The following is a 70,125-nucleotide window of genomic DNA, read 5'->3' on the forward strand; positions in this document are numbered from 1 at the left end:
CCCTGCAAAGTTAAGGCTTTAAAAAAGCCCATTTCTTTATATCAGGTTGGCTCGGTGGCACAGGAAGTGGAAGTCATCCTCCACGGAGGATGATGAAATTTATACAATTCTCCCCGTCATGCAGCATTGAGCTATCTAATCAGTATTAAAATCTAAGATATTTAGTATATGAAGATTGATATATTCTATAATTTAATATATTTTTTTAGATCTTTATTTTTTTACAATTAAGATATCTAATATCCTTATATGAAAAACATAATAAATTAATAAATAATAACAAGTGATATTTAGTAAACTAAATAATTGGTGGTTGATACGTATAAAATATTTACTTTGATGGATGTTAAGACTATCAGATGATAAATACAATAATTTTATAAAAAAAATATATATTAACATTTTAGTGAGATGAATGCTGAAAATATATATATTAAAAAAATTATAAATAAAAAGATTATAAATTTTTAATTAAAAAATTTATGATATATTTATAACTCATAAATTTATTTTTTTATAAAATAAAAAGATTAAAATATAATTTTATTATTTTAAATTATATTTTATTTAAAATAATACAAATTAGGAATAAAAATAGTATAGGTTGGGATATCACACTCAAGCCACTCTCTTAAACCCCAATTATACTTTGAGCTTGGAATTCCGAGCCCACTTTCTTTCAGCTCTTGAATTTGAAATACCAAATCCAGTTCAATTGATATTTTTGTTGTGCCTATTTTAAGCAAATTTTATTTGTTAATTTTGGGAGGGTTTTTTTTTTTGTTTCAGGATACATCACTGTCATAACAAGGACACACGCCGAGCATCAATCGTAGTTTTCGATCATTTAAGATTTTCTTGCATCTTTATATGTTATTTTAGTACAAGTTTAATGCGGGTCTGCCATGTTGCATACATGTCTTCCAAGGCGTTGATTTTGTTTCGAGTCTATAATTTAATCCGTTTCTCTCTCTTTTCCTCCGGGTCAAAGCTAGAGCTGAAAGATGGTGGATGTAGCCACATAGCTGATGGGTACGATGAAATGTGTTGTTTTATTTATTTATATAAGGTGTTCGGGTTAACTTACACCTAACACGACCAATCCTCACGATCCACTAAATACTTTATAAATCTAGTAGGTATGTAAGACACCGCAAAGATGACAGATATACATATCATATCTTGAATCCAGATATAGTAAAAAAAGACATACCCTTTCCTAGGCCAATAACTGGAATGCGTGTTGTTTTATTCTTAATCTGTTCAGTTAGTCGCTCATGCGACGAGCAGATCTAAATGCTTGCTCTCAATTTGTGGGCTGTTAAATAATAACTAACAAGTTCTCTATGGTGTTTCTACTGTGTACGCGCTGTAAGTGTATCCTTTAAATTTTCATTTTATTTTCTTAAGATATATTTTTTTTATGTTTTTATATTATTTTGAAATTTTAATATTAAATTTTTTTTATTTTTATTTTAATACATTTTAATGTCAAAAACACTTTAAATCACGATAACATCGACCATTTAAAATGCATCCTTAGAAATGTTGTCTGTGCTGTACAGTAGAATTTCTAGCCTAAAAGGCTTAGGGTGGGGTATTATTTTCTTTTTCCAGAAAATAAAATTACATTTTTTCCATTTGAATGAAAAAATCAAATCCTTGAACATGGGGTTATTGTGGTATTTTTCTTAGGTTACAATTAAAACATCAATTTATTCTTGGAAATAACAAAATATCATGTATGCATTTAAAGATGTTTTATTCCTAGTATTGATTTATTTGTTATATCCAAATTAATAGGGGGTGTTTTAACAATTTTATACGGACCTTCAAAAGTAAAAAAGCGATAACCTTTAGGGCTTTGCAGTGATTTCAATTTTTTGATGGATAATAAAATTACTATATTATCCTTATCATTCAAATTTGCTGGCTTTGATTTCAAGAGCTTAATTGTCATTTCTTCATGTTTTTTTTGTTTATTCCTAGGAATACTTTTTGTCTTTTTACAAATTAATGAAGTTGTTAGAAAAGTTCAATAGCTTAGACTTACTGATAATGTCTTCATATATGATTAATATTTTTTTTTAATATACCCTATTTTAATATTAAAACTTATATATGGTTATAATATCATGTGTTTAATTTTTATCCAATAAATAAAAATAGTGGAATTTAAACTTGTGACTGCTTGGTCATTAAGATTTTGATACCATATAAATGAACAAATTCAATTCAAAATCTTAAATTGTTAAGTAAGATCTCATGATATAATCTATATTATTCTTCAATAGCAGTGATGACAAGAAAGAGAGAGAGAGAGAAGAAGAAGGAAGAAAAGAATAAATAATAATTGGCGATAAACCACTCATTAACAATGATTAAGCACCACACCAGGAGGAAAAAGATATGATAACACTTCTAAAGATATGATAAAAAATAAGGTTTGGGCAATTAGTGGCGATGCACACATCACTTTTTTTTATACATCTTTCCATCATATCTGCATATGTCAATTCATTATATTTTATTGATTTATTCAACTTTACATAATATTTTTTATGACATGAGTTTATTTATTTAATTTTATTTGTATTTGTCATTTAAGTTCTAAGTTTTTTACGGTTAATCTATCTTTTATATTTTTAAACAAATAAGTTTATAAAACACAATCAGGTTAATGTTTTATTTTTGTAATTTTTTTCTTGGTTATTATTAAAGACTTTTTATTTATTAAAATAAATAATTATTGATTTATTTATCTGGATGATGATTACGTAAGCTTTTCAATTTACACTTTGAGTTTTTATGTAAAAAACACATTTAAAAAACCTACATACCTAATATTTTTTTAATAAAAAAATTTACAACCCATGCTTTGCCGCGTATTAAATGGCTAGTATAAACCATTGAATACCTTAAAAAATTAATTTATACAATTTTTTTAATATAACATTAAAACTATAGCTATGATGATTAAATAGTTATAAACTTAAAACACAAAATTCAATATTTATTTTTAATTAAAATTAATTAAGAACACAATATAATATAATTATCTATAAATTTTAAATTTAGAAAGCTTACAATTAACAATAAATAATGCATATCAAATCTTAAAAATTCATCTAACCAGTTAAATTTCTAGATGGAAATGTTACTTCACATTTACATTTACTATTCAACTTAATCTTGAAGCCGTGAAACACCAGGAGTCTTTTAGATTCTTCCCCTTCATGTCAGGGCTATAAAGTTAGAAAAAAAGCTCAGTGAACAGGGAGCATAATAAGAACAAACCGTCCCGAATTACGATCCTTCTCCCGGCCGATGAGGGGAACAATTTCATGCACACATGTCTTTTGGAACAATAAGAGCACTTCGATTTTTTTTTTAATATCAACCCACCGCTGCGTGTGGTGCGCCGGTGATTCTGATTTAACAATCGCAAGCGTTTTGGATTCTGGGAGAGAAAATCCTTCACGACACAGGCACTCGTAAACATGGATCTGCATCCAGTTATCCGTTGTAATCAAATTTAAAATTTTCACACGTCGATATTTTTTTCGTTGAGAATTTAACCTTGTTGCCATCACGCTTTTGAAGCGTAGCTTGTAGGGGTAGGGCTCGGTTCATCTCCGATTAAAATAATCTTTAAATATTCTCGACTCCGTGGTCTGACTAGATGGAATAACCAATGGATTTTGAAATATAAGGGCACTTCCGTCCGATGAAGAAAAAGGATTTCTTAAGAATATTTACTTTATTTCTCTTTAAATATCCATTCCCTTGTCTTGTTTTTGTCTTGTTGGGCCCCACAAAACCTCCCAAATTCTATGGGCTAGTGGATGGGCCCAAGTAATCCTCCACCTCCAAACATTATCCCGTACAGTGATATGGGCTAAGTACTTGCTTTTGAACTTTGACCATCTGATATTTTGAGATCCATAAAACAGCTTTGATGGCATCTTGATCCTCTTGAAAGCGATACTCAGCAGATAATGCCAGAGAAAAATGCCTTTTCACATCGGTTTATCCAATCATGAAGGTTAGAAAAAAAATGATCACATGATTTTCGTAAGACGATGGCTTTGCTTTGCCCGCTGCATGAATGAAGCTTGAAAGGAAAGGGTTTCACTTTCACTTTATGATTTTATTGGAGATTGCAAAAGTTGAGCTTTCTTGCTTTTCCTGTGCGCGCCACACCTTAAACTTTGTCTTTCGATGGATCCGTTATATTTATTTTTATGCATCTCTCGAGTCCAAATACGCGTGTACATGTGCACATTATCACAAACATTTTCTCATTGAAACTTCATCTCCATTTCCTACCCTGTTTTTCCTTTTTTCTCCTTTAGTTCAATCTAGGCGCCATATTTGAACACGCACGCACGCATATAGATTAAGAGTTAACAGACCATATTCGTCACCAATCAAACGAATGTTCAAGACACTTTCAAAATGATAAGAAATAGCACTGACAATTACTTATCCAGGCCACCTTTTTGCCATGATTGAGATTCCAGGCACGCACCACCAAACTTTTCACACAAGGGTGAGGTCGTCGGTGTCTCGTGCGAAAAGAAAAGCTCAATATGGAACACATTCGGGTTCTCATACCCTTTGGCATTTATTTATTTATTATCTATCTTCTTGGTTGAAAACATCAAGTTATAAATTATAATACTGAAACAACCAGCAATAAGGAATTTGGAGCAGCATTGCCTGTGGGAGTGGAAGGAACAGAGAGAAGACTCTGAGGGTTCTGAATGTGTTGGATTTTTCGGACTCTGAGAGTTACTTTTTCATTTTTAAAAGTGTTTGGTCTGGCTTCTTTTAATTTTAAACTGTGTGTCAAATACAAGACAATAACATATGTTATGCAGCTCAATCTTGTATCTGTCAAGTCCAGTCTATTTCCATTTGCACTATTTTGTATAGTCTATTGCCATAACGAGGATTTTTTTTATGCTCCACATAATATTACAGATGGGTTCTTCCGAGCCCATGGTTTAAAGGGATTGTCCCCTGATTTCTTGAGGTACTGGCCTGCTCAAAACAAGCCCAGCAATATCCCTCTTCGACTAACCAATCACAGAACCCGTATTCCACGTCGCCACATCATTAAACCCTAGTACAATCTCACTAACGCATCTCTCTCTTCAAAAGCTGAAGCTGGTGGATCCCACCCACATGTCTATGGCCCTTCTGTCTTAAAAGAAAAAACGATAACTTAGGTTGAGCTATTCACCTTAAGTTCAGACAGTAATACTACGCCAATATATGTAGTCTCTTCCATTTCAGCTTTCAGGGATTAAAATAGCGTGCAATTAAAGTGTGTTTGTAGCTGACGTTCTCCAATTATTATAATTTATAAGTTAATATTTGATTCGACACTAAATGATCCCATAGAGATCTTGAATTGACAATAAATAGGAACCTGGAATTATTATATTGTCACTCTATGCGTCTTTGGCTGGTCATCGCTGTTGGGTGGGGAATGCAAAACACGTTTGGAGTATAGAGAGGAAGGTATAATAGAGTTATCAATCGAGGAAGAGGCACGCCCACTGGAATCAAGGACTTGCCAGTTGCCATCAATAATGTCAGTCTATCAATGCTCGAGTGAAAAAGATTTCGGATTAAAAGAACGAGCTGGCTGAGATGGATCCAGTTGCTGGTCTGGAAACTTTAGTTTGATTCTCCTCTAATTGTGCTGCATTCGACTTGTAAATAGGGCTTCTATGAGTTTTGGCTTTGTAAAAAAAAAAAAAATCTTATTTGAGGATTGAGTGAACTTGTTTCTATATATATATATGTGTGTGTGTGTGTGTGTGTGATCGAAGTTACATTAAGCGGTAAAAAAATTGAATCAGCAATTTGTAGCCCAAAGGATATTATACCAAGTTTTGTCATTTCTCTTTAACCATATTCTAGAAAATAATATAAGCTGATGTATCACTTACTGAATTAATAGCATTTTGAAAACACCATCTACAGTGCAGACAAATCCATATCCTCTTTCATCATTAGCTTAGCTAGAGTGGAATGGTATGACTGGCTTTCGGGAAAATGAGACGCTGCTAGTGGCTGGGAGCAGTATGAGCGGGCAACGTCCTCGTACGTTTCGTGAGAAGCAGAAATGGCCTGTTTAAGGGGAGTGATAACCGGCAACCAGGTAAGAAGACCCTTCTGTTGACAGCATAGGCCCTAATTCAGTGGGACACGGAATAAGCCTACACATTGGTTTCTCCGATGCACATGCAGCTTTTATATCTTCACTCCACAATCTCAGATCCTACTTTCTTTTCGTGAAGTGGGACTACTTCGTCAGTCAGAGGTAGCAGCAGGTAAGGCAAGAGTGACAATCGCAAATGGTTTTGTTATACGAAACTTTATTTACCCTGGTCAAAAGAGTTGATTTAATTAACCAAGCCAGCATCATCATGAGATATTAACAAAGCTTTGCACGCCTAGTGTTTTGATCCATCTCCACTCTGAGACCAAGTCCAGCTAGTTCAGGCATATCAACTGACCCTTGAAGCTCCAATTCAGCGACTGCCTGTTGGTTTTCTGAATTCCCTTCCTATATAGGTTCCTCCCACTTCCTTAAAAATGGGCTGTTTTCATCTGTAACACACTGTTGTAACATCAGAAGCATCCCATTCTCCTGCCTAACGTCATCTTGCACATGTTTTCTTTGATGAGCACAATTGCCTGTGACAGCAACAAAGTCCCTCCGAAATCCTTTATATGGACACAATTTAGGGAAGTATGAAGTAGTTGCTTCTTGGTTATCAGCCTGCCTCAAGGCTTCCCTGATTTTTGCCGGAGGCCCTAGTTCACGAAGCAGGCATAAGACAAATAAAGACGTCCAGATGAAAAAAGTGTATCAACAACATCAATCAAATCCTCGTCTATGCCAACTCCACCTTTGGTAGCACCTATATCTCTTAACATGGCGAGTGAGAAACCAAGGACATCAATCACTGCAGATCCTGTCGGAAGCCCAGATTCACCTCTTGAACCAAACTCAATGGCTTCAACTGATTTCTTGAATATTCCAAAAATGCACAAAGCAAAAGGATGGTAATCTCCTTCAGTCGCTCATTCAAAATCTCTGACACAACATTCAAAGATATGCTTGTTCAGTCAAAAATGGATTGCCACTTAAACTAATTTCTTCTCCATTATCACAATTACTACCCACACCATATAATCTTGACAAGAGTCGAGGGAAGGCGAACATCATCTAAACAAATCCTCAAGAGAAGCAACTTCAGCCAATCTTCTCCAAAACCAACTGGTAAAACAACAACATAAAATAATCATAAACACAATAGAAATAAAAAGTGATAGAGGATAGAATACTTGAAGGCTAGCATGATTGTGCAGAATAATCAAAATATTACCTGAAGATGCAGTCCGAATAATTTCAGTGACAGTAGGCAACCCTGGATCTCCACAAAGCTGCGAAACTAATTCACGACTTCCGTCACAAGAAGCATAAATAATCATAAAAAGAGGATCACAAGTCTCCCAACTCCGGACTTTTGCAAGCACGGGACGAAATTAGGAGGATGGCAAGGACCCGGATCATTCTTAGGAATTTTTGTTTTTTCGGTCGCCTCCTTTAACAAATTAGATTTTTAAACTTACAAATAAAAAAATCTTAAATTTTATCCCTCCTGGATTTTTTTCTTTAATTAGACACTCCCAAACTAAAATTTCTAACTCCGCCTCTTATTAAACATGGTATAGTTTTCTTTTCCAAACTAGAAGGATTATCATTACATTTTAAAATTTCCTTTTTTTTTTTAAGTATCTCGGCTATTGTTATTGTTTCTAAAATTTCTTTAGTATTTTTTCATAAAGTTGATTATTTTGGATAACTTTATTTACTAGTATTTTTAAGTATTGTTTACAAATACAATTTAGTGGCTATTATTGATACTTTGGCTTCAATGTCGTTACATCTTTTTTATTTTTTTATTTTATCTATGTTTGGCATACATTATGTCTCTACTTGTAGTGGTACGAGATATTGTCCTTTGAATGATTATTTCTTCTTTTTTTTCATTTATTTCTTCTACATGTATACCCTAGTTTTTTCTTGTCTTTTGGGCAAAGGTTCATTTCCTTGAGGATTCATTTTAGAAAATAATCTAGAACTTGTGAAATGAAATTAATGATTTTTCATCAAAAATTCATGATTTTGTTCAATCATAAGAAGATATAAAATTAGTTCCGAATACCTCTTGAAATTACATTGTTTATATTGTTATTGCAGGATAATATTTGAAGCATGAAAAGTAGAGAATTTCTTCTCTAATATTTTCATCACACAATTTTAATTGTGAGTTAATTTCAAAAATAACAGAGTTATATTCACTAACCGATTTAAAATTTCATAACTTTAGTGAAATCAGTTATAAAGAGCATAAGAAAGTGGTAAACTTTTGGTGATTATATATTCTTTTTAGATTTTATCACAAAACAAGAATATATTTTATTGTGAGGTATTCGACTTTTAATCATTCATTGAAATGATAGTGAACAAAAATCATTGCTTTTGCGTAGATGGTCTTTTCAAGATTCATAGCTTTCCATTGAAATGATAGTGAACAAAAATCATTACTTTTGCGTAGATGATCTTTCCAAGATTCATAGCTTCCAGATGAATTTTAGAGTAAGGATCCATGAAAAATAGTTATTTCTAGATATATTAAGAGTGATAAATTCAAGTTTTGTCAGTTTTGATATTATCTATAAAAAAAGAAACAACTTATTAAATAAAATTATGAATATAAAAGAAGAAAAAATTAACCTTTTAATACTATTATTCAATTATTTTGAAATACTATTTATTCAAGAGCTATATTTAATTTCTTTAATTCTTCGTAAACTTACAATACTAGTTTTTCAAGAACTTTAAATTTTGATAAATAAAAAGAAATTTTTTTTTATCAAAATAAGTTATAGAGTCAAATATATTTTCTAAAATATGAACAATAATGAAGAGAAAAAATATTAAAATTAATACAAGTCATGTAAAATAGAAATTTATATATACAAAGATTTCGAATTAAATGAAGTAATCATGCAGATTGATATATGTTAACAAAATAAAGATTAAGTTAGAATATACATATTTAGAATAAAAGCTCAAAGAGAAGTTCATTAATTTTTTTATATATTGTTCCCAATATTTAAAATATAAGATAAATAATCTATTTATAACCAAAAAAAACATTAAAAACATTGAAAAACCCCAAGTGTCATAAAAAATGAAAAAACTTAACCCAAAAAACATAAAATTTTAAAAATTCCAATATATATTCAATATATACAATTATAGGTTTTATAATAATACATATCTTCTTGTGCTTTTGTGGTAAATATGAATTAGATTTTTAGACGCGTCTATTTCATCAAGGAAAGGGAATTAAAAAAAAGAAAGAAACATTAATGCCCTTTCAAAAATTTCCAAACAATAAATGGCAATTGTGGTTCTGACGTAAGCCATTACCTTTTCGGAAATAATAATGGGACTCCCAAGAAAACTTGGCCTCTTCATCCTTGCCTCTGAATCTGGCTGTAAAATAGGCAGAATTCAGTATAGAAGCCGTCATCACCGTCAAAAAAATATTACCTTTTGTTTTTCGTACCGTGTTGGCTCTCTCTCTCTTTTAATAGTTTTTATTTTTTTTAATTTAGATTTTTTTTCATATTTTGTAAAATGGTTTTTGAGTTTGTATTTCATTTCTCAATAATTTTTTTTTGCTTATTAAAAAACAGTCTTACCTTAGGTTTATGGATTTGGTAAGTTAATCAACTGATTAGATATATTTTTGTTATTTTAATTTTTTAATTATTTTTAATAATATTATTTATAATAAATTATTATTATTATTATTTTTATTCCATGTAGTAATTATTTATATAGACTGATGTTTAATTTTGTAATTATATATTATATAATTATAAAAATAGTTTATATTTTTTTTTATTAAATTCAATAGAGTCTATGGTATGGATCATTGGAAAACTAAAATTGATCTAATTTATTATTGTTTTAGCAAATATTTTTAAATCATCATTTTAATTTTTTTTAAATTAAATCATATTTTTATTAGTCATTACAATTATATTTATACCTATAAAATTATTTAATTTAATTGAAAATTAGAATTAGACAAACAGATTTTAAGATTTTACGATTCATCATTAAACCAAATTTAATAACAATATTAAAAAAATTATTCACGCTTTAAATATTTTAAAAAATTAGTTCATTTACCGCATATTGCAGATAAATGTATATCCTAAAAACATTCCCTGAAACACAGTAACGATTATCTTTGATTTCAATGTCATAACAACACCAGCACGAAAAATTAACCTTGTTTTGTCAAGTCGAAACAATTCATCGCAGTAATTTCTTTTTAATTGCGAGGAAGTACTGGGATTTCTGACTACAAAACTCAGACATCAGGTAATTGAGTCATCGTACCCATCCCCCTCAATAGCAAGTCCTCACGGTCACTAAATTATAAAAAAAGAAAAGAAAAGAAGAAGAAGTAATTTAAAAAAATAAAGTCATATTAATTGAGCTAACTAACAAGCATTTATGCCTTTCCGAAACCAACGTGATTACGGGTCGTACATGTATATAATTTCCTTGACAAATTTTAAAAAACCATCAATAATGTCTTAAACAATTGCCAATTCATTCATTTTCTCGGCGAAAGCGTTCGGTGCAGTATTAAATCCATAGTTTTACCCCCGCATAGTAGGTGGGTTTAAGATTTGGATTTGAGGTTTCACTGGGTTACTAGGTAGTTTAGATTAATTTTTTTAAATAAAAATAAAAATATTTTAGTAAAAAATAAAAGTTAACAAATTATAGATTAATTAGGTTAATTGTCGGGACAATTAGATCACATTGATTTTTTTTTTAAACTTGGTTTGATTGTAGTTTCAGATCAATTAGGTTCTAGATTTTTTTTTGAATAATTCAGGGTGTCCAAGTCAGTTTACACATATCACAACTAATCTCTGGGCCCACTAAATAGTCCAAGTCAGTTTACACATATCACAACTGATCTCTGAACCTACTAAACATCCTGAAAACCCAGTAAACAGGTAAGACACCGTGGAGGTGACAGGTTAATGCACAAAGAGAATCGAATTTGGAACAGTCGCAAAGTAAGCCTTGTAGTTAATCACTAAGCTAGACTTTCAAATAATTAATTTTTAGATTCACTGAACATTTTACAAGTTTAATAAATAGATAAAACATCACGGGGGTGACATATTAGTACATGAAGAAAATCTAACTTGGAATAATTGCAAAGCAAGTCTTGGAGTTATCCACTGAACAAGACCTTCAAATATATATATATATATATATATATTTCAATCAAGTGAATCAAATTTTAAAATTATAATTAAATAATCCTACATGTTTAAATCATGCAATTAAAGACAGCTAAAAGGCATGCTCGGACCTTCAGCCATCAAATTTGATGGATGAGCATTTGAAAAACGATGACCGACCATGTGACCAAATCCAATCCTACATATGACCTGTTTGGATCATGGACCAGATAAAATTGGAGGCAACAAATTCTACAGAGTGCGAGATCACATCTTTTGGGTTGGATTGTTAGTTTTATTGTCGATTTTTCCCGACATCATTGAAATTTCAAAATCGCACATGAAACATTAGAACATGTAGGGTCCTCGTACTAGAAAAATCGTACTCTGTCACTTTACAGGGTAGGGCAGGTTTGGTTTGTGTGTAATATTTGGTAGAATTAATTTTTAAAAAGATTTTTATTTGATAATATATTTTTTTTAATTTTTTAAAATTTATTCTTGATGTAAGTATATTAAAAAAATATAAAAAATTATTTAAAATAAAAAATAAATTTAAATTTTGATGAAAAATAATTTTTAATATCATAATAAAACTATAAATATTAGAGTCATGGATTTATTGAATCAATTAAAGGAACAACCTTGTATTGAATAATTGTTTTTTAAAAAATCCATGGATTTAACAATTATTTGATCAGATCAATTAAAGTTTAAAAAGGGTAATTTCCAAACCAGATGAAAATAAAATTCGATCCCAGCTGGATTCTAATGTTATCAGATTGATACACAGTGCAGGCTGAATTCAATAATAAAGGCGGGCCAGATTAATAATTATTAAATACAAAACAGAGAAAAAGGAAACTGAAAACTGTGTCCAGGTTCATCCTCCCAATTCTCCAAGTCCTATATAAATGCAATGTCTCTCGTTGCCTCCTACTCCAAGCCAAATCTGCACCATCAGGCTTACACTTTCCAAGCATTTCTTTCTCATATTTTACTAGTAGTTTTCCAAAGTACCCACGTCTGCTTCATTTATCAACTGCCCTCTCAGAAATCAAACTTGGAGAGAGAGAGCAAATCGAGTGCCCTGCTTCTCTCCACCAATGGCTACCATGTCTGCCCTCTTCACCAAAACCTCATATCCTCCTCACTCTCTCCCAAAATCATTCAATACCCGTTTTAGCCCTACCCTCAAACTATCGTTTGCGCCCAAAATCCAATGGAAACGAGTCAGAATTCAATCCGGGTTGATCGACCCAGATGGTGGAAAACTTGTGGAACTATTCGTTGAAAAGTCGCAAAAAGATGCTAAAAAGAAAGAGGCAATTTCATTGCCTAAAGTTAAGTTAACAAAGATTGATATTCAATGGGTGCATGTTTTAAGCGAGGGCTGGGCAAGCCCTCTCCGCGGATTCATGAGAGAATCCGAGTTCCTCCAAACACTTCATTTCAACTCTCTCCGTTTGGAAAACGGGTCGGTTGTTAACATGTCGGTGCCTATTGTGCTCGCTATTGATGATTTGCAGAAGCAGAGCATTGGCGAGTCCAAGAGGGTCGCTCTTGTTGACTCAGATGACAATACTGTTGCCATCTTGAGCGAGTAAGAATAATTTTCTTTTTGTTAAATTTGATGCTATTTGCATGTTTGAGTTGCGTTGGTGGAGGATGGATACATAAAGTTTATATTTTTATATTTGTGTTTGAAAGTGATAATGAATTAGAATAAATTAATGTTTATATTCTTATGATGTGATTTGTGCTTGTGCGTTGGTCTACTTAAGATGGAAGCACCCTCTTTCTTTTTCCGATCATGCTAGGACAAGTGTACCAGAGAAAGAAATGTATATCATGTCAAGTATTGTTCATAGGTGCTGATGTCATACAAATTAGATGATTTTTCTGCAAGTTTTAGTAGGCATATCCTTTGATGGTCTCATTTCTCATCCACCAACGCATGTGAAGTCATAGATTGTGTAAAGATTTTTTGCTATCCAATTTGATTGATGTTGAAGAAACTCCTAATTGATGAACATGTATCCTGATTTATTTAGTTGTTTCTTTCTTTCAGTGTAGAGATATATAAGCACCCCAAAGAAGAACGGATTGCGAGAACATGGGGAACTACTGCCCCTGGTTTACCTTACGTTGAAGAAACCATAGCTGGATCTGGAAACTGGCTGATTGGAGGGGACTTGGAGGTGATAGAACCAATCAAGTATCATGATGGTCTCGATCATTTTCGATTGTCTCCTGCAGAACTCCGTGAAGAATTCACTAGGCGCAATGCCGATGCTGTCTTTGCATTCCAGCTCAGGAATCCTGTGCACAATGGGCATGCTTTGCTCATGACAGATACTCGTAGACGGCTTCTTGAGATGGGATACAAGAATCCCGTCCTTTTGCTTCATCCATTGGGAGGCTACACAAAGGCAGATGATGTTCCACTTAGCTGGAGAATGAAGCAACATGTGAAGGTAGGTGTACCTATCCCCCCCTCTCTTTTTTTTTTTTTTGTCACTACCATGGATTCGATTGTTGTTGAATTATTTTATCCAGACTAAACAAGGAGATGCTGGAACCTAAATTATATTTGTTTTCCATGACTTTTACAGTGTATCCTTGTTTGAGATATTTCTCCCAGAAACTTTCTTGTTTCCCAAAAGCTTAGTCTAATACTGATTTTGTTTGATGATGATGAAAAATTCTTAGGTACTTGAGGATGGTGTTCTTGATCCAGAAACAACTGTGGTCTCAATATTCCCATCTCCCATGCACTATGCTGGTCCAACTGAGGTGCAGTGGCATGCAAAAGCTCGGATTAATGCAGGAGCTAACTTTTACATTGTTGGCAGGGATCCAGCTGGAATGAGCCATCCAGTTGAGAAAAGAGATTTATATGATGCTGATCATGGAAAGAAGGTGTTGAGTGTGGCCCCTGGACTTGAGCGCTTAAACATCCTTCCTTTCAGGGTATGTATTTTGTTGTCATCAAAATCATTGACACTGCACATGTAACCTTGATAGTAATTTGAAAAAAATCGTTGTGGTTGCAATTGGATGCAGGTTGCTGCATATGACAAGACTCAGGGTAAAATGGCATTCTTTGATCCCTCAAGGCCCGCAGACTTCCTCTTTATCTCTGGAACAAAGGTAGGCAGCCCAACGTATTTTTCATTTTCTGATTGTCTAAAAGATACTGGAAATAAGACAATAAGAGGAAAAAGTTTCGGACTATGTGAAACAGAGGGAGTAACTTCGTATTTTTGGCTTATATAATTATGTCTATCCTTTTGCTTCATGTGACAACGCTTGCTTGTACCCTGCAGATGAGAACACTTGCAAAGAACAAAGAGAACCCTCCTGATGGATTCATGTGCCCTGGTGGCTGGAAAGTGTTGGTCGAATACTATGACAGTTTGAGTCTGGCAAACAACGGCAAAGTCCCAGAACCTGTTCCAGCTTAGATGGAGTTCAGGATTTGCTGTGCCATACTTGTTATGCCATCTGATTGGGAGAAACTTTGAAGCTTACTTATCTCCATCTTATGGTCCAGCTTTTGTATAGATTCTCTGTTCAGATCTCTAATAAAATCACGAGGCACCGGAGCAGGGACAAAAAACTTGCCTCAATTTGTAATCAGATTGCCCTGCTGTGGCATCTCGCTTTGGCACACTAGCATGTGTGCTGGATGCGTTGTATCATAGCGGGGCTGTGCTTCTATAAAAGACAGTTGGGGTGTTTGTTTAATGTTTTTGGGACATAGTTGTGATGCATTGTATCACATGCACTGAAAGAAGCCCTAACGAGGGATGCTCGTCGCTTGAGCTTCCAATTTCCCGCACCTGTTAATGTGTATTCTGAAGTGGTAGTAGACCTTTATCATTTCAGAAGGATCCTTTCCTTCAGGTCTTTGCATCCACGTCATTCGGAATATGTCGTCGTTCCAGTGGATATGGAAGTCACACGTCAAACCTGATTAATGTGAATGCATGTTCCAGCACTCCATGTTCGTGATAAATAACAGTGAGTTAGCACTGAAGCAAAGGCATTGTGCAGTTCACTTGTTGCGAGGAGCCAAGCACACTGAGGACGGGCTTTTATTAGAATAGCTTTTCGAGAACAAACGGATGGAGAAAACCTCTTGTCTTCGAGGACAACGAATTGGTTAGGAATGAAAATCCAATCATCAAGAGTTTGCACTAAGAAGGGAGATTAATGATGCGATGATGCCTGGAAAAGCACTTTGAAATCGGGAGAGTAAAGTTGATTGCAAATTGTGCTGCATTGATGTTGGCATGTAAGAGATCAACAACACACGTTTTCGGGGAGAATGGTATTTGTTTGGACTTCAGATAGCTGGTTTATGACAACTACGTCTGAATTGTGAAAAATTTCAATTTGATGGAGGTGTGTTTTCTAGGATTGGTTACACATGATGTATTAAGGCGCTTTCTAGTTAATATGTATTATAAACCGTGTTGTTTAATAGGAACTACATCAGGGGATTTAGTGGGTATGCTGAGTATTTGGCTACCATAATTTGGCTTCCATCCCCTGCTTGGTAAGATCGACCAAACTGTGCAGTTTCATGCGCTAGCAAAACAAAGCAAGAAACAAACAACATATGCGCTTTTATTAATGTTCAGAGCATCATGTCTGATGTAATACAACAAAAATAACCATGATTCGCCAACATCCAAATCTAATTATAAACAATATATCATCTTCCCAGGAAGCTATAAAATAAATCCAATAAATAATTCATGATCTGTCTTTTTTTTATTTAGGGCTTAAAAGAAGAAAAGAATCATGTGTCTTCTACGGTTTATTCCCTCCAAGTGAGAGATAGCTGAAAATTGGTTTCTCTGGAACAGGTATGCACTTGACAACCCAGCAAATTGGCCAAGATAGTGCTGCGGTTCCGATACAGACACCCCATTGGCCCCAGTTCAACCTCTCCGTGTCAGCAAATTTCTTCAAAAATTCTACCATTAACACCTGCAAGAGAATGGTTATTCCAATGATTCCCAAAAACAACTTGTTCTTATGGATCCCTTTGAAAACATTCTTCTCCTCCAGCTTCCTTGCATTGAATTCATTGAACACTTGGCACAGGACAAAAATGTTGAAGATCAAAGTATCATTTACCCTTTCTGTCACTCCAAAGATGGATTCTCCCTTGAATTGAAGTGTCAAGAGGATTGCTATCTGATACAAAGCTTGAGATAGGAGGTTCCTCCACATGATGTTGGTGATAAGAGGTTCAGTCCTACCCACAGGGGTTTTTTCCATGAGCTCCTGGGTGGGCTGCTCAGTAGCTAGAGCCAGAGCACCCAGTGTGTCCATAATCAGGTTCACCCACAACAACTGGACTGCTGTTAGTGGTACTTCTCCTGCTGAAACTGCTGCTACAAAGTTTATAACAAGAGCAGCAACATTTACTGTGAGCTGGAACTGAATGAATTTCTGTATGTTGTTGTAGACACACCTACCCCACCTCAGAACTGTGGCTACAGAAGCGAAGTTATCGTCCAAAATGACAATATCTGAACTTTCTTTAGCCACTTCAGTGCCTTGAATTCCCATAGATAGTCCTATATCAGCTTCCTTCAATGCCGGTGCATCATTTGTGCCATCACCAGTTACTGCCACCACATGACCTTTTTGTTTGAGGCACTGTACCATGAGAAGTTTATCGAAAGGAGAAGACCTTGCCATCACACAGATTTTATCAACCATCTCCATTCTTTGCTCATGTGTGTAATTTCGGAATTCTTCCCCTTCAACCACAGCTCCACTGATATTCTCCGCACCAGGCTTGAGTATTCCACACTCGATCGCTATGGCTCTTGCAGTGTAAACATTATCGCCAGTGATCATTTTGATGTTCACTCCAGCTCGTTGGCAATCATCAACAGCTTTCTTTACCCCAGGTCTACATGGATCCTTGATACCCACAAGTCCTAATAATGTCAAGCTGTCTTCTTCGAGCGTTTTGTCTTCCTTTCCATCTTCATATTGGTCCTCCGATATTTGTTTGTGAGCAAAAGCGATGCAGCGAAGGCTACTAGCTGCCATACCTTGAATAATTTGCTTGAATGCATTCCTTTCTCTGTCATCCATTTCTTTCATTAATCCAGAAGCATCATAGTAACTCGAGCACATTGCTAGGATCATCTCTGCTGCTCCTTTCCAGTGAACGTGGATCGTGTGGTCTATTTTTTTCATGGACAAAACTCCACTCCTTTTCTTCTGTGAATTGAAGGCTTCTACTTGGAGAATCGTACAACTCTGCTTCATTTGCTCCATATCCATGTTCAGTTCAAGGACAGCCCAAGAAAGAATTGCTTTTTCAGTGGGACTACCTGAGAATTCAAACTTGGATTCTGGACTTTCTCTGTAAATGCTACTAGTTGTATTTAAAGCAACCCCTTGCTTTATCAATTCAAGAACATATGGAGAAACCGGAGAAGGATTGCTCTGCTCCATTGATTCTTGACCAAGCCAAAACTTTGTCACTTTCATCAGGTTCATTGTAAGAGTGCCTGTTTTGTCTGTACAAATTGTGGTGGCAGAGCCCATAGTCTCACAAGCGGAAAGCTTCCTCACCATTGCTTGATCTTTCATCATTCTTTTCATTGAATAAGCAAGAGTAAGCGTGACTGCCAATGGCAATCCTTCAGGAATTGCAACCACGATTATGGTCACTGCTGCAGCCACAATCCCCACCACCGCGTTCACTATATCATCAGCCTTGGTCTTGCCACCATTGAACTCCTTTTTGCCGCTCTCATCTTGCGTATTCCCTGTGAAGTAGCGAACCAACAGGACTAATAGAACAAGAAAAGCGACAGCCAATCCAACCTTACCTATTGATGAGGTTAGCTTATTGAGCCTAGCTTGTAAAGGTGTTTGTTCATTTGTGTCACGACTGATATGGCTCATCATTTCTCCCCATGTTGTGTTCATGCCAACTGAAGTAACAAGCATTTGCCCGTAGCCATCAGCCACCTTGGTGCCAGAGACCAAAAATGGATTTTTTTTGTGATTGATTTCCACATGATCACTCTCTCCTGTCATGCTGGATTCGTCTATTTGCAAGGAATGTCCATCGATGAACAAGCCATCAGCAGGAACCTGATCTCCAATCTTTAAACAGACGGCATCCCCCACAACAAGTTCAAATATCGAAACTTCTTGCCGCCGTCCGCTTCTCACAACATCAATTTGTATGTTATTGCTGATTTTCGACAACTTATCAAACTGTCTATTTTGTCTATAGTTGCTTATAGCAGAGACAGCAATAATAAGAAAAACAGCAACAAAAATGCTGCCACCATCATACCAACCTTCCTTTAAACCATGCTCTTTGATACCGAAACCAAGAGAAAGAGCTGCACATCCTAAAAGAATGGCAATAGTAAGATCTTTGAAAGCTTCCACTACGAAATGGAAAAAGCCCTTTGTTGGCGGTTTCATATACGTGTTGGAACCAAATGCTTGCTGTCGGCGATCAATGTCCTCAGGACCACCATAGATGCCGCCATGAATGTCGGTTCCAACGGCAGAAGCTATACCGACAATGCCACCAAAATTCTCAAGTTGGTCGAGATCTTTCTTCTTAATAAGCTCTGAAAGACTTGATTGATGAATCTTGAAGTGGTCACTGTCTAAATTAATGTTTAGCGCAGTGTAAGATGGAGAGGGAGAAACTTTGCTAGGCTTTTTCCTGACAACAGGTTTTTTGGATAGAGAGTATATGGTCCTAGAACAATAGATAGCTGCGAAAGCTAAATGCCATCTTTTGTTGGATTTGCTAAGGGTGGCAGGGACGTCAAGTAAACGCTCAATGCAAACCAAGTTTGCATGCACAAGGTGCAACATAACGTCGAAATAGACAAGGAAGCGCAGAGGCGTATTATTTGAATGCTAGAATAGACAAGGAGGAATTCTCAAGCTAGCTGTGATAATCAGGTTTTTGGTGTTGCCTCTTTGTTTCACGAGTTCTTTCTTATAATAACCGAGGCGGTGAGCCAATTAAATATTGATGAGAAAAGACGGGTAGCACCCGGGTGGAAAAGATTGCTTGGAAGGATTGGATACTTCTCTCAAGTTTGAAGTTATAATTAATTATTTTAAAACTTAATCTGATTTTCGGGTGTTCATTATCCAGTACATGTTATTGTATTGTGGATTCTTGTCAGCAAATAAGCGGCGCAGCGTGTTCAATTGTTATCTTAGTCCTGGGGTATTTTGACCGGTCAAACCGCGGAAAAAACAAAGGGAAGGTCGCGGTGGGGTTCGCTTTTATGTCGATTGAAAACAATACCATCTCCGAACCAAGATGTGGTGTTGGTCACCTGCTCCATAAAAAGAAAAATAAATAAATCCTAGGAGATTTCTAGGAAGTTCTTCGATAAGGAGTTTATGTTCGATTTCCTGTAACGCAACTTCAAAATAAATAAATCCTAGGAAATTTCTGGGAAGTTCTTCGATAAGGAGTTTATGTTCGATTTCCTGTAACGCAACTTCACAATTTTTTTTATTTTTTTTGCATTAATTAAGCCGGTGTAATCTCATGTTTTTCTAACTTTCATTTGTTCTACTTTAAAGTAAAAAAAAAAAAACAGTATGTTTAATAAGGATTTTTTTAATAGTCTATTTCATATCTTTTAGGAATGAAAGGTAATAGAATACTCCTTTAAGTTCAATCGACAGGTTGATGAACTAAATTTTAAAACTTAAATCATTTTTATGGATAAACTTGAATAATTTTCTACTCGATATTAAATATTCTTAAAACTCAAATATAGTTTTAAACAATTAATTTTAAAAAAATTGTTGAAAATAATATTTTATCATATATTTAATGGAAAGTAATTATAAACACACTTAAACATAAAGTACTAAATGATATTAACATTCAAATTGAAGCTAATATTTACGGTAATAAGATAAAAAAATTAAATTTTAAAAATATTTATACTAAAAATATTTATGATAATCATTTGATTTTTTATAAACAAGATCAAACTAAATTGAAGAAACTAACAAGCTAAATTTAAACATTATTTTGAAATTTAATATATTATTCCAGCTTAATTTAATTTATAAAAATCAATTTTTAAAAATCATAATTTTTAGCGTATATTCAGTATTGTAGTGGATGATATTTTTTAAAATTATTCTTTACTTAAAAATATTTTAATTTTTTTAGTTTTTATATTAACCCATCAAAATCATAAAATAAAACTGAATAAACTAAAATAATATATTTTAAAAAACATTAAAAAATAAAATTCAAAACACTCCACTACTTAGTCCTCCTTTTCATTTAATTGACTGGCAAGGCAATTACAAGCGTGGTTTTTGAAAAAATATTCATCCTGTAACATTGTTTTGTTATGTTTTAGGATGTATCAGAGAATTTTAGCTGATGTCTGATTGAAATGCCCGTTATGATCGTTGCAGTGTTAAAAAAATAACTTTATTAATAAAATTTTATCATTTTATTTAAATTTATATTATGCATTTACAATCCATAGTTTAAAATTGATTACTTATAGATATTTGAATTTCAAACATCTTACAACCCATATAACTATAACTATAACTATTCCATAACACTGTGATGGCATGTTTCGCTGCAAGCACATTCTTGCTTGCCATCATAAGTGAGAATATATTTGTTTTTACGATATTGAATTCTTTTTTAATTTTTAATTTTTTATGATTGTAAGTCTTTTTGGTGTATTAATTACTAGTAAAAATAAATTTGAAAAATAAAAAAATATTACTTTTACTATATCTTCACCAAAAAATATTTTAAAAAATAACAATCATTAAAATCACTATTATAACTACAAACACTAAATAAATCGAGATTCTACATCATGATTATAAGAATATATTTGGTGTTGCGATAGCTGTTGTGGTTGTAGTTTAAAAAAAATTATTTTATAAAAAGTATTTTTAATTAAGGTTGATTTGAAAAAATAGATATTTGATTAAAACTAAGGTTGAAATTGAGGTTTAAGAAAAAATAATTTAACGTATTTGGTTAAGAATGCTTTTGAAATTGAGGTTATAAAATAATTTTTTAAAATATATATTAATATTGATGGTTTTAAATTTAAATATTGTAGAATTAATTACTCATATTATATCATGAAATAAATAATATTTTATATAAAATATTTTTTATTATTTTATTAAACTATTTATAATTCCATTACATGCAAAATCCATCTGATAAGAAGTATAGTTTTTATAATTTTTTGAGCGTGTAATAAAATTAGATAAAATATTATCAAATATAAAATTAATATTACAATACAAGTGAATTTAATTCACTCTATACTAGTTTTTCAGGAAAAAATATCATTCATATCATAATATAAATAAATTTAATTCACTCTAAATTAGTTTTTTTAAAAAATATTAAAAAAATTAACATTAAAAAAAATATGTGTGAACAGTATAAATAAATTAGTATAAATAAATTGCATTGTTCATCATTTTAAAATAAACAAAATAATTCTCTTGCATGTTAATTAAACAATGTACCAATATACATTATTCATGTTAATTATACTATTTATTTAACAGTATTAATATGAAGAATACTTGAAAAGCAAGATTTTTTTATTTTTTATTAATCATGTTTTGAACCTAAAAATTATATGGAATTTATATACTATAAACCAATTTTTTCTTTACCAAACAACTATAAACTATATTTTAATTAAAATACAGTCATAATCACGTAAACAAAACCACCTTCTCAACGAAGTTGCTTGTGAAAGTGTAAAGAAGAGAAGGAGGGACGTCTTTCTATGTAGCTGTAAAAGAGTAAAGCAAAAGAAAACCTAGAAATTCATAAGCAGATGAGTCGAAGCGAGCGGAAAGTATTGAAAAATGATGACGATTTCTCGGAAAGGATCCACCAATGACCTTTGCCTCGGCAACCCGCGATACCATCTAAATTGCTAGGCAAAGATTCTTCAAATTCGACGATGACATTCACTGGATTCGTCGTCTCTGTCCACGATTTAACTCTGCCAATCATATAATTTCCCTTTCCACAAGACTTATATTTTACTCCAATTGGTAGAGTTAATTCTCGAGGTACAAGAGAATAAGAAAAAATCTATTCTCTTCATCAGTCTCCTCCATGTTTCAAATGCAGTCGGAATTAATTACTGAGACGGCACCGTTCGAGTGGAAGGGGCCGCGACTTCCAAGAGTTCATATTAGTCCTCACACACATATAAATTCTTTAAATATGTCCACAAAGAATTATAAATTGTCTTTTTAATATAATTTTCGATGACAAATTGCTCTCTAAATAAGAGCTTATATGGTTTCCCTATTTCTCACTTAATTTATATCAAAACAATTCTACAAGGAAAAAAAAGCCGGTATAATAACATTATTTCTTTAATTTTAGTCTAGACAATTAAATGCTAGATTGAATTAAGGTAAGACTAATTATCAGAGGTGATAGAATTAAAACACTCTCCTAACAACTTTCACTCAAATAAAACTTTTTTCCTTTAAATTTAGCCCGGCCAGTTGATCCGGTATCCAAAATTACAACCGGACCGAGTTTATAAAAAAAATAAAAAAATCTTGTTGACTTAGTAAAATCAACCTATTAACTTTTTTTTTACCAAATTATATTTTTTTGATTTATTAAAAAAGGATTGACTCGGACCTTGAGTTGGGTCGACCACTAGACCAGGTTTATAAACAGTGCTTTTTTTTTGTAAATAAAACTATCATCTAATATAATATGGTAATTAATATATTAGTTTTTTAATAATTTTTACACACATGCATCAATAATATATATATAGACATGCCTGCACAAGCTTGTTCGGGGTATCAAGTGTTGTTTGATTCCAAATCAATATGAACATATCAAATGCATTTTCTTTATTCCTTGGCCTGCTTGAGAGTAATTGATGTTATATTATAAATATTTTTTTATTTAAAAATATATTAAAATAATTTTATTTACATATTTTTTATACCAGAATGATAAAAAAATATATAAAAAAATTAAATTAGAATAAATTTTTTATTTTTAAAATTTCATAACAAACCTTAAGATGGTAGTTGGTTTGTAAATAAGACTGAGAGTAGATGAAATTAGCCTGTTATAGAGGAGGAGGCGGAGAAGGAATCCATATAATATAACTATAAGACATCCTTTTACTATTTAGATGGTGTTTGGCTATGCGGCTGTGACTGCGTTTTATTAAAAACATAGTTGGCAGTCATTTGGTAATTCCTATATATTTTTACATTCGGAACGTAGGTAATGAAAAACAATAAATTTATGCTTTTCACGCACTGTACATGATAATTACATTATTCACTGAACATATCAATTAGCATGAATAGTGCAAGTAAATTGTACTGTTCATTGGTGAACAATACAATTCACTTGCACTATTCACATGAACAGTGCAATCTTGTACTGTTCACTTTTTTTTTTTAATTTTTTATAACTTCTTGTTTTGTTTGTCTCTACAACATTTATCTCTTGTAAAATGCATTCAATCATTTCAATTTTATTGTTTCTCAAGAACATTTATTGCGTTGAGTGTAAGATTATATTTTTTTTTCCATTAATGTTTATCTTGCAATGTTCGCATGAACAGTGCATTCTCTTGTACTGTTCATTTTTTTTTGTTAATGTGTTAAAGTTTTTATTTTTTTAAAAAAATATTAGTTTAAAGTGAATTAAATTTACTAGCACTGTGATATGAAAAATATTTTTTTCTCGAAAAACTAGTATAAAGTGAATTAAATTCACTTGTACTGTAATATTAATTTTATACATGATAATATTTTATCTATACTTAAAAATTTATGAAAACTATAGTACTTATCGAATAAATTTTGTATGTAATGGAATTATAAATAGTTTAATAGAATAATAAAAAATATTTTATATAAAATATTTTTTATTTTATGATATAATAGGAGTAATTGATTTTATAATATTTAAATTTAAAATCATCAATATTAATATATATTTTTTAAAATTATTTTATAACTTCAATTTTAAAAGTATTTTTAACCAAACACATTAAACTATTTTTTTTTATTTCAATTTCAACTGTAATTTTAACTAAATATCTATTTTTTTAAACCAACCTCAACTAAAAATATTTTTTATAAAATAATTTTTTTAAATTACAACTATAATAGCTGCCGCATTACTAAACACCCATTATCCCACGGCACTCGGGCGCCGTACGATGGTAAGGCATCCTGTTCAAATTCGTCCTAAGGACAGCGTGGAAAAGGTGTTTGCTAGTCCACAATGTTTTATGTCCTATTGGTTGGGCTACTGTGAGGCGTATGCTTGGCAGCCCGCAAGTATAACTGGACATGCTCTGAGCCTTTCTGTTTAGGATGGCCCAACTATTCTACCCGAGACTTAGCTTGAGAGGAAGCCCAACCCGAGTTTTTCCCTTTTCTTTTCTCTGAATGAATCAAAACCTGTCTTAATGGATCCTAATTCCTAAATCCTACCCCACAATTTCTTTGTTTTTTTTTCTTCTTTTTTCCAGGGAGACCCTAAAGAGATTTTTATTTACTTGTATTCTCACAATAAATTTTATTCACCCAACAAATTTATTCGAACCCTTTTGAGCTCCTAAACTACTTGCACGGACATTTTTACACACAACCTCTAGTTATTCCAAAGATGCCTGCATTAATCCATGCCTCAAATTTCACCGTCTACGTTGGTCTTGTAAAATGGGAAAGACACTGCCCCAGATGTATACAATGCGGTATCATGATTTCAGCCGCTAATCTTTCGCTAAAAAAATTCTAACAACTCTTCTTCATGTTCCTCTCAACTAGAAAAAAGGAGAGTGGGGGTCCAGTTCGCCAAACTTTTGAGCTTGTGCAAAGGTAGAGAGTTCCAAAGCAATGCAAAGCTATAATATGGTTAGCCTTAAAAAATACCTGTCCTTAGCCTCCCAGCAGGTAGAATAAGCTTTAAGACCAAGAAATCTTGAATAGCAGACCCACCTGTTCAAAGCCTCATCATAACTATTATTCTGCACCCATGGCAGAATATATGTTAAGCAATCTGCTACTTTACTGGCAGAACTTGACCAATCTATAACCTACATTTGGCTTAAGCCTAATCATTGGTTTCAAAGTCTCGAGTTCGAGCCACATGATTAGATAATGGCAGGGAAATCTTTTGAGTTGAAAATGGATTAAATCATCAACGGATAATAATGCATATAATTTTATGCGTGGTAAAAATTCTAATCTTGGATTCTGTCCATGTCCTTGTACCCATACCGACCATATATGTTGGGTCGGTCTGTAGGTCCTTGAGACCCTTTTTTTTTTTTTTCAATCTGAATGTTGAAATCCAATATGGAGGAGGTAATTGCGTGGTGGGAACCTTTCCATGATTTTCCACACATGCCTAACATTTCTTGGAGGCTTTCATAAACAACCAACCCATTTTAACTTCGGGAAAGCTACATGGTTCCAACATGATTCTTCATGCTAAATGTGGAACCAAATATTATACCTGTAGATCACGAAGTAAAAACTGCACAAGCATCTGCAACAATGCATTTATACAAAACTGCCAACTAGCTAGCAAGGCTAGGTTGGATTAGCCTAGATATTCCTTTAGGATTGCCTAGAAGGTGGAATAATAATGCTAATGAATTCAGCACATTGTCATCATAAGGGCGGGCCACTGACAGGATACACAAAGGCACATTTAGTTGCCGACAGTGAACTTTAATTAATAAACAGTGTCGCATGGATAGTATAGAATTCCAGATCACAGAATGTCAAAGTCACAGAGAAAAGGAAAAGAGAATGGAAGGATAAAATTGGCCACTCCTTTTAGTGATGGATCGGGTTTAGCTGACAGGTGACCAAAAAATGAGGCTTATGCTTTAAGCAATATAAGTTAAGTAGCGAGTTTAATCAAGTATTAACACTCTGGCAGCCTCACAGAAAGATGTCCAGTGAAATGCTTGTAGCTACAGGCATGTGAAAACAATGATCATCATGTATGTATTTTTTACACTTGTGGACTTTGAATTTGAATCCCCTTCAGTTCATATACCGCCACAAAAAGAGTAGCCTTCGCCATTGACTTTCGTTGAATGTTTCATCTTACTGCGTCATTTATATTTCAGGATTTAGAAAATTGAACATGGGAAATGAGATGGGCAACAACAACACATCTGGACTGCGAGGTACGGGTAGAAATCTACTTCAGCTTTTCACTTGGTAATTGTGATGCTTATTAATTTGCAATGCTAATGCATGCAGAGGAAGATAGCACGACTGATGAGGCTCAGGAAAAATCTGTACAAGCACCTTCTAATGCCAATGTTGTGAAAGAAGAAAACCATGAAGTTCCTGCAGGAGAGAGTAAAGATAATCATGAAAAAGTGACAGGGTTAGATTGTGATGATCGAAAGGGTTCTGGAGATACTCATGATCATAACCAGACATCGGATGAGGCAGGTTTGTGGCTTACCAATATCAATATGGAATGCACACATATCTTCATGAATTTTATCTGTTGGTTAATGGAACTGAGGATTTGTTAAGTTGAACTGAGTGATTTTAATCTGTTGGCTAGTTCCACCAAAAAATAAATAAATTCCTGTTCAAAACAAACAGAGCTCAGCATCTGTTTACTAAATCAGACCTTCTCTTTTGTAGAACATGCTGAAGTTCATCCGATTCAGGAGACCTTCTCTTTTGTAGAGCATGCAGAAGCTCATCCAACTCCGGAGTCTCCTAAAGCTGAAACGAAACCAAATGAAGTAGGTGATGGAGATAATGAATTTCATCCAGCTTCTTTTCTGAATGAATTGGAAGGTGATGAGAAGTCAACAGAGTCTGATTTGGAGGAGACTGTTCTTGGAGCAAACAGTAATCAGCTAGAGAGGCAAGCTTCCTTCAAGAAAGGTTAGCTTATCCTTGGATACCCAGTGAAACCCTATTCTGATCGCCTTACTTCCTGCCAATCATGTTGTATTTTTATTAAGTGATTTTTACATTTACAAAAATAGTAAAGCCTAGTATAAACTTCTGTTGTTTTGCTATAAATGGCAACAGAGGAACAGGAGATCATGTCAGTTTCAACTTTTGTCACGATATCACCATCACATGATCCAGAACCTCAAGAATCTATGGACTTGAAGTTTGATCAACAGGAGTTTATTGAAAATCATTCCGAACAATCTGTGAAAGATAGCACTAATTCACTGGAAACAAGTGAAAATATCCTAGGATCAAATGTTGTTGAAGATATCATCACTAAGGAGAATGGTCACCTGGTGGAGACCTGCGCTTCTGACAATCTGGATGAAATTCTTGTTTCTGGGACCACTCTAAACATGGAGAAGAAAATGGGTGACTTGTCGGAGAAAGAAATGGCACCTCAAGAAGATAAGATGCTTAGTGAAGAGAAAGTTGACGTTGAAGTTGGAAATGAGGTTGGAAACGATTTAAGCAAATCAATTGTTATGGAGTCAACAACGAGACGATCAGATACTCAAAGTGAGCACAGATGTGAAGAAGAGTTCACCAGGGAGATGGATTGTTATGGAAACAATTGCTCAGAGTCACAGCCAGAGGTTAATCTTCTCGCTAACTCACCAAACTGTCATACGGAACTATCTGTGCCTGAAGATAAATGCATGGTCCTTACTGAAGAAACTGAATTCACGAGAAAAGATTCGGAAACGGAGGTTAACAAGCATCATTACGGCCCGAATCAGTTAATGGATGATTCAAATAGAGTATCAGATATTGACTTGGAACATGCATCTCAAACTGATTCTTTTCCCGGGCCTAGTTTCAAGAATAATGAGGAGAGTTCAGTTGATGCTTCTCATGATCCTGCTAGCAACGGAAGCTGTCAAGTTGAGGAGGCAAAGGTTGCCGAGAATGGCAACCACATTGACTTGTTCAACGACATCCAGAGTGAAGCTTCTGAAGACGGCTGCAAGGAATCTGAAGGAAACACTATGATAGTCCCTGAACTTGGAATTGTTCCAGAAGAGTTATCCATGTCCAACTGGAAAAGCAATGAAGGGGAAACAGATTGTAAACTGGAGGAAGAGAAGACAGCAGAGAAGCAAATTGTCGAAGAGATAAGGGAGAAGACAGAGGCTCCATTTGCCATTGAAAAAGGTGGACAAGAACAGCAAAGCGGGGAACAGTTGGTGTCCAAAACACTTGCAGTACAAGCAGAGGCATATAACCCCCAGGCTCCGGCTTCTCTGTTCCAGTCCCAGGATCAGCAACAAGAAAAGGTAACGTTATCTGGCGATACTCAAGGCAGCAATGAGTTAACCTTGGAATTGAAGCCCGAGAGTTGCGAGGAGTTCCTTGTTGCAAAGGTTTCTACTGACCAAGCGGAAGTCATGACTATTTTAGAGACCTCAGCTTCTGCAGTTGAGTTGGCAATGGACAAGCCTCAGGAAGAAGTTTCATCCTATTTCATAGCAGCTCGAGAGGTAGTGAGAGAAACCAAATCTTTAGCTTTTGATCAATGTGAGAAACTTGATTCAACTATCTTTCCAAAGGGTGGCTATGAGGCACAAGAAAGTGTGGGGAGGCTCAGCACTGGATCAAATCCCGACAACCTGAACATTCATGCACAGATGCGAAAATCTCCAAGCTTTGATCTTGATCTCCGAATAGAAGCAAGGAGTGAGGAATCAGATCAGACTCCACTTCTTTATCAAGACAAGACTACAGTTGAAAGCTTATCAGATCAGTCTGATGTCAGCCTTCAAAGTCCACATCTGCTTTCTCAGTGTAGTCACGAAACACTGCGAGCATTGTCAGTTGAAGAGAACGTGATTGCTCTGGAAAGAAGCGATTCTGAGAAGTCAAGAACACCATTCCTTGGTTTCTTGAAAGAAGATGAAGAGGCTCATGCTGTTGTTACACCAAAGAAACAAGATAACCATGCTGCTGCAAAGAAGACAACTAAGGATCTGTGGAACTCACCTACAAAGGAAGTGGCATCGGCTTCTCCTAAAGGTAAAGAGAAACATAAGCGCAGAACATCCCTCTTTGGTCAGTGCATGTGTTGCGCAACAGTGATTAATTAAATAGAAATTCCCAGTTTTCGAGTTTTACTTTTCAGATTTTCTTGAATGAATTTCATTTTAATTCAAGTTTTTCAAGAAATGGAGTCTTGATGAAAGGAGAAACTGTCGGTTGGTTCAGTTAACCCAAGAAAGAGTGATTACTAAATCTTTTACATCTGTAACTTTTTTGTGATCTTTCCTTTCTATAATTCTTCTAATCTTGCATTGCGCTGTATTTTGATGCAAGCTCTTAGCTGATTCTCTTGATTTAATTATTTTGTAAGTTTTGTTTGTTTGTTTGTTTGTTAATTTGTTGGACAAAAATTGGAGGGTTTGGAAAGGAAATTGTAAACCAGAAAGCTTTGCTGCTGCCATTGATTGTATTATTTGTTTATTCTATTTATAACACAATCGTAGTGAAGCTTTATGTTTGAAATTCGAGAGTTTTGACTTTTACTAACATTATTTTCATGGTGGGAAAAAAAAGGAAGCTACTCGAGAAAGGCCAGCAGACAGGCATTCTGAGATCAATAATATTAGCGTTACTGTTTTTCTAGACTCTAGAGCCGTCCTCAAGGCACATACGAAATTCTTCCAGCCATGTAGCTGGAAGACGGGAGCTAGAGAGACCGGGGGGGGGAGGGGGGGCATGGTTAGCCTCGAAGAAATATCATAAGGTGATTCGTAAATAAATAGTTGTTATTTTTAAAATATTTTAAAAACATGATTTTAACAGCAAAAATAAAACCCAGTGTTAGGTTTTGTTACTAAAATCAAGTGTTGTTAGCACTGATAGGTGCTACCAAGTGCCTCGTCATATTAAGGGTTAAGGTGGGCTCTAATACAGGTCAGAATTTTATTAATATTTTTGAATTAATTTTATATATAAAATTTTGAAAATTTACATGGAGTCTTGTAAAATAATATTTTAATTTGGGTTAAAATTTCAGAATTTGTAGAGAAAGTTAGAAATTTAATGAAAAATTATAATTTAACTAGTTTTATGTTATTTGACGTAATTTTCAATCCGATTATCAGATTGAGCTGAAATTATAAGAAATATTAAAATATTTTGAATAAAGTCTACTTAAAATTTTAAGATGAACAGAGCTTGGTAATATTAACAAAAAAAAATTGTTGAATAAAAATAAAATAACTTATTAAGGGTAAAATAATTATTTGCTATTAAAAAATAAAACAAATCAACTTTTCTTTCCTTTTATATGTTGCCGACTGGGCAGAAATAAAATAGAAAAAAAAAAGGAAAGAAAAGGCAAGAGAGAAAAGTAAAGGAAAAACATAAAAGAAATCAAAAATAAATAAATAAAAGAATAACTTTATAAACTTACAAATCTAACTTACAAAACACTAATTTAAAAAAGAATCAAGTAAAGAAAGGAGGAATTAAGAGAAAAAAATTAATTATTTTATTTTACAGTTAATATAAAATTATTATTTTATCACGATTGAGAAGTTGTTATAATATTAATTCAAAATCGATTATAGATAAATTATATTTAATAAAACAATGGAGGATATAACTTTAATAGTGAAGTTTTTTTTATTTTTTACTTTAATTTTATGTATTTTTAAATTTATTTTTAATATTCTGGATAATATATTTAAATTAAAACTTTAATATTAATTTTAAAAATTCATATATATTAGTTAATAATTAATTTAAAAATATATATATTTATTTAATGGTTCAGAGCAGTAAAAATTCTTGGATGCTACATCAAATAAGTTATTCTAGCCTACGTAGAAAAAGAGTAGATAGGAAGACGGTCCGTTATCTTGGGAGAAACCTTTCTAATCAAATCCCTTCAAGCTATTCTGTCAAATAGTTCAACTGATGCGCATCCCAGCATGGTTGGTGGATTCTATGGGTTTTCTTGTAAATTTTGGCTAAATGAATTTTCTCGAAGGACTCAATTGAATTCATCTCGGAAATCAGGACTGATTTGCCGTGTTTTTTAACCGGTAGCTTTTAGCATATCACAGGAGAGACAATTTGACGGAAAGGGCCGGAGGGACCCGGTGGTGTGGGGTTTGCCTTCGCCGAAGCATTTATCCCATGCAACACGTACTAGAAAGTCAGCATTCACACGATATTCCGAAACGTATTTCCATTAAAAAAACATATTTAAACAACTTCTGGAGTAGAAAAGAAAGAATACAATTCAGCTTTGAACAAAAATGAAATAGTGATTTTTCAGGTCATTCTAATTTGTGGTCATGATCCGTGGTTGGCTGGCTACATAACCACAGCAACAACATTACTAAAAATGAATGCAAATTTCTTATGGAGTTAAAGATGTTATAATTCAATGAATTCTGAGTGCGGCATCTTCGATCCGATCGCCTGGGATTGTTTTTTCACCCCACGTTCATCATCATTTTAACAAACTCGTCGTAATTAACCTGGCCGTCACCGTCCAAATCAGCCTCTTTAATCATCTGATCCACCTCCTCATCGGTAAGCTTTTCACCTAAATTGATCATAACATGCCTCAACTGAGCATGAACAAGGAGAGCAAGTTTTTAATTTGATTAGAGAGATCTCTTTCCAATTAAATTAAATAAGTAGAATGCTACGAACCAAATGCACTGTCCCATGGGAAATGGTTAATGTTCATTGCATGCTGAATCGTACAGCTTATCTCATACGGATTGATGGGTAAACTAAACATTAAATATATGGTACAATATTTAATTATTTTTACCCGAATATCAATATCAAAGGGTTTACCTTTTTCATTTTAATTTTATTGTGTCTGCAGAGCACGAGCTCTTAGATAAGGTGTCCTCTCCTTTTCACGAAGGCAACTATCATTGATCTGCTTGAATATTCATTAAACATTTATCACCAGTAACCTCACCTTATTGACATCATCTATTGTTTATATTTTAGAAAAAGTGGTAAATAAGGATAATATGCTACAAAGAAATTAAAATAAAACAAGGTATTTAAAATTATGATTTATCTAACTTTCCAAAATAATTTTTTATTTGAAAATATATTAAAACATTTATAATATTTTTTTATATATCAGAAATATATTAAAACATTTATAATATTTTTTATATATCAGCATATTAAGATCATCATAAAACATTAAAAAATCAATTAAATATCTTTTTAAAACTTAAAAAAAAAACTTTTATAATACATGAAAATACAAAAACAGAAATTTTGTGTGTGTGTATAAATATTATGGTTTATTTTCCCTTTAGAATTTGGAAGGCAATTTTGTCAACATCATTCACCTACTTATTTATGTTATTGGATTTACGATACCCCCACTTCTCGTCAACGTCAACTCTCAATAAAAATAAAAGCAAGGGACATAGATGACGATTGTTCGATAACATGAACAGCACTATCATTTTAAATTTGAGAATTTCTAATTTTTTTAGAAGTCTGAATTTTCAATTATGTGAAAAGTATACTACCGAATTCACAAGTAAGGAGTTTTTTAAGATCTTGAATTAGTTTTCACCGTATAACACTTATGGTCAATAACCATGGCCGTATATTCTATTCAAGAATAATATTCTCGAATGAAGATGATATATACATTAATGCCATTGCAAAGAAGAAGAAATGAAAAGGAAGGCCAAATTGATTAGAGCATTACCTCATTAGCTGATATATAGCCATTCTGATCTTTGTCAAACACTTTGAACGCCTCCTTAAGCTCCTCCTCCGCATCAGTCTCCTGGTAAATTCATAAATATATTTCAAATTATAGCCTTAATATATATACATTTATATATATTTGTTACTAACGCGTAACGTGTGTGTGTGATATACCTTCGTTTTTTTGGCCATCAAAGTCAAAAACTCAGCAAACTCTATGGTCCCATTTCCATCCGAATCAACTTCGCTGATCATATCCTGAAGTTCTTCTTCGGTTGGATTTTGATCCAGTGACCTAATGACCGTGGCCAGTTCATCAATGGTAATGCAACCTGCAAGCATATATCTGATTAATTAATACCAGTAAACACGTCAAACAAATGATATAACTCGTAAGCTAATCACAAACTAACCATCTCCATCCTTGTCGAACAGACAAAAGGCTTCTTTGAACTCAACAATCTGTTCTTCGGTTAGTACCTCTGCCATTTTGTTTTCAAAGACACCACAAATTAAAACTTTCTGACTAGTGGGGGAGGTAGAGAGAGAGAGAGAGAGGAGCACAATATGCTACGAGGGGGGGAAGAGAGAGGACGTTGTTTTTGGTAGAGAGAGAGAGAGAGAGAGAGAATGTTGATAGTTGTTTTTGGTAGAGAGAGAGAGAGAGAATGTTGAGCACAAAAGGCTACAAGTGAGGGGGGAGAAGAGAGAGTACGTTGTTTTCGGTAAAGACACAGAGGGTATGTTGAGTATAGCTCAACCTTAGCTGGGTTTATGTAGAACTCCAATGCGGTAAAGTACTGTGGTAAGATTTTTCTTATTATTTTTTTTTCCTCTTTAAAAAATCACGAGTCAAATCAGCTTATGTCTGGATTGGTTTTTGTGGTCTTTGGCAAAGAAAGAGAATAAAAAAAAGGCCATCTGCTGTCCCTCTTTTGGACCAGTGGACCTTTCGTTTCTTTTACCCGATCTATATTACAGAACCATCTGCGTGGAGCAAAGGTTACTAAGACTAAATTAAGATTCTGATTGGTAGCATAAGGTTTACACTTACCTACAGATGTATTTATGAATTTTATATTTGACTTCAAGATTTGTACAGCTGTAAGGGTTTGAAGTTCGGGAGACAGAGCATTCAAGGAGTCGACGGGAAAGTTTGGTTCCCCAAGTTAACTTTTCTACCCAAAGGCCACGGTGCTTTGCTTGCACGAGATGAAGAGATGAGATCTTTTACAAAACCTACTTGTCCACCCGGCGAAAATCGAAATCGAAATCAACGCGTTTTGTTGACCCACAAATATGTTTCCTCCGCCGTGCATTGCTTTAGAAATGTCATTGTAAAATGTTGTTGGCTTAGATTGTATGCAAGCACACCTAATTATTAAATTATTCGCAAGTATAAAAACATTACAGAAAATAGCTAAAGAGGTCGGTGTTTTCGTGTAGCTACTCTCAATAATGCACTTTTGGGTTCACACGATGAATTTACCAAATTATCATTGGAAGAGAAAAATACGCTGATTTGGGGGTATTTTTAAAAATTTTCATGGGATATTTGTAAAATTAGTGAGGGGTATGTATACCTTTTTCTCTCTTGATTTCACACTTTAAACTTTAAAGTTTAAAATATTCTTAGAAGCTGATTTTCTGTTTGCTTTGGGAGAGGCTGATTTTCTGTTTGCTTTGGGAGAGGTGTTTTCTTTTGTTAGTATCTTTTTTTCAGCACAATGAGGTATCATTTGATTTTAAAATAAATACTTTTGTTTTTAAGAGTATTTGTGTTTTTTATACTTTAATTTTTTTATAATTTTCATATGAAGTTAGGCATGTTTTGATATTTATCAAAAAAACCAAAAAACCAACATAAAAAGTTATTGGTTCTTGCTGATCACATCACGCGCTAACATGTGGAGTGTATCTCTGCTATTTTGACGACAAATAACATCTCCTCCAATCTTTAAAAATACTCAACTATTTTTTCAAGTAAAGCATATGGAGATAGCGTTTTTTTCTTACTGACATATATTGTTATAATTGTTGTTGTTAGATAGTAGTTAAATTTTTTTCTCCATTCTCTTTTCTCTCTCCTCCACTAATTTAAAATTGAAAAATATCCGAACCTTTTAAAATATTTTATTTGTGGTCCTTTTTTTATTGTTTTATATTTGCTTTAAATTCTTTTATACTTTTTTTTTAAATTTTATCATTTTATTTTATTTTTATGTCAGATTTGATTTTTTTCTTAATTAATAGTTTTTTTTATCCTTATTCTAATTGATTTTTTTTCAAATTCATATTGGATTTTTGTTTTGTTAGTTTTAATTTAATCTTTATTTTTTTAATTATAATTTCTTTTGGTTTCATTTATTTTCTTATTTTTTTTTAGATTCATCCCTCATTATTTGATTTTCATATCAAATTTGATCATTATTTTTTTAATTATATTTTTTAAATTCAATCTAGAGGTTGTCTCCCAGACAAATATGTTATGATTATAGGTTAGATGAGTTGCCTAGAGTTACCCCAAACAACTAAATTTTTTTATTTTATAAATATGTAAAAATGATATTTTTTTAATGAAAATTTACAAAAAAGAAAATCATTGGGTTTTAAAAAAATTAACAAGAATTTAACAAAAAATTGAATCTTCATTCTTTTGATCATGGTGTTAAACTCGATCTAGGGGTTAACCCCAGATAGCTTCTTGACCACAGGTTGAGTGAGTTGAGTAAGGTTACCCGAATCAATTGATTTTTTTATTCTACAAGAATATTAAAATTATATTTTTTTGATAAAGATTTAACAAATAAAATCAACGAGTTTTGAAAAAAAAATAACAAACATTTATTCTTTATTTTTTATTATAGTTTTTAATTATATTTTTATTTAGTTTCATCCCTTGATATTTAGTTTATTAAGGATTTTGCTTCGTAATTTTTTCAGGTTTATCTTTTATAATGTGATGTCAGTTTTATAACCGAAATCACGAGTTTAGAAGGTTTAGTTTTAGTGAACTCTTCTTTTTAGAAATATTTTTTAATATTTTATTGATTATAAATTAAATTTGTTTTTAGTTGTTATTCTAATCCCTTGTCTCGAGTCACAAATTTGATAAATTTATTTAGATTTTTTTATGTTGTTATTTTTTTTATCAATTCAGTTTATTTATTGTTATTATCTTTTTTAAATATTATTAAATTGGCTAGGGTTATTGATGCAGTAGACTCCATGATTCATTTCTTTTATTTTTTTTTAAATCTCAAGTTTCGCATGTAGTTTTTTTTTGTATGTTAAGAAAAAATAGTCACAGCCACGACATAATGCGGCTAATCTACCTGGTGTATGGTATTGTTCATCAAAATTAGTAACAGTTAACTTTGTCAAGCATCCATAACGCAAAAGGTACATTCAATTGGTTCCGACAAAAAGCAAAAACCTTCCATCTCGTAACATGTTCGTTTTATATGCTGCTGATCATTCGAAAAAAAAAATTGCTGCGAACATGAACTTATATCATATTCCCTTTCAGTAAACACAGTTGAATATATATACTTTTTTATGATCAGAAAAGGTTAGGATATTCGGCCGAATCAAGAGGATAATATAATATGATGGGCTGTTCGACTGGAGAATACAACGTAGTGGTTAATTTGTTTAAATGGTGTGTGATTACTGCCAGCCGCGACCCATAAATGAAGCAAGATGCATATTTAATGCGACTACCTGTCGACGCGCTTTCGCTTTATTGAGCTCAAATGTCAAAGGTAATTTCGACATTGCTGAACGCAGTACGGTAAGTACGTTTCAAAGAACTGTACAAGGTCCAGCATTCACGTGGGTCTTGGTCCAAAACTTGGACTTTTCGTTCAAAGTTGTATAGTTTTCCCCCGGGAAGAATGTCGACCTAAGGACTAATTCGAAGGAAATCGACTCCTGACGACTCGGCCTCACCAATTACGAGAAGCTTTCGACTCCCTGGACACGAAATGGAAGAAGAGATGGAAAAAATGTGGCATTCAAAGTATGCATGTTTGAACAAGAATTTGATGAATAGGGATGATGGGTCAAGGCAAGTCTTCCACCTGCAAAGCCATTGATAGATGGAAATAGAAAGGATGTCCATTAGGGAAAATTGCTGGCCCAGTTCACTGTTAATCCACTCATGCTACTTTCATACATGGGACCTATCATAATTTAATTCTTGGGATTCATCAAAATAATTTCCTATTTAATTCCCTGTTTTCTTAGAAGTTGGGATTTTCCTTTTTTTTTTTTTTAAGACAGTAGTTTTTTTTTAATTCTCTGATGCAATAATTTTCATGCAACTTAGACAAACAATACGCTCTCTAACATACTTACTATTTTTAACTTTTTTTTATTTAAAAATATATTAAAATAAAAAAATATTTTTAATAATGTTAACACATAAAAAAAATTATTTTAAACAAAAAAATTAAAATTTTTAAAAACAAAATTTACACCTCATTTCCAAACACTACCTTAACAATGAAATCTCTTATAGCCCTCTTTTATAGGGTTTTTTTAATTGAAAATATTGTTACTTTTTCATAATTAAATTGAGGGTTTATATTATATATTTTATCAACAATCCAAACAATTCATTGCAACATTCAAGCTAAATGGGAGTTTTAGCATATGATTTTTGAGATTCTAAGTACTATAACGGGGAAAAAAAGTGAAAAAAGGGAAGATTTTAGTGGAATCAAATCACAATGAAAGAAAAAGATGATTAATGGTTAACAAATGCGTGTAGTCACAATATATATACATATATATATATATATATATATATATATATATATATATATATATATATATATATATATATATATATATATATATATATTCACGACCTACTTTAAGCAAAAGAAATTCAAAACTCACGTTACACAACAAATGAATTCTTGCACTTGAAGACAAATTAGTGATGACTTCCTGATACATCATTTCCTCTTTTCTTCGCGACAACACATCCTTCCACAATGACAAGAACCAGTAGGCACCCTTTTTGCTTTGTAAACTACTATTAAAAGCATGGTTGAATTGTACAAGGAACAAAGAAACCACGGTTCAGTTACAAATCAAGTTGGTTGACGTTCTACATTACTGTTGCAATAACAAACCTAACGCTAAGGCCTTAAGGTTACAACCAAGAGTAATACAAAGCTTGAGGCAGGGTCGTCGATCTATTTGATAAGATGTCTCAACTATCTTGATTCAACAGTAATATAAAAGACAAAAGAGAGCAGGCTTAATCACTGTGATAAACAACCAGCCACTTAGAACAGAAAATGGTGTCCAATATTTTCCCAACTTTCCTCCACCATTTCATATAGGCATGCCCTTTGGGACAATTTGATCCTTGAGCCACATGTAAATTGGAACCAGAATAAAGTATGTGGCTGCAATTGCCCCGAGAAGGAATCGCGTAAGGAACACCAATGGATTCACTGGCTTCTCAATCTCCTCTGCCTTTGGACCAAGCTGTATCAAGATGCACATTCATGGGTCATAAATCTTACATAGAAAAGAAGCCGGGAAGTATCAAATATACACATTCATGAGTCATAAATCTGAATGTCTATATTGATCTTATGGAGAGATGAATCCAGGAAAAACCTTTGAAAGAATGTTGTTTCAAAATGGTAAACGGAAAATAATCAATGCAATGCATCAAGAACAAAGCTTTATGTTTGCTGGTCACCCTGTCCTTGTCTACAATTACTTCATTTTAATCAGTGTTGTCTTGTCCAAAGAGTGAAGCACCACCCACACTAAGAATGATCCTCATGGATTGATATCTATTAGAGCATTATCTAGCAAAGAAATAGAGAGATCTCCCAGGTGAAAAAAATTCAACGAAAGTCGAGAAATTTGGTTCAATGCAAAACCCAAATAGCCTTACTGCATCGCACTTCTCATAAATCTGAACTTCTGATGAAATGTCGTCCCTTTTCTAATTATCAACAGAATCGGTGTAACGGAACCTAAGATGATCTCGTACTTTCTGAAAAGTTTAATACAAGAGACGGAGAAAATCATCCTCATAATTACTTCAAGGAAGATGGAAAACCCTGAGCTAATTACTATTTCACTTTGTTTTCCCCAATTGGTTTTGCTATATCCTCCCCTGCTTAAATTTTGATGCTTCAGAGCATTGCAGTGGGGAATGATCCATTTATTAGTCAGTGCAAATTCTGTTTGACTCTGTTAGCGAATATGTGTTCATAAATGGCAAGCTATGTTACATCAGTCTTATTAAATGATGCACCAATTTGCGCTTTTTATTTGATGCCCATAGCAAGCAGTAGAAACCAGCCAATATCCAGCAACGATTTCATGGGCACTTCAGAAAACAGTTAGTACTTGAAGAATCATGACCAGATCTACCAGCACATAACATGCCTCTCATTCCACAACAGTGGAATACCAATGCAAGCTGCCACAACTGCATTGGGAAACGCTAACATCACAAGCTAAATTTTAATGCTTGTTTGCCATTAAGACCCCGCACCACACTAATCCATTAATTCTAACAAAATCAAGAATTTCTTGGACAACAATCAAAATACTTGATAATCATTATGAGAAATTGTAAATAGAATGCATCCAGGTAATTACAGATCTGTTGAAAGTTTGTGAGTTGCATAGCAATTAAGGTAGTTACCATAGAAAGGAAATCAAGGAACCATAACAAGGGTTTATCTCAGCAAAAGTTCATATTGCTATATTAAAAGATAAAGTACGTCACCTGCAGGGGAGAGTCTCCTGATAATGGCTTTACGCCAGTCACAGAGCAACCCATTATCAAACCATGCCGACGGACACCACGATACCATTTTGGACCAATCCTTTTCAGTTTGACATCTTTAAATCCAGCCTTTTTAAACAATTCAATGTACTCTTCCTCTTTTGGGAAGAGCATCCACACATCAGCAAAAAATCTAGACAGCCAAAAGGTTGGGTAGACGGGACCTATAATACATGCTTTCCCTCCTATTTTCAGCACCCTGTATGCTTCTTTGATGCCACGTTGGGGATCCGGCCAGTACTCAATACTGGGATACACAGCCACAGCATAATTTGATGTACATTGTATTTAGAAAATTAAGTTGAAAATAGCCATTATGCACAAAACTGGAGTCTTTCATTCAGAAAAAAAGACACAACATCTCTATACCTTCAGTAAAATAACAACGAAAGAATACGGTAATAGCTATTTATAGCCTCAAATTAAACAAAACAAATAATAAATCTAGGTGTTTTCGCAATCTTACCTTCCAGCGGATACATAACGATCTGCGTAATCAGTAGGGAAGGGAAGATCCTCAGCATCCCCTTCAATTATCTTGCATTCCTTCAAGGGCTTCTTCTGCTTAGCCTTAGCAAGCTGGTGAGGTGACTGGTCTAGAATTGTAACATTCTTGGCATCCACATGTTTAACAATACCCAAAGTAGTGAACCCAGTACCACCACCAACATCTACCACTGTCATCCTCCTATCATAGAGGTCAGCAGGCTCAAGTGCCTCATCCCTCATATCCTCAGTCCAATGACCAGGGTTAATGATATGATCATACACTATAGACAGGAATCTATAGAACCAAAATGCCTCTTTCTTGTGTTGTATGAACCTAGGCTGAGAAGCAGGCCTTGCAGATGATAAAGAACATCTGGGTGCTAAGATTCTTGAATTTTGATTCCTATTATGGCGTGGTACTATATTTTTCGACGAAAAACAACTAACATGAAGATTTGAACCTACAAAACCTAGCCCAGCTGGGATTATGCCACCAGTGAAGTTCACATTTTGAGGTCCATTGAGCAATAAAGAAGCCATGAAATGGTAAATGAAAGAAAAACCAACAAGCAAAAATATTTCTCAGATGTCAGGATTGTGGGAAACTTTCAAGTTTCAAGAGCTTGAAACTACTGTGAAGCATAAAAATTCAGCGTTTGATCACTTTGGTTTGTGGCGGTTCAATACAGGGAAATGGCTTACCAAAGTTATAACACAGAGAGAAAATCGGCTTGGTTTGGAGGCAGAGAGATTTGGAAGAAAATCAAAGATACATTTTTTTTTTTTCATAGGAATTTAGAGTTCCCTTTGCCTGTGTTGATTTGGCACCACAAATCGTACTTCTTTGCTGGCTACCACTGAACGGGCTGTTGTTTTCATTTCTCAGCTCTCCACTCCCACCTCAATTATCTGAAACGGCGACGTTTATTACTGTTCTCATTTTCTTTTCTTTTCTTTTCTTTCTTATTTGAAAACCATTTTGTTTGTTTTGGAAAAAAAAAATTATTTTATCTTTTCTTGAGCTTATGAAACGGCAACGTATATTACTCTTTTTTAATAATTTGTAAGAAAAAAAATTAGATTACAATAACCCCAGAGATAATATAGAATTACAATGATCGAAAGAAACTCCCTAATTATACATAAAAATACCCCTAATTAGTATTTAAAAAGAATATAGATAAATAAAAGAGCTTAAAAAATAGAGAAGGAATATTTTAAAAAAAATCAAACCTCAATTGATTGAAATTAAATAGTAAAATTAATACTGTTTTTTTTCAATTTAACTATATTTTTCTAAGAACAATTTAGGTGGGTGAAAAGGTGTGTTCTATAAAAGAAAAATCTCCAAATAAGGAATGATGTTTTTATGGAAATTGTTTTGACAAACTAAAATGGGCCAAAAAAGATTCTGTAATATATTAAAAAATAACATAAATAGTAATTAAAGGGAGCCACGTGCGCTGGATGTCTCACTTGCCACCAGGATCAACATCGGCATTTGATTTGCAATGCACATTGAGGATATCTGTGTTCAAATCATTGAAATTATAGACATGAAACCTTTCTCCGATTATAATACTGAATCGAGAATGACTTTCGAAAGCTCTCATGGCCGATACATGTTGCACCATTGCTTTAGTTTAGAGCAAATTTTGGTTAATATCTTTGTTTCTAAAACAATCGTCTCCTTTTTATAGCCTAAGCCTGTCCATTCCCCATGAATGATGGCAAGGCTTCAGTTGCCTGGCCATTAATGTTTCTGCCCGACAAGGCACAAGTTCTGTGACCGCATTTAGAAGTAAAAGCTTGTTACGGAACCACGTTTGCCACTAAAAAAGGCATCAGAAAGTGTACTCCGTAAGATTTTTCTTCAGAAGATAGATGGGATTCGTTGTTTTCTGATAACACATGCGAATTCAGATCATCTTGGGTTTGCAATGGAGAAATGGGACACTTCTTGTTCAAGCTATTGATAATGCGCGTATGGTGTTCTTGGAAACTGAGAACGATGACAAGAATCATGGCTAATGCCAACACAATTAAAATAATAAAAGAAGATGGCTGCTTTTGAATCAGTCGTGATGGCTGCTTGCTTTTTGATGCAAATGATCCATGTTTAGTTTCAAGCTGCCTGAAACTTCTTGGCCGACGAGGAGAAGTCATGATCAGTGAGTGACCACAACCGAATTAAGTACTAGCCAGAACAGAGTAACATTGCAAGGCAGTGCGAAATTCAATAGTTGCAGAAAATCTACATCCATTACAAAGCTTTCCCGGCAAAATAGTATTTCGGTGAACGCACACTCGACCACTTTCCTTTATGATTGATATAATATCAAGTACACTGTCTTTCACAGTATAAGTGAAAAAAAAAAATGCATACAGTTCATGGGATAGCATTAAGAACCATATCCAAGAAAAAAGATATTGCGACTTCAGTGGAAAGCTTGTTCTTTTGCAAAGGATCAACCAATAATTATACACGACTTTCCTAAGCAACATCAAAGGAAGAGATGAGAAATCGAAAGGAAATTTGGGAGCTCATTGTTCATCTCTCTCCGATGGCTTCTGAACTTCCCGGAGCTGGACTGAGTTTTCAAAGCAGTGATAGAAACCATAGTGTGGGAATCTTTCATACCATGTATCTTGCTGGGTATGTGTGTCCCAGTGCTCCCCACAGCTGCTCTTCCCATACTTGTGAACCCATCCAGAACCATTGTGACGCTCACCCCAAGTGCGGTTCCACCGCTCTCCATGTTTTCCCTCCCACCATGCCTCCCCTTGCTTGACACCATGACCATTTAGATCAAAATTTTCATCCCACTTGTCACCCCACTTCGCCCAACCATCACCCTCACAGCGCTCAGCCCATTTATCAGTGTATTTTGTGCTGCCTCCATGTCCATCATACTTCTCCCCCCACCTATTACCAGCAGTATGTCAACACTTTTACAAACAATAAGAACAAAACTGCAATCATTGAGGCAATCACTAGAGTTGAAGATTTCAGGAAGGTAAAAGTTCTAGTACCAACTTCGAAAAAATTGCAATTGCTTGAATATGAATATGAAAAATAAATTAACAGTCTAAATCAATTGGATAAACTGGGCAATTAGCATATAAATTTTTAAAAAATAGGAGAATTAACACTGCAACAAAAAGATTTGGCAAAATAGCACATTTTTCCTTGTCATAGTTTAGAACCGCGACATCAATTAATTGTCAACCACGACAATTAATTGTAGCTTGACAAAGCCCCTGCATAACCAAGCTTGAGCTCATCCTGGCAAAGGCCCAGCAAATCACGATGCAGAGGAGTGGAGATATTTAGTAAAGAGAAACTGCCTTCTCACTCCTATTTTCATCCTTTTCTGGTCTGCGAGGAACTGGACCAGTAGTAAAGGGCGATGGGCAAAGCAGGGCTAAAAATCTAGGCTCTATGACCGGGAAAGAGGCTGAAGGTCAACAGCAAGACAAACAAAGGCCTTAGGGAGAAGAAGAGGTGTAGCGCTAAGAAAGCAGGCTAAGAAGCCGAAGGCTAGTAAAAAGAAGAGTTGACTCTCCCTTGGGACTGCAAATGGAAAGAAAGGAGAGGAATTTTTCCAATAAAATGGAAAGAAACTAAAACAAGTGACTCATTAAGAAAAGCTAGTAATAGATTGAAGAGAAGGGACTAAAGTGAGTAAATGCCTATGCCACAGAAAACTTCTAGAGTCTAGGAAAAAAAAAGAAGGTCCCTTCAAAGGCAACGTTGACATTTAAGATCTCCAAATGTAATCACAGATTTGCACCACAATATGTTCAAGTATGATCGTCTTGACTAGAAGCCCAAATCAAAAATGATGTTTTAGTAATAAAAAAAATGATGACAAATTTAAGATTGTTATGATGTGCAGAATTTTTTCCATCACCTTTCATGCCAAACATGAGCATGACCAGCCTCAAGGTTTGTGGTTGGATCGATACTGCACCACTTATGAGCCCATTTCTCTGCTTGACCAGATGCACCATAATGTTCCCACCACTGCTCTTGCCACTCGTCACCTGTTCCATTCTTCCCCCACTTGTCTGCAGTTTTTTCAAGATGCAAAAGCCCAGATTCCTGCATGCATCAGAATCTAGATTTCAATAGGCAAGACAACTTGAATCATCTATATCACAAAGCCTAAAATACAAAAGGAAAGAACATTTAGTTATTGCAATTTAGAGAAACACTATGACCTGCCGCATGGATTCCCTCCAAAACTCGCGCCACACATTTCCAGTTGCATCACGCCCTGATTTCTCTGAACCAAGTTCCTTGTAGCCAAAATCATCAGCAGCTTCCCAGAACTTTTCTTGCCACTCGACCTCTTGGTCAGCACTGACCCCCCTGGTCATCGTCCACCTGCAAATTACACCATCAGGCCTTTGCTCAATTCCTGTCTCCCTCCAACACCTTGATCCATCTGCAGTTACTCCATAGGATGACAACTCATCAACCTTATCTTTCTCAAGAGCATGTGCTGCTTCTGCTGCATGTGCTGAAAATTGGACTCCAAGTTCATGTTCTTCCTCGTTTTTAGAAGGCATTTCTAGAATGGATTCAGAGACCTCTACTCCTTCAACCTCAACTAATGACTGCAGTGGAGGTATAGGAGAACTGTGATTCGTATCTAAAAGTTTACTCTCAAATGGAATTGAGAGAAAATCCGCAGATCGCTCTTTCATTGCCACTGGGATTGTCAAAGGAGCATCTGAAGATTTCCTAACTTTCAGCACATTGCTGGAATCGTCTGAATTTCCATCACTGCTGGGAGGAGGAGTCCAGGACCAAAAATCTGGACCAGGAACTCCATTTGCAGAAGACTCAGGTCGAGACACCAAGATGCTCCTACTCTCTGTTCCTGCTGCATAAGAAAAGAGATGTGGCTTTATTTTGTTTTATTTCAGCAGCAACGTCTGGTGTATAAATTGCAAGAACTGAACTGGTCTTCAAATTGGGAAGTAAAAAGGGACTTCAATTAGTTCTCGTGACAGCAGCTTCCAATATGAAAAAAAAAAAAAATCCCAGGCAAGAAATGTGCGCTGACTGTTTCTGATACATAATTCCTAGGACTATGTTCAAGCATTTACAGAGCTGAACAACGGCTGGCTTTAAAGTACTAAAGTTAAAGTCTTTTCTCAAATTTTTTCCAATTTTAAAAACCACTGTCACTTTGATATCACCATCTTAGCTCCAAGTTCGAAATCATACAGAATACTTCCTTCTCCTTTTTTCATTTATTTCTATTCAAGAAGCAAGACTTGAAGCCTTAAGTTGACAATATCTAATATTTTCTGCATTAGCAAACACAAAACGCGCGTGATAGACATATAAAGCGTAAAACTTAAATCCTATTGATCCCAAAATTAACTTAAATTAAACTTACTGAACTTGAATGAAAATATAAACATAAGACCAAAATTTACCTCCTTGTTGAGCTTCCACTTCTCCACCCATGCTTTCGTGGTTATTGAAATCCTTATCAGCGGACTTTTTTTCCCTGACAATATCTCGAGCTGCCGCAATGGCCGCCGCGGCACGGTCAATGACTTGCACACGCTGAATGCGGTCCCTCTCCTCCTTGGAGACTTCAAGGATCTTCTCGAAGTCCTCGCTCTTCTTCTCCAAATCAACAGTAACATCATCATCATCATCATCATCACTGTCATTATCGGTTTGAGCTAAATTTCCAGCGATTTGTTGGAACTCGACGGTCTTCCTTTCGCGATCAACAGCCGTTTTCCACATGTCCAGGTAGGAGTTACTGCCATCATTTGAAACCCTAATTCTAGTGATTTTGGTGGTTCTTGTTTTGCTAAGGAATGGTGGGGACTGTATAATAAAGGAGGTTCTGGTATTGGAGAAGAGGGAGGCGCGTGGAGTCGCGCGTGTGTAGGCGCCAAGATTGGCCGCCATTTTGAGTTGCTGGGGTGAGCGTTGAAAGGGAGGAGACAGGAGAGGACTGGAGGAAGGAAAACAAAGCAAAGTGGCGGTGGATTTGATTTTTTGAAGTTAGCGCGTGATGGAGTGAGGTGGACGTAGTTTGTTAAATAAGGAGGAGAGGGAGGGAGAGGTGATTACGTGTGATTGGAGGAACGGGGTGATGCCTTTTTGTTGGTTTATGATTGGTCCAGGTTTATTTCATTTGTTTATTTAGATTTATTTATTTTGAACGGCTATAAAAATATCAAGATGGGATGACGCTTTGATTGGAAAGAGGATAGATTGGGGGGATCTGCTTTTTACGGAAACTTGACTGCTGAGTAAACGGAAATGGAGGCTCCAAATGTAAGATTGCGAGTGGCAGGTTGCTTGTTTCCTTCTCAAAATGAGTTTTTCCTTTGATATTCACGGATTTGAAAGGATTTGTGCTTTGTCTCATAATGGGGTGGGACCCAGGTTCATGATAAAGCTAGTAAAGAAGTGCCAGTTTCAAAAATCGCAGGTGATGACAAGTGTTTTCGAAGCTATCAGAGCCTCATTGAGTCATTGAAAGGGTGATGCTGGTTGGTTTTTAAAAAAAAAATTTAAATTTTTTTATATTAATATATTAAAAAAATATTTTTAAAAATAAAAGTAAAAATTACATGAAATAATATTTTTAATGATATTTGGTTTTGTAGTAATGATTTTTTAAAAAATATTTTTTATTTAAAAATCAATTAAAATAAAAATATTTAATTTTTTTATGATATAAAAAACAATTTAAAAACATAGATAATTAAAGAAAAAATCAATTTTCGGCAAAAATAGAGCCCAGCCGACTTGTGAAACACATTAAGGCGCCTCTCACTTTTTTATTGAGGTGATTAAAGTTGGAGACTTGGATTATATTCCTGCCATTTTAACGAGAATATGTGCTTGGAAAAGTAATCAAATTGTAGGACCCTTCCAGCTTTCTAGAGTATTCACCATGTTCCATGATTCCATTAAGTGGTTACCTGTTTTTTATTTTATTTTTATTTTTATTATTATTATTATTATTATTATTATGTGAATTTCATAATTTTAGCAACTAACATGATTTTTTACACTTTTTTAAGATAATATTTCTAGATAATTATTTTCTTGATTCAATAAAAAAAATTATTTACATTAAATTAAAAAAATATTTTTAAAAGTATGATTCCAGTTGTTTTAAAAATGTTTTCCATTTAAAAAATATATTAATAATATTTTTTATTTAAAAATATTATTGTTAGACCATATATCAAAATAATTTGAAAATATTAAATATATATTAATTTAAAATAAAATAAAATTTAAAATCTTTTAAAAATATTTTTAAAATGCAGTAATAAACACGTCCTAACGGAGTTCTCATAAATTTTACCTTTCACATCATGATGTAGATTTGATACTCTAGTGATTAAGGAGAGATGCAGATTTCCCTTCAAATCATGAACGCAATAACCCAACACTATTCTTTAGCGATTCTCAAAATATAAAATATATTTTATAGTTTTCTATATTTGATTTACATAGAAAAATGTAAAATATTCTTACAGTGAAAAAAATTAAAGCAATTGAAATCAACTTACAACTTTTAAAAAATAAAAATATTTTACTGGACTAGTCCTGTTAACAAATTATGGGCTTCATCATTAATTAATACTTATCCGTTACTTTTTAACATGTATTTTTCATATACACTAAACACCAAACTATTATTTTTAAATAAATTGCACTGGTTAGGTAGCCACATTTATTTTTTATCTTTTAAAAAAGTTAAGAGATTGATGCCCGCAAAATCCAAGTTTATTTTGGGCTAGGAATAATTGAGTCTTGATGTATCCAAGCATCGTATGTGTGGTGAAGGTGTCAAAACCCCAGGTAGGAGCTCAAGAGTCATGTGCACAATCCCAGAGAGTGCACCTTCTGCCTGGTGTTTGGGATATGTCGGTTGCAGTCATATACATGCCTCTACTGAATAATAAATTCATTTATAGTGTATAGTATCTATGCTACAATGTAAAATAATACAATCTATAATAAATTTGCTTATAGTGCACTGGAGTCCGCGCTACAGTAAAATACTGGTAAATTTTAGTTATAATTAATTAACATCCCGATAATAAAAAAAAATATTTTAAAAAATTATTTATACATGAAATATTTTTTTCTCAAAAAAAAAGGAGCATTAAACTATTTTTTAGTCCCAAATCATGTAGGTGTTTAACAATGCAGGAGCTCCTATTTTTATATGTTTTGATAGCATGTTTCAATTGAATTCTTGGTATTTTTTTATGGCTTTAAAACACAACTGTTAGAGAAAAATAAATTAAATTTTTTTTAATATAATTTTAAATAAATTATTTTTTAAAAATATCATATATCATAATATATAAGAAAAAAACTTCAATCAATGATTTTTTTTTTCCAACGGTGATCATGTTTAAAGCTCTTTGCTTGCTTTTACTTTTTCTTTCTTCGCAATGTACAGTGTTAAAACCACAGAAAAGAAAAGGTATCATGTCATTGAGGAAACCTTCTATAGACATCCTCTTTCCTTTTGTACCTTCATTAGACACTGTTGTATGGGGGAAATTTCATTTCACCCCGTGTATATTGGCCAATCAAATCCTCTTGAGAAAATATTATTCTATAAATCATTTGGTCGCCGTTTCATTGATTCACTAATTTATAATTCTATTAGCAAGATTAATTAAAAAAAACTATATATACGTCGTGCCAAGTTGAATTTATCAACCAACTCCTTGACAATTTTTTTCACATTAAAAAATATATATTCACATGAAATCTTATTTTGAAAGTGAAACCACTAGAAAAGTAGGCAAGAATGCAATAAATGTTATATATCAATAAAAAGGAAATATACAAAGCCGTGTCCATTATTAAAAAAATTGATCACTTAAAGCTTAAACCAGTGAAAAATAAAAAACTACATTCACTTAATTAAAATTCAATCAACACAAGCTTCTTATTTGAATTTATTTTAGAAAAGGAAAAATAAAAGTTCCACTTGCTAAACTTCATAGACCAAGGAAAGAAAGGTTAATTTATTTTGAAGTTGCAAGCATGCATATAACATAATATAACATGGATCACGTGAAGAAATTGTTTAGAAGATTAATCAATAAACTATCTATATTTTTATAATGTTTGGTATTGTGATTGCTTTTATAGTTGTGATTTGAAAAAAAAATATTTTTATTAAATTTTTGAATATTTTAAATAGTATATTTAAATTAAAACTTTATTGTTAACTTTAAAAAAAAATATATATATATAAATTAATAATTAATTTTAAAAAATATTTATATATTTATTTAATAGCCCAGGCAGGAAAAATTGCTGGCTCCGCCTTGGATAGAGGCGGCACTGTTGGTGGCGCAATGTGGATGGAGGTGGGTTTTATCAAATAACTTCTCATAATAGGACTGATTAATTTATTTTCATAAACTACAAGGACTAATTATATAATTAGCTCCCAACTCCATGCGCGTTCCTGTCGAGCTGTTATAGCAGAAAGTTCCAAACATAACAAATTTAGCACAGTATCACTTACAGGGAGTTAAAAGATCGGTTGCACAGCCAAAACAAGGATTGTAGAGGCATGTATGCTTTAACATCTTCTTGGACTTAAAATTCCAAGATTGGAACGTGAGAGAAAAGAAATCATAACTGTATATATCAACTAACAAAGATATAATTTTCCAAGGACCACCATTTCATTAGACTACATACGGCCCAGGTGGTGGTTCAATATCTGGCGTATCCAGTGGAGGGTCAATATCAGGTGGCGGGGGAGCAGGGGCTGGTATAATATCGGGCGGCAACTTGGGGGGCAGTCGATCCGGTGGCGGAGGCCAAGGTGTCCCTGGGGGTGGTAGTGGAACGTCAGGCGCCGTTGGTAACGGTGGAAGAGGGAAGTCAGGTCCGGGATTAGGCACCTCTGGAATCCTTGGAGGTCTTATGTATCCTTCATCTGGTGGACTAGTCTCGATCTCAGGACTGCTTGGAAGTTCTGGTACTTCTGGTGGAACTGAAGGCGGATCATTATTATTGGACCTTCTCAGAAATTCTGGCGGGTTCTTGCCTGGAATCTCAGGCAGAATATTAGATTGGTTATGGACTAGTAATCCACATACAGGAGAGATAAGCCCTGGTTTTCCATAAACATGCCTCTTGATAATCTTTCTATTTAGAATTGAGGAAGAAAATAAAAGGGATGGAGTGTTTTTGAAAGTTCTTACTGCGGTCGAGTTTGGTGTAGAAAATGGGATGGCTTTCTGCACGAGGTTAGATGATATTGCAGGCACCGAAGCGGACATTTTTCTCCCTGGAGGCACATAGTCCAGCAAAATAAGACAGCAAAATACTGAATCTGGACTCACCAGGATGGTTGAGTACTTGAGTTGTGTCATGTTACAAGAATTACAAGGTACCCACGTCACCAGTAGTACTGGACATGAACGACACTTGTATTCCATGCAGGAGCATGTGGTGTTGAAACACTTTATGATCTCGTTTGTTTGAGATAACTTTTGTGTTATGGTTTAAAAAAACAAGTTGAAAAAAAATATGGTTATGTATGGTTGACTGATTTAGATATATTTTTAATGAAAATTATAATTAAGGTTCATACATGGTATAAAATATGTATAAAATACATAGTTATGGTTGTTTTTTAAAAGTATTTTTTACTTGAAAATATATTAAAATATTTTTTTATTTTTTAAAATTATTTTTAATATCAGCACATTAAAATAATTTAAAGATAAAAAAAATAATTTAAAGTAAATAAAAAATTTCAAATTAAAAAAATATTTTTAAAATACAAAAACAAGTAAAATTTTACAAAATTCAGTTTAAAATATATAAAAACTGCTTCATAAAAACTATATTTTAAAAAAACTTGTCAATGCCAAAATAAGATAACCAAAAAAGCCTTTAAAAAATTTGAATATGACAATTAACTCGGGCTAACAAATTAAACATATGACCTGAAATATGATATCAAGATGATGTTATAAACATGAAAGCTTAAAAAATAACGGTAAAAAAAATTATTAAAAAAATAAAACTTAACTCAAGCTAATCTTTTAGATTTATAATTCGTGTCATGAGATTGATGTAACTCTATCAAAGGCAAGGTCAAGAAAATAAAGAAGCTGGATTCTTTATCAAATAAACATCAAGGAATGAAATTGAAGGAAAAAATAATAAAAAATGATGCAAAAAAAAATAGCAATTAAAAAATTATGATTAAATTCAACATAAAAATTAAATGAAATTAAATATTCAGAGATGGAACTCTAGAAACTAATCCATAAAAAAAATTTATAAAAAATAGTAATTAAAAGAAGCCGGACGAAATTTCACATAAAAATTAAATAAAAATAAATAACTGTGAGTGGAATTGTGAAAAACAAAAACAAATCAATTAAGAAATTATTTCAAAACAAAACAAATAAAAATTCAAAGGAAAAGCATCAAATTTGAAAAAAAAACCCCTAAAAAAGATCAAATAATCAGTGATGAAAAAATATCCAACTAGAAATAGTCATGGTAAAAAAATAGCAATCTCCATTATTTGAGATGTGTTAATACATGGCATCAATGACTTCCCAAATAGCATGTCATGAAGAGAGTGTTTAATGACTTCCCAGATAGCATGTCATGAAGAGAGTGTTTAAAAATGTGACAAATATTATTTTTTTAAAGTATTTTTTATTTAAAAAATATTTAATATATATATATATACAATAAATTAAATGATAAAAATTACCAAAACATAATATAAAAAAATAATCACGAAGTACATCTAGATCTAATATTTATATATGGTCCAAGTTTAGTTAGATTTAGCAATATCCTATAAATAATGTTTGAGTTTGGTAAATATATTTTTTTAATAAAATAGGTATTAATCATTAGCAAATAAAAAAAAACCAATGAAACTTTTCATAATAAAATAAAATAAAATAAAAAATTAATATTATAATTCATAATAAAAATATTTTTTAATCTATAATAATTTCACTACATCATTTAACTCTTTTTTTTTATAATATATGAAGGGAAGCTGATAGGCTGAGCACGGGAGCATATGCTGTGCTGCGTTTGCTGTGGAATGCTGTGAGAATATATATATCAAATTATTTGATAATGAGTTGTTATATTATAATGTAAATGAAATTATATTAATTTAAATCATTATTAAAGATGTAACTTAAATAATATATTTTCTTTACAAAACTAGATGAATTGTTTAAGATTTTTAAAAAAAACACAAATATCATAAAATATACATATAAAAAAAGAGACAATATATACTCAAAACATTAAATAGTTTTTTAGATAGATTTTAAATTTATTCCTAAACTGTTATGATATTCTTGATTCTTAATAAGAATTTCAGTTAGAATCATCCAACAAAAGACGTTAAGTCTTCTACAAAATGATGTTATTTTTTAAAGTAAGTTCTGGAATGGATGGAGGTTTTTAATGATAAAAAAAATTATATAGAACTATTTTTATATTTTAAAAAATTTAATTTTTTAAAATTAATATATTTTTAATATTTTTAAATAATTTTAATATATTAATTTTAAAAATAATTTTAAAAATAATTTTTAAAAATAAAAAAATATTATTAATATATATTTTAATATAAAAAATTATTTTAAAAACAACAAACAATTATAATCCCCGACAACCAAATAACGAAAACAAAAATTCTTTTTCTGCAAAAATATCTCAGGTGGTACCAAGAAACGCCCCCTCCACACAACCAATCAAATGCAACCACGTGACCAAACTCCCAAGGCAAAATCAGCGGTGCATTTACCCTTCCCTCCTCATTTGGCCGTTGCATCAAACACCTACTATTGGAAACAAAAGGCAGTACAAATCTTGTTTGGCAACCAACGATCCCTGTGTCTCCATCCAGCCTTGGCGACATCTACAAAGCTCTTTCTCACTTCACTCGCTTCGTTACATCCGCCCCTTTCCAGCTCTTTAAAAAACCCTTCCTTCCTCGGTAACCAATCCCCAAACACACCCTCCCTCCCTCCCTGTCATCACCAGACTTCACATTTTCCCGGTAACGATGTCTCAATCATTACACTTCTTCACTCCCTCTAACCTCACTTTCTCCAAACAATCTCTCCCTAAACCCTCCTGTAATCGCCGGTTCCCGGTCACCACCCTCTCTCCGAAACTTATCTCAATCAAAGCCTCCACGTCAGCAGATCCCAACTCCTCCACGACCCCTCCTCAAGTCCTAATCTCCGACAATGGAACCGGAGCGGGCGAGATATTACCTTCTACACCAGAGGACTACGGCACGCCACCGTCGCAATCATTTCTATCCGACTCGAGCTCGATCGATGTTGATGCAGTGACGGAGGTGGAGTTGAAGGAGAATGGGTTCAGGAGCACAAGGAGGACGAAACTGGTGTGCACGATCGGTCCAGCGACGTGTGGATTTGAGGAATTGCAGGCGTTGGCTGTTGGAGGCATGAATGTTGCACGAATTAACATGTGTCATGGGACGCGTGAGTGGCATAAGAGAGTAATTGAGCGAGTGAGGAGATTGAATGAAGAGAAAGGTTTTGCTGTTGCTATTATGATGGATACTGAAGGCAGTGAGATTCATATGGGCGATCTTGGTGGTGCTTCCTCTGCTAAAGCTGAGGTAACATTGCAATTTTGGCTAATTCACTAACATTATGTTGTTGTTATGGATGTTTTGTGAATTAAATTGAAGCATTAATTCATTAAATTATTATATGTTCTGCAAAATGACTTTGCTTATTAGTGTTATTTAAATGTGCACTGAGATCAAAATTCGGTAGCGATTCGTTGAGTTGTTGGATGTGTGTGTGCAGGATGGTGAAATATGGACTTTTAGTGTGCGAGCGTTCGATTTGCCCCGACCAGAACGCACCATCAATGTGAATTATGATGGTTTTGCTGAGGGTAATGCTATCCTTATTTGAAGGAAAATATTATTCCTACTTTTTTTTGCAAGGAACTATAAATCTTTAGCCTAATTCAAACCTACAATTGATTTGATACAGATGTGAAAGTTGGGGATGAACTTCTTGTTGATGGTGGAATGGTGCGGTTCGAGGTGATAGAGAAAATTGGTCCAGATGTCAAGTGTAGGTGTACCGATCCTGGATTGATGCTACCACGGGCTAACTTGACTTTCTGGAGGGATGGAAGCCTAGTACGAGAACGTAATGCCATGCTTCCAACAATTTCCTCAAAGGTCGGCGCCTCCGATCTTTTCTCTGTTATAGAAATTAGTATCTTTTTTTTTTTATTTCAAGTGCGAAAGTTGCCTTTCACTACCTCTGAGAGTTTGCCTTTCATTAAGGTTGGATCTATATGACAGATTACCAAGTTCTAGATTCTTTAAATCTTTGCGGGTTTTTTTCTTTTTTCTTTTGTTTTTCTTTTGGGGGGTGGTGCTTAACTAGTTATCCAGATAAAGTTTTCGGGATTCAAAGGTGTCCAGGAGATTAACTAGTTATCCAGGTCAAGTTTTTGGGATTGAAAGGTGGTTCACGTGCTTAACTAGTTATCCAGCTCAAGTTTTCGGGATTCAAGGGTGTTCTTTTTCCTCTTTTGAATATGAAATTCACTCAATTTCATAAAAATGTTAACAAGAAGATACAAAAAAGAGGAGCTGAGAATTTTCATAATAGTTCAATTTCTTTCATAGTTAATTGATTTAAATGTTCAATCACTTATCCCACTTATTGAATTATGAACTAGAATTCTAGATATGCTTTTATTAATTTGAATTAATAACATTGTTGCTATTATTAATTTGTGTCTCTCTATACTGGCTTATTGGTTCTCACCGTCAAATGGCTAGTTCATTTCCTCAAGCTGCAAGTAATTTCTTGATAACTAAAGCTTGTTCATTTTCATGGATTCTCAAGATAGAAATTCCATTACTTCACAAATGGGTGGCATGTCAACTAATCCATATGGTTTTGAATGGAAATGGTCAATCATCAGTGTTTATGTTTTCGGTTTATACATAACTTTCTTGGCCTATCCATTATATGATTCATTGAGTGAATGAACTTTCATGCTGAAATATCCTTTTCTGTCATGCCCCCACCATCCACTTTATATTTGTACTTTCTTTGTTGGAGAGGATACCATCATCTTTGGAAAATAATTGTTACACATATATTATTGAAATAACTTGCATTACAAAAAAATAATATATAATCTAAGTAAAACCTTGGGTTGGGAGTTGGATTCATTTCTAGGTCAACTCATTCCAGAAGTCTGTCTTGACCTTGACACCTGGAAGAACGGCAGTCTGATCAATTTTTCACAATTGGAGTTGAAAGCTCCCTGATAAGTAGGGGTTGTAGAGTTCATTTTGATAAGCCAATTGCAGGTCTCCTGAATGTAAAAAAATTCAATTGCAGCTGTTGCATGCAAATGCGACTACCTCGTGTAGCAAAAATTATGTTTGCATAAATCTTTAGCGATTTGTGTACATCAATTCACCAGTTATTGCTCATCACCCATCTCCACTGCACCTTTCTATCTGCAAATTATAAAAATGTTCATTTGTTTTAATTCCTTATATATATTGTTTTCTTTTCAGGATTGGTTGGACATTGATTTTGGGATTGCAGAGGGTGTTGACTTCATTGCGATATCATTTGTCAAGTCCGCTGAAGTGATTAATCATCTTAAAAGCTACGTAGCTGCTCGGTCTCGTGACAGGTAAGCCTATTGAATTGATATATGTAATGCTCTCCACTCTCATGATTGAATCTCATCTTAAAACAATCTGCTGAAGTGATTTTTAATTCTGATGTAGTGACATAGCTATCATTGCAAAAATAGAGAGTATTGACTCATTGAGGAACTTAGAAGAGATCATTCAAGCATCCGATGGAGCAATGGTAGCCAGAGGAGATCTAGGTGCTCAGATACCATTAGAACAGGTCCCATCAGCCCAACAAAAGATTGTTCAGATTTGTAGGCAGCTAAATAAGCCAGTTATTGTTGCCTCCCAGTTACTTGAATCTATGATTGAATACCCTACACCTACCAGGGCAGAGGTAGCTGATGTTTCTGAAGCAGTTAGGCAAAGGGCAGATGCTTTGATGTTATCTGGTGAGTCAGCCATGGGCCAATATCCTGACAAGGCACTGGCTGTTCTGAGAAGTGTCAGTGTGAGAATTGAGAAGTGGTGGAGAGAAGAGAAACGCTATGAAGCTATGGAACTCCCTGCTGTAGGATCCTCATTTTCTGACAGTATTTCAGAAGAGATCTGCATTTCTGCTGCCAAGATGGGTATGTGCACGTTATTCCTATCTTCTAGATATCTTGAATTTATGGACCTTTTACAATTAACTGTGCTATTTTCAGAATCAGAGGCTTTACTCAGCCAAAATTCTCTGATTCAACTAGTTAAAAAATGAAGCACTTCACAGAAACCATGTTTTAAAATACTTAAGGGTTTCTCTTTTCTTCTCTTTCAAGTTTGAAAAGCCAGTTTTCCACTTATCAATTCATGGATAAGTGGAAAAAATAGTTGGTCAACACATTTTCAGTTTTTCAATTCTGAAAACAAATAAATTTCATCGAGAAGCCATTTTTCAGGGAACATGAATACCACAGGTAAAGAAAAGTGGAAAATGAAGAAAATGCATCCATTTCATTATATTTTGATTGCAAAATTACACAAGTAGTTTAGAACTTGCTGTTGTACTTAATTGATGGGTGCCACTTCCAGAAGTGGTCTAAACTCCAAATTTAAGGATGTTTGATGGGTAATTTTGGATAATTATGTTTTCAATATCGTTTTAAATCTTTCTTCCATGCTTTACTGCATGATCACCTATTGTTATTGTTTCCTTTTTTTTCTTTTCTTCTCTCATTTATTGCCATAAACTGAGTTGCCTTTTTCTCTCCAAACATTGTCACGATACCATTGTAAATTGGATCGAGTCATCTAAATGTATTATGCTGGTTCAACTAAGCACCTTCTTTTTGTTTCCCCTGCTCTGGCTCTCATGACTTGCTTACTTTATTGTTGGTGGTTATCAGGGTGCTCAAACCTCTCTGGTGATTAGATTCTAGACCACTTTATTTTTGTTTGTGTACCTGCATGTTTTGTGTGTTCATTAAATTTTACATGGATTGTAAGTTATGATTTGTGAATTTGCAGCTAACAATTTGGGAGTAGATGCACTTTTTGTCTACACCAAGACAGGCCACATGGCTTCTCTCTTGTCACGTTGCAGACCTGATTGCCCAATCTTTGCCTTTACAAGCACAAAATCTGTAAGGAGACGCCTGAACCTTCAGTGGGGCCTGATACCTTTCCGTGTGAGCTTCTCTGATGATATGGAGAGCAACCTCAATAAAACCTTCTCATTGCTCAAGGCTAGGGGAATGATCAAATCAGGTGTCCTTGTCATTGCTGTATCGGACATGTTACAGTCCATCCAAGTTATGAATGTTCCTTAGATTTTGGGTTAGATTGTCATCGCTACTTGGAACCTTCTTTTCTATGTCCATTGTTACCGGTTCAACAATTTGGTTGCTGCTAGAAAATTCTAGTTGCTATAAGATGAACTCATCGTGAGGGTAGTCTTGAGTTCATCCTGCTTTCACTGGGCCTCGTGCCCGATACTTGAAGGAAATCCACCCATTCAACCATATAAGGTTTGAAAGATCATTCCACTTGAGCAGCTGTAATTCTTTGGCAGGTGATCACAATTTTACCCAAGTGACTTTGTTTTGACATGTTGCTAAGGGTACCAACGGAAGGCAGAACTGTATTTTCTTATGTATTTTCGTGTGGTTTTATATAACCAGCGTATTCCAGATTGTTTCAAGTAGTATTTCCAGTTATTGCTTGAATCCGTATTGTTGTAATTCCGTTAAATGCCAAGAGAAAGCAAAATCAATTCAAGTTATTAGCGGATTTGTTTGTGTTACTCAATTATTGCCTGTATTTTATTCATACATACTCATCGCCGTTCCATTTCATTACTAGGGTTTTTCAGCTTGTTCGCTTGTATTGTCCAAGCATTTGGTGTCCTTAACAATCCCTTATTCCCGTCCCTCTGTTAAAATGTCATAAACCTGAAAAGCTACTTTTGGCCAAAGATACCTTAAAGCTGCCTCTTTGCAAATCAGTTTCAGAAACTGGGAAAAAAGGTGGATTTGGAAGTTCGGGATCGGAGAAAGTGGCTGACAATCATCTGTCTCGACAGGAAGAACTTCTGGGCCTGGGTAGCTGGGAGCCCATTTGGGATTCTCGTGTTTTATCATTCTGAAAAACAAGATTGAATGGGAAATTATATTAAAGGTCCATAAAACAGCATATTAAAAAAAAAAAAAAAACTGTAAATCTGTGCAATAGAAAATTTAACAGACCGACAGAAAGACGTGGTGTAATGGACTTGAGACTGACTGGTCTTATTTTTTTTATTTAATTTATTTAATGGAAGACGGGATTTTATGCTTGGAGCGAAGGAAAAATATGCCGTTTAGTTTAATGGTCCGGGTCGCCTGAAAGCAAGGAGAAAATATTTCAAATATTCCATTCGAATCGATTTATATCTCACAACTTATTCCGCCATGGGGATATTGGTTTATATAATTTGTGGTTGGTAAAATAAAATTATCAATAGTGAAATCAATATAACGGCAATATAGTCACGGTGGCGGTGGTGGTCCACCGCTTCTCACATATATCTCTGTGTGAGATTTTATTATTTCCTGTCTTCACGTCACCATAAATGCTCCACCGCTCCGATGTCAATCGAACTAGCTACTCTCTACTCTCTCCTTGTCTGCTTCTCGTTGTTGATGTTATAATTTACAAGTTTACTTGTGCCCGTTCGGCCCTCCTCTTCTTCATAACAGGTGTATTAAAGTGAGTTTTATTTATTTATTTGAGAGGATTAATTTTAAGAGGGAGATTTTTCGCTTCTCGTTGTTGATGTTATAATTTACAATTTTACTTGTGCCCGTTCGTCCCTCCTCTTATTCATAACAGGTGTATTAAAGTGACTTTTATTTATTTATTTGAGAGGATTAGTTTTAAGAGGGAGATTTTTTGAAGAATGGTGTCCATAATCCACCCACTAGAAATCTATATCTGATCTCTCTTCTTCATTTCTTGAGAAAAAAGAGAGAGACGTCGGATACAAGATGCAGTTGTGCCTGGCCGTGGCCAGTGGCGAAAAGAGGCAGAGGTTAACGTTTCATGGAAGATGGATTGGCCAGAAACCATCGTCGAGTAGTTTTGTCCACGGTGTGGGCTCCTGCTATCACAAAAACGACATAATTTACTGGGCCCACTTTATGATTCTCCATAGTCCATTCTCAATCCGGATTATTAAAAAAAATAAAGTTATGGAGGTGACTTCAACTTGTGAGGCTACTGTACATCACCTGCTTCCCTTGAAATCATAGACTAGGGAGTGACTTTGATAGCTTTCACTATTTCACCGTTGATTTATTAAACAAACATCCAATTCTACTTTTTAATGGCTTCCATCAACGATAATAATGTCAGATAAATAGTTTTAAACAGCATCTCAATTTAATATTTGAAAGTTTTGGTGGGATTTTAAAATATTATTTATATTATTTATAAATAAAAGCTTTTAAAACTTAAAATTTATGTAAATTTATTTTATTTTTTATTTTATTTTTATTAATTAAATAAATAAAGATGCATCTTGAAAGTTTTGATGGGATTTTAAAATATAATTTATATTATTTATAAATAAAAGCTTTTAAAATTTAAAATTTATGTAAATTTATTTTATTTTATATTTTATTTTTATTAATTAAATAAATGAAGATGCTGGAATTTAAACTAATGAATGGTTATTAAAATTTTAATATTACATTAAAAAAATCAATTTAATTTAAAATATAATTTATATTATCCATAAAAAAAACGTATTCATGTAAAAAAAAGTCATATAGCCAAGTGAGATTTTTTTTCTCCAATAATGGTTCCCATCTTCACGTCATCGTAGACGGGCCCATCACCCTGAAGTGGCCCAGTTCTCTATCAACTTGAGACTCGTTCAATCCAGAAGATGTGAAAACAGTATCCCTACCACCATCACGAGGCAAATTATTTTTGCACAGTGACCTCAACCATATTGCTATTGCTAAGGAACAAATAAAGGGAACAATGGTAGAACGATACCTGATTTGGCTGTCTGAGGAAAAGAAGAAAACCTGAACTTACAAGAATCCAGCCACAACAATCCCACGGGAGAGAGAGTGGGTTTTGGTGCTGGAGACAAAGAAATACCCATCATTTCTTTTTCAGCTTTCCTTGTCAAACACCTTTATGTCTTCATCAGTCATCATCTCTGTTCTAAATTATAAACCTAAATTTTATTTTTGTGGCACCAACTTAATTTGTTCTGGTTGATACAAACAAAGGCGTACTTATTATTGTTGCTATTTCTGAGAATAACAAAGGTTTTGTTGAGTTTCTTAATAGAAAAAACAACCGATGAAGTAGATCTTAATCGTGGACGACATATCTAAGGCCATGGATTTGGATTAACTTGCTTATAAAGTCAACACAATATAGCATAAATACCTCTGGTAGTCTATATATATATATATATATAGTTTGTAAAATGATTTTGTTGTTTCGACTGGTTTTTGGATAAACTTGTTCACGCTTGAAAAGGGAGGATAAAAGGAGGAAGATGGCTAACTTCTATATTGTAATTCGCAGTGAAAGCTCAGTAAGTTATTCACCAAACCATACAAATATATATCCAATTATAAACATGTTAACAACCTTTTAATCACATCCAATTTAACTAGACCTAGCCACTTGATATAAATTCAACTGTGCAGGCAATGCAGGTGAAAACCTTGTCCTGGAATACGCGTCTCAGGTTCAAACCATCCCCCAGAAAAAACTTAAGGTTGCAGGAGGGGAAAGTGAAGGGTCTTGGATTGGGTATTAAGAACTATTTATTTGAGAATTGGTGATATTATAGAGGAAAATCAAACCTTAATTTGATGTTATTACACTTAGCATAACATTCTGGACGTTAGACAAGAACGCAGAATGTGAGGCCAGCGATGGCGCGTGTCCAGGGTCGGTCCTGCGTGGGGCTGGGACACCCCATGGCCATCCCGAACTTTTCAAATATTTGATATGAGCATCTCTGTTTTGATCCCCCGAGTTATATATAAGGTTGAAACGGTGGGCTAAACCTGCACAGTGAGCTATGCTATAGAACCTACAGGTAAAACTTTAATCACTTCGATAGACGTTGATGTTTGATTAGAAATTAAATTGATTTATAGAGTGATAGTTGAGTGTGTGGAGGAGGGTTGAACTTCATCAACAATAATGGAATCTCATATAACTTCCGGCTTACGTACGTGCCATTAATTTAAATTTACATAGCAACAACACGGATTATATTAAGGGTTTAATAAAAAGATTATCTTCGAGACATTATCCGTGCTCGAGAAAAGTAGACATTAACAAGCAAAGCAAAGCATAAAAAATCTATGCGGAAAATAAACAAAGCATGTGTGCTCTGATGCAAGCAAACATTGTTCGGGTCCCAATGCCTAGTCTCTATTTTTTAGGTAAGGGAGAGATGACTGGCTAGGTTTCATGTGGGATTAGAGAATTTGGTAGGCCAACAAATTTGGGATTAGACATGCAATTTGATATTAGTACTTGTGACGTTTGCTCCTTTATTGGTCAAGTAGATAGCATTTTTTGTTCTATAGTATTCGAGTACGTATGTAGCTTCTTTCTCTGGGCTGGTCACCAAAGTGCTCGGTGAGCGTGATAGAAATTATTTATGCGGGCTTCTACGAAGTGTAATTGCATATAAAAAATTATAAGTGTGAATTAAGATTTTATGCTAAATATATAATTAAATAAATTAAAAATTATGTGTATTAAAAAAAAAAATATTAACAATAAAAGAATAAAAAAACATAGATAAATCAAAATATTTTAAATTACAACACAAGTCTTTGACCCAATTATACTAAATGATTTAGTCTAATAAAATTAATTTTTTATTTATATATGAAATTTAATGAATAAAATAAGAGAGAGAAAAATATTATTTAAGATTATGTATATTATAAATATTATATAAAATAAATACTTTTTACTTATATAAAACATAAAAAAATATAGAATTAGAAATCTCCTTAAAAATAAAATGCATACAAAATAACAAAAAAATAACCACCATTTAAAATAGGCTATATAAACAAAATAAACAAGCAAATGAGTATTAATTTTTTAAAAAGAAATTTATATAAAAAATCACCAATAATTAAAGAAATAATTTTTTTAAAAAAAAGAAAAAGCCAAGCGTTGTTGGCCCAACTCAGAAAAAAAAAATAATTTTTTTTTTAAAAAAAGCCAAGCGTTGTTGGCCGAACTCATACGACTCATTTTATAAGGGCAGTGCACTTAGACCCTTGATATTTTTTCAATGCAGATGGGACGATTGACATGTCATTCGTCCTATCTTTTTTGAAAAAAAAAATCAGGCTATTTGTTGTCTAATTTTGCCCATGTATGTTAGTGTGGTGGCCTGAAAAAATGGGACGAAATATCTAACAAGATGAATCATCCTCATCTAAGGGACCACTATGATGTTTTTGGGCAGCAAGCCTGGTAATCAAAGGCATGGTACAACTTTTTTCATACCTGGACCATACCATAGCCTAGTACAGGACCATCCTTGTTTATGTTGGAAGAATTTATATTAATTGCGAAAGATTGTATCATTTTTGTTGGTATAGTGGGATGAAAGAAGAAGAAAAAACTAGCCTGATCCACTAGAAATAATCCCTGAAAGAGAGGATTTACAAATAAAAAACTCAATCACCTGTTCAAGTCTTATCTTGGCTAAGAAATAAGCACAGGAGTTAGTTTTTCTTAGCGTGTGTTTGATATAAACCTCTCAATACCTGGCTAAAATACCCTTGATCTCCAGAATAACAACCTCAAGACAGTGGAACTGAGTATGATCATCATTCATGCACTACGCGTAATGCTTCCGAGGAATCTGAATTGCAAACAATTTCTGAAGAAAAGACTGTATCATTTGCGAATGAGGTTAACCTTTTTTTTATAAAAAAATCCAGATTAGAATTCTAGCGTAAGCGCTTAGAAAAATTATTGAAATTTTATAAATGCATCGAATATTTTTCTTTGTTTCTTCTCGGCCAAAATTATTTTCTATAGATCTCTCGCATTGGAACCGGTTGAAAACAAACTAGTTATTCTGCACCTAAATCCAAGTATTTATGGTCAATATATACATGAATGCGGTCAAAATCGAAAACCAGAGCTAAACTCCCACCAGAAGACAGCAACGTCTGTGCATGATTATATGCCAACTATTTATGTTGACGCCTCAATAATTCGTGGAGGACCCTTATGCCATACATCACAGTCTACTAAGTGACTGCGCAACCTCCTGTTCTGTGGTTAGGTCCAAGCAATTAATGGTAGAGGATTGGATAACAAACTTTATGTAACTACCGATCATATCCAAGTGATCTCCAGCGTCGAGAAATCACTGTTATCCAGCCGAGGGTCAAGAAATGGTCACAGCCACACCACCTCTGTGGCTTTCCTCGTCTTGAATCTGTGAATACCAGCAGCTCCGGCAGTGGGGCTAATGTATTTGAGAGGAGTGTCGTTTTCAGGTGGTCTCACCATGTGGATTAGACCCCCCATCTACCAATGAATATAAAGGGAGGAAGGCCCTGCTTCATCATCATGACTTGTTTATATTTATCCCTTTCAGCTGTAAAATATTAAAGACTTGATGGATAAGGGCACTCATTGGCTTTAGATTAATGATCCACTCTTTCCCTCTTTATTTTATTATTTCCTTTATGCCAAAATAAAGCTAATGTTTATCTTAATTATCTTCTCTGTGTGTAAAAAAAGTTATAACCAAGCTCCTTGTGTTCAAGGAAAAAAAAACCCTTCTCTTTATGTGCACTCTTTAACGCAATACATTAATCCAATTCTCCATAGTGAATAAAAGAAAATAAAACTTTAAAAATACGCTGATTAACAAGATGGATTTGCTCTTGATATGCTACAGCTAATGCAAAGGAATATTTGATATATATATATATATATATATAACTGTACTTATGTTAGGGTTCCGGGGACATCATGGCTGTACCATGTCCTGTGTTATTGGAATTCTTTCAACACATGAACTTTTGTCAAATATTATATCAGTTCCGATGTCTGTAACTGCACTAAATCCAAGGGAAACTTTCAAGTGCCGACAAAATAGCACGCTATCAGGCCGTTTGGTTAATTGAATGCAAGGATCTGGGCAGGAGGTAAGTTCCTGGGAATTTCAAGGTAATTAAACTTTTTTAAAAAGAGGTAGATTAGGGTTTCGAGGCACTAAATCCGGAATTATGAAAGGAGGGCCTCCTCCTAATACGATTGTCTAAAGTCCTTCACTGTACAGAAAAATTCCTAAAGTGTGCAACTTTTTCTCAAGTCACCCAAAGTAATCCATTGCAAGTGAAAAGAATCCGAGCCTCCAAAAGCCAATAACAACTTAACAAGCCCATGCCCCAAAAAATAAATAAATAAAGGAAAAGGAAAAGGAAAAGAAAAGAAAACGAAAAAGGGTTTTAAAGAGAAAATCATTAAGTTCTTAAAAGAGATTCAATAATATCAATAGACATCATGAAAAGAAGTTCATCAAGGTGGCATCAACAGTCTTGCCACGTTAAAGTTGCCACACATTCAGGCTATAAACCCAACGGATTGGCGACAGATCTCCGATTCATGGAACCTGGTTTTTCCTCTCGGATTGTCAAGCTTTGTCTTTTCATTAAATAAGAGAAAGATACAAACACTAGTCGACAATGGGAAATTCTTAAATGGGCGTAGCAAGGCCCCACTCGGTGTTTGGAGAAAGTTGATACAGAATACTGGTTATTTAAAAACCTCGGTGACCCTTTACTTGCACAAGAATATAGGGTGCTGGTAGATCAACTTTTCAAAATGATTTTTTTATCTAGGGCAGAATAATTTTTGGACAGTACTGAGACTATATTTTTCTCTGATATAGTCTTGATTTAGATCACTCGAAGTGGAATTAATAACTTTTGTAGGAATTATTTTTAGACGGTTTAGATGATCGATAATGTAGAAGTATACAGTTTATTAATTAAGCCAAGTATCTAAAAATAGAACACCTAGATGATAAAAAGTAAAGAACAAGTTATATTTTGGATTGCGGATAACACTTTCATCGCAGGCGAGCCAAATCTTACAATGCCATGTGTAAATGTCCATAAGTACTCAGAATCCCTAATATAAACATAATGATTGTGCACAAACTTTGTGGGAAATCGCTGTGTCCCGGATTTATCAATGAACAAGGACAGTTTAATATGCTTTCACTTAATCATGGATTCTCTCTAGTTGATTCAAAGATCTGTGCCATGAATCAATCCCATTTGGGTTAGTGCTTTGTAAAAGATTTTCCATCATGCACAGCCAGGAAATTAATGGAGTGCCCCACCCTCAGCCATTGATTTTAGCTTTCTCTGTTTATTCCCTCCCTCCCAGCTCTCAGTACCCAGATACACAATCACTGCTTTCTTAGGAGATGTGCATGAAATCATTATCTTGGTGTTCTTGTAGCTTTGACTGTGTTGAGAATGGCCAGACATGCTTGTAGATGAAGAGTCATGCTTGATCGTTTTCCGCCCTCGTTTCCTCTTTCACTCCGCCAGGCCGAGACCATACGATCCAATGGTTTGGAGTTTGAACAGCTGCCTAATCATAGCTTAACAAGACGTTAATTTTGTATGCATCCATGGCAGGTACACACCTTGTTTCTCAAAATATTCTTTTGCATTGAGGATATTTTAAAGAATTATACTGGCAAGAAACCTCAATACCATTCCCTCGATTCGATTATTATAAAAATTATAGCCATGATCAGAGCCAGTTCAATCATTAACTATAACTAAAGTAGAGCTATTTTTTAATCATTTGATTTGATTCCGGTGGGCTAGCCATCGGTTTTGGCTATCATCGCCATCCTTTTTCTTTTTTCTATACATCATGTCGTCCCTGTATTATTTCAAGTGACCCTTCTTTTAATTCTAAGAAAAAAGGGAGAAAAAATGCTATTGTTCTTTTCCACAAAACCAAAATCCCTGTCATAAAAATACCCTCCTATGTATTTGTGGGGACCATTTTTGAACTCAAAACTGCATTTTATGAATAATAGTACATTTGCCTAATGAAGGCACCCATGCGGTGAAATTTTGTTTTTTAAATTGTTGTTTTTATATTTTAAAAATATTTAGAAAAAATTAAAAAATTTTATTTTTTATTTATTTTAAACTTTTTGTGTTTTTAATTTATTTTAATATACTAGTATCAAAAATATTTTTAAAAAATAAAAAAAATTATTATCATATATTTTAACATAAAAAATTAATAAGTTAGAAACTTTGCTTCGTTGTTCGTGGACAACATGAATGTATAATTTTTTTTTAATACTCGAAATGTTTAGATTAATTTATATATATTATAATTAATTTTTTAGTTTATTAAATATCTTATAAATTCAAAAACTAAATAAGATATCACAGAAATAACAATTTTGATGAAATCATAGGTGACTAGAGCAATGTTTGGCTTTACATCTCTCAGGTGTTCGTTACATAGCTCTTAAAAAAATAAATTGAATGAAATTCGTTAAATTAATATTATTTAAGTGGTTTTATTATGAAAATGTCAAAATTACAAGAACATAAATTGATCTTGAAAAACGAAAACTTGACAAATAATTGAATATTAAAGTGTATCAGAAGGTTCTCCGATTAAAACCACAGCACATACTCCAAGAGTCAAGTCAGATGATGAAAGGGTCTCCCAAACAAATTGTGAAAATGAGATATCATTTACACAAACACTTAAGATTTTTTTATTCCTTATAGGTTTATCACCAGGTAACGTGAAAATGAAATCATTCATTTTTTATTTAAAAAATCATGAAAACGAAATCCAGGCTTAAGAGAAAAAAAATTAAAAAAAGTACAATTAAAGTTAAAAAGATATTTTTTTATCCCACAATCTGCACTTGATGATCATCACAGTGTAATTAGAATTAAAATTGTACAGTGACTATGAGTTAGAATATATTTAAAAATGTCAAAATACTTTTTATTTAAAAATATATTAAAATAATTTTTTATTTTTTAAAAATCACTTTCAATATTAATATATTAAAATAATTTTAAAAAAAAATTATCTTATCCTGCGGGTGTCCTGGCAAGTAACCTTTCGCAATAAAAAAATTAAGAGGTCAGTGTCACCATTCATGTGGCGTGGAGCCTTCGATCTAAATAAAATATATAAAAAAAACCCACCACGGTGGAAATTATTGTTTCTGACTGTACTTACCGGGTGACATGTTCGAGCATTTTGCTTTTAAATTCTAGTATAGACGACGCTAATCAAATGTATTCTGCTAGCTCCTGCGCGGCTGAAAGCCCGCGCACAGACGACACTAATCAAGCAATTAAATAAAATAAAAAGGACATAAAAAAATAATATAATTTGGGAAAATCTTTTCCATAAAAAAATCTTATGTGTACAAGCGTCTCGATATCTGAAACTCGGTTATATTAAAGAAAGCTTCACAGAAAAAATATACCTTGTTATATAATATAACAAGGTATATTTTTTCTGTGAAGCTTTCGTTAATATAAGGTGGATGAGACCTTTCTTTTCTTGGTAATCGCAACATCTCCGGCCTTTGCTTCAATTATTTTATGAAATTATTTGTTTGGGTGGTTGAAGTTGTTTTTTAAAATATTGTGTTATTTTAGAATATAATAAAATAGTTATTTTATTTTAATTTTAAAAATTTATTTTTAATAGCAATATAATATAATTTAAAAATATAAAAAAAAATTAAAACATGAAAAAAAAATTAATTTTTGCTACCATCATTAGCATCCTTAGCAAATTTTTTTATACAAGCAATAAGGTTATTTTATCTTTTTTTATTTAACCTTTTTTATTTTTGAATTTTAAAAGTATTTTTATAAAATTAATTTTTTTCTTTAAATTATTTTTTTTATATTTTTAGATTATTTTGATAAACTGATATTAAAAATATTTTTTAAAAAATAAAAAAAATATTATTTTAATATACTTTTAAATAAAAAAACATCTTCACCATGAAAATAACATCATCTCTACATGCATCTTCTCCATGCCATCGATGCTATATGCAGTCTTTATTGTGTCCGAATAACGTTCATTTTCTCTTGGCGTAATCCAACGATACAATTATGTTCGAATTTATCAATCTCGTGTTTCGTATACGTATTCAGTTTCTTCACACAAACCTACAATCTATCTCGAACATAGCTCCACTACTTGATTTTTGTGCACAACTTACACAGGCCCGGTAAAAATACAAAACGAAAATGATATAAGATTTGTCATGGTTCAGCACAGTCATGCCAATTATGATTATGCTTACTTTTTTAAGAATTCTTTATATTAAAATAATATTTTTATTTTAAATCAGAGCATTAAAATGATAAAGAAAAACTATTTTTTTATAAAAAATAATTTTAAAAAAAAACACCGTACCCAAACATTTTGGAAAACTTCACTGTAAAAAATCTAAGACTACAGTAATTAATTAATATAGATAGGATTACCTCACCACCCAGAAATCGATTACACCGAAGAAAACTCTCACAAAAAATACTATATTAATTCCTTTTTTCCATGTATATATGATGCAAATGTTGCTTTAAGAAAGATTTATCGTGATCTTCTAGATTCTGGCTTCCATTATGTACAGCACACGTATGGGCACTGGCTGCAACAAATTCAAACTAAATAGGAAAAAAAATATTAAAAAAATTAGGACAATTGTTCGGTTCCTCAACAAGGATTTTATTTTTAACTTTAATGAACTAGAGATGGTAATGTTCAATATCTCGAAATTTACAAGATCTTCCTGGTCATCTTTCTAGGTTTTTGGGGGAACTTTCTAGAGACATTTCTTCGATTCCCAGCAACATTTATTTTGTTTACAAGTTAATATATTTACCTCTCTTCTTTCGGATCATCATTCTCAAATAATCTAGCATTAATGTCGATTGTTGGATTAGACCTTTAATTAATTTTTTAAAACAAAAAATCAAGTACTCCTTCACTAGACCACAGGCTATTTGTTCATCTTAATGCTTTATTTATTTATTTACTTAATATAATATCTACAACTCGCGTATATTTTTGTTTCACTCAAAGTTCTGTTCCATTTATAGAAAAATACCATAGTATATTCTACGTGCTATAAATTTGACAGTACATGTATTTAACAAGATAAAACAATTAATAATTTATAGAAAATACCATAATGTATTCTACATGCTTTATGTTTTTTAAATAAGAAAATTAAAGATCCAGGAGACTAAAAAGCAGAACACATAGAAAATCTATAGCAAAGACAGAATTTAGGTAAAATATTCATTTTCTTCATTCTACTTCTGTTTTTCAACATTAACGGTTCATATATTATTTAAAAATTCAATTTTAATT

The 70,125-nt window shown here is 33.5% G+C and overlaps 8 protein-coding genes and 2 long non-coding RNA genes across 13 annotated transcripts; 4 read left to right on the top strand and 6 right to left on the bottom strand.

The window, feature by feature from the left end:
* Positions 1-5,976: 5,976 nt before the first annotated feature.
* On the bottom strand, positions 5,977-7,613 carry LOC105127610 (uncharacterized). Its single transcript, XR_842670.1, has 2 exons — positions 7,410-7,613; positions 5,977-7,300 (listed from the first exon to the last, which is right to left on the bottom strand). It is a non-coding gene; the product is annotated as an uncharacterized LOC105127610 (long non-coding RNA).
* Positions 7,614-12,298: 4,685 nt separating this feature from the next.
* Positions 12,299-15,126, top strand: LOC105127615 (ATP sulfurylase 1, chloroplastic-like). Its single transcript, XM_011028982.1, has 5 exons — positions 12,299-12,979; positions 13,448-13,853; positions 14,089-14,349; positions 14,443-14,529; positions 14,706-15,126. The coding sequence occupies exons 1-5, from the start codon at positions 12,483-12,485 to the stop codon at positions 14,841-14,843; spliced, it is 1,389 nt and encodes a 462-aa protein (XP_011027284.1). The 5' UTR covers positions 12,299-12,482; the 3' UTR covers positions 14,844-15,126.
* Positions 15,127-15,988: 862 nt separating this feature from the next.
* On the bottom strand, positions 15,989-19,467 carry LOC105127624 (putative calcium-transporting ATPase 13, plasma membrane-type). Its single transcript, XM_011028993.1, has one exon. The coding sequence runs from the start codon at positions 19,261-19,263 to the stop codon at positions 16,198-16,200; it is 3,066 nt and encodes a 1,021-aa protein (XP_011027295.1). The 5' UTR covers positions 19,264-19,467; the 3' UTR covers positions 15,989-16,197.
* A 6,768-nt stretch (positions 19,468-26,235) lies between these two features.
* Positions 26,236-29,937, top strand: LOC105127635 (uncharacterized). 3 transcript variants are annotated; one of them, XM_011029003.1, is made up of 5 exons: positions 26,236-26,450; positions 26,580-26,639; positions 26,716-26,913; positions 27,115-27,363; positions 27,508-29,937. In XM_011029003.1, the coding sequence occupies exons 2-5, from the start codon at positions 26,597-26,599 to the stop codon at positions 29,520-29,522; spliced, it is 2,505 nt and encodes an 834-aa protein (XP_011027305.1). In that variant the 5' UTR covers positions 26,236-26,450; positions 26,580-26,596; the 3' UTR covers positions 29,523-29,937. The 3 variants fall into 3 exon arrangements, with proteins under 3 accessions (XP_011027305.1, XP_011027321.1, XP_011027313.1); XM_011029019.1 differs by having other exon boundaries at positions 27,160-27,363; XM_011029011.1 differs by having other exon boundaries at positions 26,237-26,450; positions 27,514-29,937.
* A 304-nt stretch (positions 29,938-30,241) lies between these two features.
* LOC105127686 (uncharacterized) lies at positions 30,242-44,373 on the top strand. Its single transcript, XR_842684.1, has 3 exons — positions 30,242-30,252; positions 43,670-43,673; positions 44,170-44,373. It is a non-coding gene; the product is annotated as an uncharacterized LOC105127686 (long non-coding RNA).
* On the bottom strand, positions 31,637-33,900 carry LOC105127678 (calmodulin-like protein 11). Its single transcript, XM_011029056.1, has 5 exons — positions 33,815-33,900; positions 33,558-33,776; positions 33,319-33,476; positions 33,143-33,223; positions 31,637-32,018 (listed from the first exon to the last, which is right to left on the bottom strand). The coding sequence occupies exons 2-5, from the start codon at positions 33,631-33,633 to the stop codon at positions 31,881-31,883; spliced, it is 453 nt and encodes a 150-aa protein (XP_011027358.1). The 5' UTR covers positions 33,634-33,776; positions 33,815-33,900; the 3' UTR covers positions 31,637-31,880.
* LOC105127667 (2-methyl-6-phytyl-1,4-hydroquinone methyltransferase, chloroplastic-like) lies at positions 38,076-41,320 on the bottom strand. Its single transcript, XM_011029048.1, has 3 exons — positions 40,443-41,320; positions 39,917-40,223; positions 38,076-38,649 (listed from the first exon to the last, which is right to left on the bottom strand). Exons 1-3 carry the CDS (start codon positions 41,003-41,005, stop codon positions 38,494-38,496), a joined length of 1,026 nt encoding a protein of 341 aa, XP_011027350.1. The 5' UTR covers positions 41,006-41,320; the 3' UTR covers positions 38,076-38,493.
* LOC105127653 (uncharacterized) lies at positions 42,682-46,559 on the bottom strand. 2 transcript variants are annotated; one of them, XM_011029039.1, is made up of 4 exons: positions 45,920-46,559; positions 44,690-45,354; positions 44,380-44,570; positions 42,682-43,391 (listed from the first exon to the last, which is right to left on the bottom strand). In XM_011029039.1, the coding sequence occupies exons 1-4, from the start codon at positions 46,407-46,409 to the stop codon at positions 43,010-43,012; spliced, it is 1,728 nt and encodes a 575-aa protein (XP_011027341.1). In that variant the 5' UTR covers positions 46,410-46,559; the 3' UTR covers positions 42,682-43,009. The 2 variants fall into 2 exon arrangements, with proteins under 2 accessions (XP_011027341.1, XP_011027333.1); XM_011029031.1 differs by having other exon boundaries at positions 44,690-45,357; positions 45,920-46,558.
* Positions 46,560-50,188: 3,629 nt separating this feature from the next.
* LOC105128337 (36.4 kDa proline-rich protein-like) lies at positions 50,189-50,881 on the bottom strand. The gene has a single exon (XM_011029950.1). The coding sequence runs from the start codon at positions 50,879-50,881 to the stop codon at positions 50,189-50,191; it is 693 nt and encodes a 230-aa protein (XP_011028252.1).
* A 2,461-nt stretch (positions 50,882-53,342) lies between these two features.
* Positions 53,343-58,434, top strand: LOC105127690 (pyruvate kinase isozyme A, chloroplastic-like). The gene is made up of 6 exons (XM_011029072.1): positions 53,343-54,156; positions 54,350-54,440; positions 54,542-54,735; positions 56,101-56,222; positions 56,320-56,798; positions 57,676-58,434. The coding sequence occupies exons 1-6, from the start codon at positions 53,569-53,571 to the stop codon at positions 57,975-57,977; spliced, it is 1,776 nt and encodes a 591-aa protein (XP_011027374.1). The 5' UTR covers positions 53,343-53,568; the 3' UTR covers positions 57,978-58,434.
* Positions 58,435-70,125: the final 11,691 nt, after the last annotated feature.

Source organism: Populus euphratica, unplaced genomic scaffold (assembly GCF_000495115.2).
Source record: "Populus euphratica unplaced genomic scaffold, PopEup_1.0 scaffold1.1, whole genome shotgun sequence".
Taxonomy (NCBI): Eukaryota; Viridiplantae; Streptophyta; class Magnoliopsida; order Malpighiales; family Salicaceae; genus Populus; species Populus euphratica.

Excerpts from the sequence above, each read along its gene's own strand:
- LOC105127690 (XM_011029072.1), top strand. The coding sequence starts at position 53,569 with ATGTCTCAATCATTACACTTCTTCACTCCCTCTAACCTCACTTTCTCC. Across the intron at positions 54,157-54,349 it reads CTTCCTCTGCTAAAGCTGAG|GATGGTGAAATATGGACTTT; the intron begins GTAACATTGCAA and ends GTGTGTGTGCAG. Across the intron at positions 54,441-54,541 it reads TTATGATGGTTTTGCTGAGG|ATGTGAAAGTTGGGGATGAA; the intron begins GTAATGCTATCC and ends GATTTGATACAG.
- LOC105127667 (XM_011029048.1), bottom strand. The coding sequence starts at position 41,005 with ATGGCTTCTTTATTGCTCAATGGACCTCAAAATGTGAACTTCACTGGT. Across the intron at positions 40,224-40,442 it reads CGTTATGTATCCGCTGGAAG|TATTGAGTACTGGCCGGATC; the intron begins GTAAGATTGCGA and ends TGTGTATCCCAG. Across the intron at positions 38,650-39,916 it reads CAGGAGACTCTCCCCTGCAG|CTTGGTCCAAAGGCAGAGGA; the intron begins GTGACGTACTTT and ends ATCTTGATACAG.
- LOC105127624 (XM_011028993.1), bottom strand. The coding sequence starts at position 19,263 with ATGTTGCACCTTGTGCATGCAAACTTGGTTTGCATTGAGCGTTTACTT.
- LOC105127678 (XM_011029056.1), bottom strand. The coding sequence starts at position 33,633 with ATGGCAGAGGTACTAACCGAAGAACAGATTGTTGAGTTCAAAGAAGCC. Across the intron at positions 33,477-33,557 it reads GTTCGACAAGGATGGAGATG|GTTGCATTACCATTGATGAA; the intron begins GTTAGTTTGTGA and ends ATATGCTTGCAG. Across the intron at positions 32,019-33,142 it reads GCTATATATCAGCTAATGAG|TTGAGGCATGTTATGATCAA; the intron begins GTAATGCTCTAA and ends GTTCATGCTCAG.
- LOC105127653 (XM_011029031.1), bottom strand. The coding sequence starts at position 46,409 with ATGGCGGCCAATCTTGGCGCCTACACACGCGCGACTCCACGCGCCTCC. Across the intron at positions 45,358-45,919 it reads AGTGGAAGCTCAACAAGGAG|CAGGAACAGAGAGTAGGAGC; the intron begins GTAAATTTTGGT and ends TTTCTTATGCAG. Across the intron at positions 43,392-44,379 it reads GCTCATGTTTGGCATGAAAG|GTGGGGGGAGAAGTATGATG; the intron begins GTGATGGAAAAA and ends TGCTGGTAATAG.
- LOC105128337 (XM_011029950.1), bottom strand. The coding sequence starts at position 50,881 with ATGACACAACTCAAGTACTCAACCATCCTGGTGAGTCCAGATTCAGTA.
- LOC105127635 (XM_011029003.1), top strand. The coding sequence starts at position 26,597 with ATGGGAAATGAGATGGGCAACAACAACACATCTGGACTGCGAG. Across the intron at positions 26,914-27,114 it reads CCAGACATCGGATGAGGCAG|AACATGCTGAAGTTCATCCG; the intron begins GTTTGTGGCTTA and ends TCTCTTTTGTAG. Across the intron at positions 27,364-27,507 it reads GCAAGCTTCCTTCAAGAAAG|CAACAGAGGAACAGGAGATC; the intron begins GTTAGCTTATCC and ends TGCTATAAATGG.
- LOC105127615 (XM_011028982.1), top strand. The coding sequence starts at position 12,483 with ATGGCTACCATGTCTGCCCTCTTCACCAAAACCTCATATCCTCCTCAC. Across the intron at positions 13,854-14,088 it reads GAATGAAGCAACATGTGAAG|GTACTTGAGGATGGTGTTCT; the intron begins GTAGGTGTACCT and ends AAAAATTCTTAG. Across the intron at positions 14,350-14,442 it reads TAAACATCCTTCCTTTCAGG|GTTGCTGCATATGACAAGAC; the intron begins GTATGTATTTTG and ends AATTGGATGCAG.